Here is a 57,817-nt window from a genome sequence, read left to right as displayed (position 1 = left end):
AAACAGACACGGAGAATACTTAGGTTGCTCAGGAAGTGGCAGAGCTGGGATTTGAGCTCAGGCGATCTAGCCCCAAAGCCTGCACTCCCAACTGCTATGCTGTACTGCCTATAAGCAGCTTCCCCTATAGAATGACTCCCCACATAAAATCTCTTTTTGTGGGGGTATGTGGAGGGTGTCTGATATGGTGTCACCCCCACCCCTCATCTCTGCCCACAGGGAGGATTCCTGTTTCTGTTGCGTGAATTTCCCACTGCACCAATCCCTTCCTGTCCCCCTGCTCAGCCATTGCTGAGTAAGCCAACTGCCAAGGATAACCTAAACCGAGCATATCCTAGTCTCACTCTCACTTGAGGCTTAAGACATACTGGAACAGGGAGCCACGTCAAATCATTGGATTGCTATAGGCTGGGACTTTCACCAACTGCCACTGCAGTCCCAGGGTGTGACTTGAATCCTCCCTTCCTGTTCTATAATGCCATAGTTCCCTGATATACCTCTGTCCTCTTTGAATACTTTCCCTTTCTGCTTAAGGTAGCTCAGGTTGTATGTTACTTGCAACCAACAGACCGTCACTACTGCAGGCAGCCATGTCTGTCCAGGGTCCTCACAGAGCCCCATCACTATGTGGGTTTCAAGACCTCTGCCCATACCTGCTGGCCTAAATGAGCGCTAGTGACACTTGTCAAGTGTGTCTTCACTCAGGCTGTGATCGTCTTTCCAGGCTTTCCAAGAGACAACTAGTTTATCTGATGAGCTAAAGAGTGCTAATGAGAGAGAGAGCTGAAAGAAACCCAGTCTTTCCTTCCTACTCCCAGGTAGCCTGTGGGTCCTATCACAGGGGATCTCTGAGGCCAATGGCACTTTTGTTTTCCATACTGAGTGGCTTTAAAAGTAGCCACTTCAGTCAGAAAAGAGGAGAAGGAATATTTCTGGGCAATAGGGGCTTTCTTGTGCCCCTCCACTTGCTTTCCCTGGGCAGCAGCTTCTTCCCTCTTAGAGCCACCATGACATTCTACCAGTGATAGCAGTAGTTCCCGAGGGTGACTTCAGACCCTGCAGCAGCTGCAAAAGTGACGCTAGCCCTCGGGACAGTAACAAGTGGAAAGACGTTATGGTTTGGAGCATGTGGTTTGAGATAAAGAGCCTGAGCATTGGAGCCAAATCAACCTGTATTCAAATTATAGCTCACTGTGAGTGTGCGCGCGCGCGCGCGCGCACACACACACACACACACACACACACACACACACACACACACACACGCAAGTTCTGAGCCTGTTTCCTCATCTTTAAAATACAGTTGAGGGGGCACCTGGGTGGCTTAGTCGTTAAGCGTCTGCCTTCAGCTCAGGCCATGATCCTGGGGTCCTGGGATCGAGCCCCGCATCGGGCTCCCCGCTCAATAGGAAGCCTACTTCTCCCTTTCCCACTCCCCCTGATTGTGTTCCCTCTGTCACTATCTCTGTCAAATAAATAAAATCTTAATGAATAAATAAATAAAATACAGTTGAGGACAGTGACAATGTTGTAGGGTCGAGGATTGAATTGTTTAGAGTCTGGCACACCATCTCCACCATATTATTCAGGTACCCTTTTCAAAAGCAGCAACCCCACGGCTCTTTCTATTGTTTCTCTCTCTCACACACAGACACAGAATAATTCATGAAAGGATCATAACTCGGAGCGTAAAATTGAGACATTTCACAATTGTTCTGTAATTAGTTGAGTCAGTAGATGCACACTCAGTGCCAGCTTTCTAGAAAGACATTCTAGGCCAGACAAAATGTTCCTGTAGTTGCCTGGGTGGCTCAGATGGTTGGGCATCTGCCTTCGGCTCAGGTCATGGTCCTGGAGTCCTGGGATCGAGTCCCGCATTGGGGTCCCTGCTCCTGGGGAGCCTGCTTCTCCCTCTGCCTCTCTCTCTCTCTGTGTCTCTCATGAATAAATAAATAAAATCTTAAAAAAAAAGTTTAAAAAACAAAATGTTCCTGTAGTTGCAACTTGGAGAGTATCTCCTGCAAATGTTACCAATTTTTAAAAACTAGCTAAAATTTCAGAATATTCAAAAATCAATATTATTTTGCTTGCTACTTATTTCTGAGCCATTGAAAGTGGCTGAAAATTGCACTTCTTGAACATGAAGGGGTGCTTTTATAATTATTCCAATAGCTTTATTCTTTCCATTAAACTTCACATTGGAGCTTCATCCCTTTCATCAGAATCTCTGGATCAGCTATCTTTGTCACTGATGTGGGTAGTGACATCAACCCCCCCTCCGGAATCACATGATTCAGACATCTCAATCTGGAGGAAATTCCTGAAAACCCATCAGAAGATCTGCCAATCTAACCTTTAAAAGTGAGTCCTGATGTAAATAAATGATAATAAAATCATAGTAGCTAACATTTATTGAGTACCGGCTATGTGCAAGGTGAGGTGCAAAGGATTTTAAATAGATTGTTTTATTTAATCCTCATGAGTCTGTAAGGTATGTACTATTCTTATTCCAATTTTTAGGTGCAGAAACTCAAACTTAGGGTGTGGAAATAGCGTAGGTTCTCACAGCTAATGAGGTACTGAGTCAGAATTTAAACCCAGGCTTTCTGACTCAGAGCCCAAGTTCTTCACCAAGACATTTTTGTACTGTGGTGAAATATACAAAACCCCAAGCTGACCAATTTAACCACCTTTAAGTGAACAGTTTTGTGGCATTAAGTACATTTACATTGTTTTACAGGCATCACCACCACCCATTTCCAAAACATTTTCATCTTCTCACACTGAAACTCTGTACCTATTCAACCCTAACTCTCCCTTACACCTCAGACCCTGGCAACCACCATGCTATTTTCCATCTCTATAAGTTTGACCACTCTAGGGACCTCATATAAGTGGAATCCTATAGCATTTCTCCTTTTGTGGCTGGCTTATTTCACTTAGTATACTGTCTTCAAGATTCATTCCAAGTTGTAGCAAGTGTCAGGATTTCCTTCCTTTCTAACGTTGAGTAATACTCCATTGACACTTGGTTTGCTTTCATCTCGGCTATGGTGAATAATGCTGCTATGAACATGGGTATAATAAATATCTGTTCTAGGCCCTGCTTTGAATTCTTTGGGGAATATACGCAATAACCAAGATATTTTAGATACTGTTCTTCTCTTTGCTATTGGCCACTTATTCTTTGTCTTTTGTTTGTTTTTTTGCGGATGTCTCTATTTATGAAGCAATTATCAATGTGTAATTATCTAGACAGATTCTTGTGTCTTCTTAGGAGGAGGCTGGGCTGACTCACATCTTTGGTAAATGTAGGCACATTCAGGCAGGCTGGTGAAGCAGACAGAATTTTTCAGACCAAATATATTTTAAATATAATTTCCCTCCCTTGGCTACCATAATCCTTTGACATGCTTTCCTAGGCATTAAGGACATGACAAGCTGCTGAAGAATTTAGATAGAGACAGTTAGGAAAGGGATTCTAGTTAAAAAAAATTGTGGTTCTGAGGTCTATTGAGAAGCAGGAAGGAAATGTATAAGCACATTGGTGATGTTCAAGTCTGTCTTTAAAAAGGCAAAGGATATAATTTAAAAAGAAAAAGAAATGGACAGGATCAGCTAGAGTGGGGTACTGAGAGATACATGTCCTTAGAAGGCTGCTTCTGCCACTGTTGAACTTCTTTCAGACTTAACCAATTTTTATCAGAATCCCACTAAATAATTATTTTCTCAAATATATTTACCTTAAGCCAAAATAATCTATTCCCCCTGATAATACATTCAGGTAGGACTCTGTTTTTTTCTTTTACATCTGGGTAAAGAAACTTCTAGAATTTCCTTTGGTAGTTCCCGCCCCCCCCCCCACCTCCCCATTAAACCATCCTTCGTTACCTCATCACTATCTTTATCACCACCACAGTGTAGCCGGGTGGGGAGACCAAGACCCACACAAAAAGACAGACCTCGCCCTGCCTCAGACTGACACTATAGCCCCATATTTTTTCAATAGTCACCCTCAATCTGTTTCTTACCCTAAAAACAGAGATTAAAAAAACCCAACTCAAAGGATTTTTCAAAGGATCAAGTGAGATAACTTCCTAGTATGTAGTATAGGCTTAATAACTGGACTTCTTGCCTGGATTTGGGGATGAATGAATAGTTTTCAATCCATATTCTACATTTTCTTCACATAATGTAAATATGTGAAAGCAAGGACCTTACTTTCTCAAGCTTATATATAAAGATAAAGATGTGTAATGTAAGAGCTATAGGATTTTTGCCACAGAATGCTTATGAAGGCATTGACTGAAAGTGATGTCATTTGTACAGAAGCCAAAAGATAAGGAAAGGCACATCGCAAGAGAAAAAATACAAATAGTCATTCACTCAACAAAAGGAGGAAAGACTATTAGAGATTAAGAGAGATTAAATAGGCATAATAATTAAATGTAATGTTTGGACTTGTTTGGATGATGAACTTAATAAACCAACAGTAAAAAGTCATCTTTGATACAATCAGGAATTTTTTTGGACCGAAATATTTATTAACTCTTCAGGTTCTGGTTTCTACTTCCTTCTTTCTTTCTTTTTCTTTCTTTCATCAAGGTAAAATTAGTATATAACATTATATTAATTATATATATATAATACTTAAATATTTGTATACACTACAATGGAAATATTTTTTATTTTAAAACTTTTCCTTTTTCAGAGAGGGAGGTCAGGACAGGCAGAGGGAAAGAGAATCTTGCTCCACACCCAGCACAGAGCCCCGGGCTCAATCTCACAACCCTGAGATCATGACCTGAGCTGAGATCATGAGCCAAAATCAAGAGTCGCACGCTTAACAGACTGAGCTACCCAGGTGCCCCCACAATGGAAATCTTAAATATGAACTGGGTATTATATTTTTTAAGGAATCTTTTTAAGTTTTGTTAGGTATGATAATAGCATTGTGGTTATATTTCTTAAATGTTCTTACCTGTAGGAGATGTGTACTGAGTTTTTACAAGGTTTTCCTTAAAAGTAGGGACAGATGAAACAAGGGTAGCAAAAATTGGGATAAATGTTGAAACGGAACGAGGGGCTCATCAAATTCTTCTATGTATATTGGAAATTTCCCACTGTAAAAAGTTTTTTTTTTTTTTTAATTTTTAAGACCACCATTCAGAGAATGGTTGGGAGGAGGGACAAATGTGAAAGTACATAAACCAACCAGACCATGGAAATGGAGAAGAATGGTCGCATTTTAGTGATTTTGGAAGTAGAATCAATAGGACTTGGTAAAGAATTTGCTGTGTAGAGTAAGGTAAAGGGAAGCGCTAAGATTTCTATTTTAGGGAGCGGCCACCATCTATTGAGATGAGGATTCCTAGAGGAAGAGCAATTATGGGGGAGGTCAACCAAGGAAAGCTTTCCAGAAGGCATTGGCTCTACACATCCAGAGTTCGGCAGAGAATTCTGAACTGCAGACATACATCTATAAGCTGCTGTTATTCAGATGGCATATAAAGCCATGGCAAAGACTAGAACTGCCCAGAAGAAAGTATACAAGAAGAGGGTCCAGGATCAAGCTCCGGGGCACTCCAACCCTTAAAGTTCAGAAAGAAGAAGAGATAGTCCAAAGAGTGAGAAAAAAAACAGCCAGAGAGAAAAGAGGAAAACCGTAAGAAAAAGGTGCTGTGAAAACTGAGGGAACAGTGTTATAAATGCTGATTAGTAGTAGTTGAAAGAGTACAGGTATTCCTTGTTTTATTATGCTTCACTTTATTGAGCTTCACAGACACTGTATTTTTTACAAATAAGGTTTGCAGCAACCCTGAGTTGAGCAAGTCTTTTGGCACCATTTCTCCAAAAGCATTTACTCACTTGGTATGTCTGTATCACATTTTGGTAATTCTCACAATATTTCAAACTTTTTCGTTATTATCATGTTTGTAATGGTGATCTGTGATCAGTGATTAGGACTTGCTGAAAGCTCAGATGAGGGTTAACATGTTTTAGCAATAAAGTATTTTTATTTATTTATTTATTTATTTATTTATTTATTTATTTATTTGAGAGAGATAACGTGAGCAGGGGCAGAGGGAGAGAGAGAGAGACTCCCTGCTGAGTGCAGAGCCCAATGCGCAGGGCTCCATCCCAGGACCCCGAGATCATGACCTGAGCCAGTCAGACACTTAACCCACTGAGCCGCCCAGGCACCCCAGCAATAAAGTATTTTTAAATAAAGGTATATACATTGTTTTTTAGACATAATATTATTGCACACTTCACAGACTATAGAATATGTGTAAACATAACCTTATATGCACTGGGAAACCTTTATCTCACGTGATAAAGGGCAGAATTTTTAAAAATGACTGCATAGAGTTTGGAACACAATGTTTGACCAAAAAAACTAAAACGAACCTAACTGGAAAGTTAAGCCATGGTTTTTCCTCTTTCACATCAATAAGCAGCCTTCTTATCCTTCTCAACCTCCAACCCCATCTGTGCAGGATACTGCAAAGGAATAGAACTATATTTATATACTAAACATTATATATAGTGGTGTATATATATTATACATGTATGTACATGTTACATACACACCATACGCATACATATTATATATGTGTGTGTATATATAATATGTATATAACACATATTTTATATGTGTATGTATATATATACATACACACACATACATACATGAATACACACAACAGAGGGCAAAAACAGTAAGAAAGTGCCTTGAAAGGATCAAATTTCACTACTGTTCATTTGTGAATGAAATAATATAATAATATTTAAGGTTAATGACTTTCAATCCTCTTGATACCATATTTAATTGGAAGTTAAACAGCATGACTCTTATTAATGCTAATAATCATTAACCGTTAATTAGGAAAATTGTAAATATGAGGATTTTTGAAATCCAATTTTGGATTAGCAATAAGACTTTTATTTATGTGGACTTTTTAAAAAATATTTTTTAAAAAATATTTTTTTTATTTATTTATTTAGAGAGAAAACACAAATGGGGGAAGGGGCAGAGGGAGAGGGAGAGAGGGTCTCAAGCACACTCAGCACTGAGCATGGAGCCCCACGTAGGGCTTGATCCCCCAACCCTGAGATCATGATCTGAACCAAAATCAAGAGTTGGACACTTAACCAACTGTGCCACCCAGGCACCCCTTATATGGACTTTTAAAATGAAACTAATGAGGTATAGATGTCATTTGAATTATAACTTTTAAGGAAGCAAATAACATGAAAAATTAGAAATACTGTTAAATATAGTATTATACTGCTAAATACAGTTAAATAAGCAAGAGTTCTGGATAAGCATCCTATTAATTTACTTCCCCTAAAAGGGAAAAAATTAATTTTGAGCTTCATCCACTCCCAGGGGCTAAGACATGGCTATTTTCTGTATTCAATCTAAACAGTTCCATAAGGCAGAGATTATTATCCCCATGTTATAGATGAGAAAATCAAGGCTCAATATGATTAAGGAATTTGCCCAAGACCGTGCAGCTAATAAGTGGTGAAGCTAAACTCTCTCGTGTTCTCCACTATTCCACAGTGCCTTAGGAATAGAAAATTCAACAAATACATTTTTTTTTAGAGACAAAGGACTTTATTACTCACAGCAAAAGCAGTAGCCAGAGCATCATGCTTGCACTGGTTCTGTATATCCCTTAAGTTCCCTGGGGGCAATGAAAGTAGACTTACATTGATGCACGCTTGTAGGCGGTTGTGATACAGGAGGGGAACCCTGAGTTTAGGAGATGTACTGCTTTTATAGTGAGCAGAAACAATTCTGCTCTTTGGGGAGGTGTTACCTCATTCTTCAATACTGCTCAGTACAAATACAACCCTGAGAAATCTCTCAAATACATTTTGAATGCCTATTATGTGAAAAGCACTATACCAAACATGAGAAATATACATCTTATGGACTTTTCCCTTCTTGTATACACAGGACCAGCTACAGAATTTGAGGAACCCAATGCAAAGTGAAAATGCAGTCCCTTTGTTCAAAATTATTAAAAATTTCAAGATGATGACATCAGAGCATTAAACTGATCATTGAGCCTTTCTAAGCACAGGGCCCTGTCACAGGCCCATGAAGTTAGTCCTGAGCACAGCAGGGCAAACATGGACAAATCCAGCCCACTGCCTGTTTTTTGTACAGCTATGAGCTAAGAATGGTTTTCACATTTTTAAATGGAAGAAGAAGAGGAAGAGGAAGAAGAGAAAGAAGAAGAAGGGGAGGAAGAGGAGATTTGTGACATGTGAAAATTAAACGAAATTAAAATTTTAGTGTCCATAAATAAAGTTTTATTAGAATATAGTCACACTCATTCGTTATGTATCCTATGGCTGGTCTTGCACAACAAAGGCAGAGTTGAGTAGCTGCAACAAAGACCATCTGGCCCCCAAAGCCTTAAATATTTACCATCTGGCTCTTTACAGGAAAAGTTTGCAAGCCCCTATTCTAGTAGGAAGGTAGAATATAAGTGACAAAAGAAAGGAGCAATAGAGTGTTATGGGGATTCCAAAGAGAAGAGACCACATTAAATTGAAAATATCAGACCACATTTGATTGGAAAGATGGTCTTTCTTGGAGAAAGTAAATGGACCTTGATTAGCAGGCAAGAGTGGGAAGGAACACTTCAGGCAGAGGAAATCACCGATACACACCAGAGCAGTGGGAAAGCACTGTATTTGGGCAAGATGAAAAGTCCACTCTGACTATAAGGCAGTTTTAAGTGAGAAGGAAGAGTAAGATACTCTACAAGGATTTTAATTTTATTTTGGTAGGCAACCGAGTAACTGGAGGCTCTTTGAGGAAAAGAGTGACTTGCTCAGGATGCTTTAAGATAATTCATCTGGCAACAATGTGTAGAATAGATCACAGCAGGACCAGACAAGAGGCCACAAGGCAAAGTAGGAAGGTGTGGCTAAAGTCCAGGAGTTGAGAGGTAGTGCCAACCTAAACAACTGTGGTCTTTACTAGAAATGAATTACTATCTAATAGATGTGCCAATTGACTGATGGTTTGAAAAAAGGCAGAAAAAGGAGTATCAGGCTTGGAGAATGGCTAATTTAAAATATGGTGATATAATTAACAAATGAAAACTAATCTGGTGACAAAGATGACCAGTTCAGTCAGCAAACATGACCAGTTGAAGTTGCCAGTGGGATATCCTGGTGAATATTTCAAGAAGACAGGAACCCAGGTTCCAAACCCAAAAGCAAGTTTGGTGCTAAGACATGCAGATTCTGGCATTCTCTGTATAAAGATAATAGTTTAATATGAGTGTAATGATTTTGGGACACCTGGGTGGCTCAGTTGGCTAAGCGTCTGCCTTCAACTCAGGTCATGATCCCAGGGTCCTAGGATTGAGCCCTGCACCCGGCTCCCTGGTCCGCGGGAGGCCTGCTTCTCCCTTTCTGTCTCCCTCTGCCTCTCCCCCTGCTTATACTCACTCTCTCTCTTTCAAATAAATAAATAAAAGCTTTAAAAAACGTAATGATTTCTAGTCTTTTAGAAGAAAAACAACAAATACAGTATTCTTAATTAAAGTATTCCCTCAAACTCTAAATAATCCTAGCTCCAATCTTCTAAAACTGACTTTGAAAAAAATAAATAAATAAAAAATCAATTGCCCAAAGGTCAAAGAGAGATGAAAGAAAGAAAGAAGAAAAAACACAGGTATACCCAATTAACATCTGCTTCCATGAACTTAAGACTTTCAGGCTCTCAGACTTGATCAAATTTCCATGCAATAACTGAAGTCAGTAAAGTGTAATTTATTTAAAATTCATTCATTTAGAATTTACAATAATTCCTACAGACTGGGGCACCTGGGTGGCTCAGTTGGTTAAGCGTCTGCCTTCAGCTCAGGTCATGATCCCAGGGTCCTGGAATCAAGCCCCATGTGGGGCTTCCCTGCTCAGCGGGGAGTCTGCCTCTCCCTCTCCCTTTGCCCTTCTCCTGGCTCACGCGCTCTCTCTCTCTCAAATAAATAAATAAAATCTAAAAAAAAAAAAACAATTCCTACAGACTGCTCTGAAATTTGCCTTTGAAATTTCCATTAGAAAAGGGTTTTCTAAGGAAACAGAAATTGCAGAAATATGTAACATTCAATCAACCTAAATTGTGAGATACCTAGAAAGCATTTACATACAGAAAACTTAGGATAATTATAATTCATGCTTATCTATTCTTTAACTTGGTTAGTTTTCAATTTCTAGTATTCTTTAAAGGAGTGAAATTAATCATACTTTTTATTAATCTTCCAAGTTCATCAAAGTTCACCAGAATTTATTTCAAGAATAAAGTTAAGCTGAACTAAGCAAAAGTTAGTTTTCAATTACTTCCCAATCCCTACTTTTCCTTGCATTTTGCTCTCTCTTTGAATCTCTTCTTTCATCAAAACTTTGTTTCATAAAAGAGCTGATGTTTTGTACGAAGGTAGTTGCTTTTTAGTCTTTTCTCTAATAATTTAAGTTCCCTCGTTAAGTTCCCGCCTTTTTTGGAACAAGGCATTTTTGGAACAGAAAGTGCTTTCTGTTGCCCAGTAGTCTCACCATAAACCTACCTATGAGTAACACTTTAAAGTGCCCGAGTCGTGCATTTAAATATGCCATTTATTTTTATCCATACAAATAGTTGATTTAGGTACAGAGTACCAAGTTGTTTGTGATCATGGATTTGTTAACTGAGTTTGGAAGGGTAATTTGGAAAGATTTCACCGAGGTTAAGACACCAGTGTATGAAATACTTGTCAAGAGAAAAACCCCTTCAAGAATGAAAAGGACCTTGCCCAATTTGGCCCCCACCCATGATTACCCTCAGCTACAGAAGGTCCCTGGCCTGGTTTCCTTCGTGCGAGATCTAGGTGTGTGGAAACTGCACGGTCTGTTACTTCCCCAGCCACTTTCCCCAGCACAAAGGAATCCGCAAGCACCAACTGTTGGGGGGCGTTGGTGACTGAATTAGTTTGCATTAAAGGCACCTTTTAAGTTTCGGAGGGTTTCTAAACCCTTCGCCTCACTGTAACCCGCTGAGGTCAGGAAAGTCGACACGCGCATCTGCCCCAAGCCAGGTGGCCCGAGCGAAGCTAAAGGGGCACTAGAGGTGGGAGAGAAACACCGCCCAGAACTCGCCGCGAAGGGGGCCGCGTGTGTCCGGCCTGCGCTGCGGCGGCGCGGAAGGCCCCGCCCCTCGACTCCCCTCGCTCCGCCCCGCGGCCCCGCCCCTTCCCCGGCCGCGCACTCGCGCGCCCCGCCCGCGGACGGAAGCGAGAGCGAGGCTGAACGCCTGACGTCAAGGCGACACCGCCAAACCTCGCCCAGAGTCAGGCGTGTAAACCAGCCGGAGCGGCGGCGGTGGCAGCGGCAGTACCGCCGTGGCGCCGGGAGCAGCGACCCGGAGGGAGCTCGAGGCGCGGGGCGACGCGGGCTGCGGGGACCCGGTGACAGCGTGAGAGGTTCGCAGAGTGCGTGCGTGGCCGCTGAGGGGAGCGGCGGCGGCGGCCGCGCGGGGCGGGGGCCGGGCGCCGGCTGAGGGGAGCGGGTGGGGTGCGGCGCGGGCCGGGCGGGGCGCGCGCGGCGGTCAGGGACCCTGGCGGCGGCGGCGGCGGCGGCGGCGGCTTCACGGCGCGCTGCAGGTGGTGCGAGGGCCCGGCGACCGGACGGCAAGCGCGCTGCCTCCCGGGCCGGCGGGGACGAGCCGCCGCTGCCGCCTCCGCGGGGGAACAGCGCGCTTTGCGGAAGGGGTCAAATGTCTGAAATATGGCGGAGGAAGTGAGAGCCCGAGGACCCCCCCCACACACACACACCCGCTCGCTCCCTCCTGTCCGCGGCCGCCGCAGCCTCTCTCGCCGCCCGCCGGCTCCCCGGAGCACTCGTCCCCCGCCCCGGAGCCCCCTCGCTGGCCACCTCGGTGCCCTCCAGGGTGTGGGTGGAAGTTAGAACGGAAATCAGAAAGTTGTCCTTTGAGAAGACGCCGCTTCCCCCAGCCCCGAGCCAGGACGAGGAGCGTTCGGGGGAAACCACTCCCCGGCGCCCTGCAGGCTCCAGCCTGACAGGGAAAAAGTTTGCCTGAAACGGGACTGGTTTGCTCCATTTGTTGCGGGAAGTGGCAGGAGGAAGGCAGGGGAGGGAGCCCCACCTAGTCTGGCAGCAACCACCGCGTAGGGAAAAACTGTTAAAGGGGCCTTTCCCTTCGTCAGCAGGAGGAAATCTCTTTTCTCTTACAGAGGGAGACAAAATCCAGGAAGTTTGTCGTCTTCTCTTTTTCGCCATCTCGATGTGTCTAATCCTAAAACTGTCAGCACCATGAGTTTTATTTAAAATTACCCCCAATTAACCGGGCTGTTTGGAATTTTCTTCTGAAAAGAACTGATGACTTTTGGAGAAAAGATCATCCTTGCGAGTTTAAGCACAAGATTTGCTTCCCCTTTGCTCCACCCCCCCATTAGTTTAGCAAAACATTTTTGCCCTGCAACTCTTGTTTGAAAGGAACGTAAGAAGTTCTGTATTACAGTAACGGGAAATTACATTTTTAACGGGGTAGAAAGTTGACACTAAATTAACATTGTGATTTTAGTATTTTAAGATTAATTCAGTCTAACTGGATTTTTGTTTTGCTGGTAGCATCTAATGTATATCGAGTGCTTACAACTTAAACCTTCTAACTCGCAAATTTATTTTTTACTCTCTTTTTTGTAATTAGAATGCTGTTTAGACTTGCGCAACAAAACCTTATCTTAGCAAGAAACTATAAAAAAGGGAGACGTTCATTTAATTTCAAACTCCAATCTCTCCTCAAAGCTGACTCTTGAATAGTATTTGAGTCATAATGGAGTCATGGGACTTTTTAAGGGCCGGAAGGGACTATTTAGGTCATCCAGTTCCACCCTCTCATGTTACGGAGGAGGAAACTGAGGCCTGGAAAAGATAAGATTAGTTAGTGGCCTTGCTGACTTTGAGGACAGTATGTAAAAGAGAACCAGGAGAAAGAAATAGAATATTTTTATAGTGAATTACATTTTTACAGGATAACAATCATATACAAAATGTTAGTACCGTAGTCAAATAGTGTGGAAGAACCACATTCCCAAGTTTAGGAGAGGAAATTGATACTCAAGGAGGTTAAATAACTTTAAGGACACAGAGCCCTGAATGATGGTCTTATTTGAGCCCTTCCTGCTTTTAAACTCTGCATGACACAGTGTTTTCACTTGGATTTTCTTCTTTGGCATTCTAAATAAATTGTGAGGTTGCCTTATCTGAGGAAGCCACAAAGTAAATTTATAAAACACCTGTAGCCAGTTTAGTTTTAATGTGCCAGGTATCAGAATACAACTGAAGAACCCGATAATAAACTGGCTTAATTTAAAAATGTGATAGAGGGCATGAAACAGTTACTCTGACTTTTGCATTCTCCCCCTAACACCCCCAGGCTTCACTCCATGAAAGTCATCTCTTTCTTTCTGTGACGCCTATCACTTCTAACATTCTGTTACTGTTAGGTTATCATTCATACTATTTTTGTTACCTGTTCCACTAAGTTGTAAAGTCCAGGACAGGATGTCTTCTTTGTATGCCCCAAAGCACTGGCATGGTACATTGCACATAGATAATACCAGTTTGTTAAATGTAAGCATAATGAGGGTAGGGACCATTGCATTCCCCATTGTATTCTTAGTTCCTAGAACCTTGCCTGTGCAGATAACAAGTGTTTAGCATTTAGACTTAAGAAATAACTGTAGTGAACATTTGAGAATATTTGAAGAGAACGTTGTCTTCCTTCAAAAGAAACATTTCTACATTGGCTTTGGAATCCTTTTAACTTTATAAATTGATTTTCATTTTATCCTCAAAACAATCCTTATTAGAATTCCAATATAGAATTCCAATATTTTCTCTTAGCCATATAAAGGGGAAGTGAAACCCCCATGGTAAGGGGCCATCAAGGAACATCTGTTGAGATGTAATAAAGAGTTAATCATAAAACTTTGATCATATACATAAATACCATATTAAGTGCATCTTCTAGTGTAATTCAAGACTAGTAGAAGGCCTATTGAGAGGTTGATAACATAGTAACTAACTATACATGTCTAAGATTTGGATGAGAAATTGCTCATGTTCAATTTTGACTTTAGTAGGTACTTGATGAATATTTGTTAAGGGAGTGAAATTAATCAGTGAAACTGGATCTGAATACAGAGAAAATTTGGCTGTTTTACACAGGTGTTATTTTTTTTCCCAAATGTGTAATTTTAAATAAGCGATTTTATTATTGAATACCAAGTTCTCACTGAAAGCGCACGTGTCATTTTCCTAGACTTAATGTGTTCCTGTGTATGTATTGATAAAGAGGGTGGATATTGATCTGTACTGTCTAAATTTGACACACCAGGAATAGTTTAGTATTTATGAACTAAATAGTCAAAAGTGCTTTTTTTGTTGTTGTGGCAGTGATGTCACATGTTCAGTCTATAGAAAAACTTTGATAAGATTGATCTTAAATTTTGTAGGACCACATAAGACTGTGATTAAAATAAATGCCTTGATTATTTTTCCCCTCTTAGCATTTTTGAGGACTCCATAGTGTTAGAGATTAGGCTGAATTTTTTACCGTTGGCCTCTTCAAGTTGAATTTCTTGTAGAAAAAGTTAAGAACGGACATTCTGGCTGATGGAATGATTCATTGTAACATTGGACAAATTTTTCAATAAACAGGAGTACTGTACCATGTGCTGAAACACTTGTGCTGAAAGCCTAATATTTTTCAGTGTTCTTAGGTATTTTGCGATAGTATCCAAAGGTACTAATTACCATTTGAGGACTTAAGTCTTTATTAATTCTTTGGAAATCTCATGAATACATTGGAAGCAGTAGCTACAAAGAATAGAATGAGTTTATCCATTTGCAGGAAAGACTAGCTTGCTATATATATAATCTGTTGTACTTTGAGCCTAGTTGAACACTGGGTTCTAGTCATAGAATTTCTTTTTTAAAGAAGAAAGGTTATGTTGCCTTTAAAAAATTAAAACCACTTTTTAAAATGTTCCACAAACAAAAAGAAATACCACTATTCCATACTTCCTATCACTGGTGTGTTTATTCCTAATGTTAGTCAAATTGGGGTATACAGCATCTGATTATTACTTCAGTAGTGATTTAGAAAGAATTTTTGCTCAGCATTAATAGAGGATCAAGAATTTTTAAACTTATGTTTCCAAAGAGCCTTAAAACTTAGAAAGAAATGAACATTTAGGGAAATGTACCATGTTTTAAATAATATTTAAATTACTTATCAAAAGAAAAAATACCTGCAACATGAACTGAAGAATTTCCATCTGGTTTTTATTATACAGAACAATATTCTGGAATATAACTATGATTAAAATTTGTTGTATTTGAGGTACTTGAGTACTAGAAATATGTTCACTTTTAGGGGTGCCTGGATGGCTCAGTCATTAAGCGTCTGCCTTCGGCTCAGGTCATAATCCCAGGGTCCTGGGATCGAGCCCCACATCGGGCTCCCTGCTCAGCGGGAAGCCTGCTTCTCCCTCTCCCACTCCCCTTGCTTGTATTCCCTCTCTCGCTGTGTCTCTCTCTGTCAAATAAATAAATAAAATCTTAAAAAAAAAAATATGTTCACTTTGAAATTAAGAGTCCCAGTCTCTCTAGCCATAGAGAGAAATTACCTAGTGTTCTGATTTTGGATTTTACATTGAGTTGGTTTCTAAAGCTTACTCTTGTAGTTATGCTATTTTATAATTTTGTAGTTAAGTTCCTTTATATACTTTATATATTTTATACATATAACCAGTGAGACCTTTTAAATTTAAACCATTCTGATCTCATGAGATAATTTGCTAGGTAGTCTTTTCCAGTGGTGAGGAAATCAGTATTTTTAACTGTTGTCCAGGTAGACTCAATAATGATGTTAAAGGAAGAGAGCATTTATTTAAATCAGTTACAAATCATTTTGATTGCATTAAATTATTGACTTCTTGGAATCATCATCTTCACATCATCTTCACATTATAGATCTTGCTGAATTTTCAGTATTGCTTTGAAAATTTATTTCAGTAAATATGTACTTTTAATAAAATGGATTTTTTTATATTCAAAACTTAGCATTTCATTGAATAACTTTACTTTGAAAATATACAGTGAACTGATGCCCCAATAGTGGATTACCTCTACCTGTTTTCCTCTTTGCCTTGTGGAAGAGAAAAAAGATGAAAGAAAATTTGTTTTGTCCATTTAATAGTTTTTGGCAAAAGCTTCTGGAAAGGAAATGGAAAATGTTATGTAAAATAAAATTCTAATTATCTGTGTCTTCTAAAATTTATACTTCTAAAGTTTATACATTGGAATATATTTTTCCAAGTCACTTTATTCTAAAAAAAATTAGACTTTCTGAAAATTCTCAGTTAATGGGACTGAGGATGTCAGTAAAATAAAAACTGTAAATATAAACTAATTAGTAGGTTCTGGATGTCAAAGTGGTATGCATATTGCATCCAACTGTTATCTTGTGTTTTAAGGTTACAGTGAGAATATTACTATTACTACGTAATGGCTAGCAAAGTTATAGCTGCTACCTAAGATTGATAAGTTATGGTTACGCTCCTTGATAACAAAACTCCGGAATCCCTGGGTAATCTTGAATTCTGTACTGTACAGATAATAAGGATAGGGGTGAAGTATATAAATACGTGTGTTTTCTTCTCTTGAAATTGTGCAACTTGAGATATTGCATTGAATTTGTATTGGTAAGACTGGCTGAGTTTTTAAATGTATGTCTTTTGAAGTTCCTTATTAAAGTGTTTAGAACACAGAAAAATATAAAGGAAAAAATTAATGTCCTGTATAATCCCACCAATACAATGAATTTTTAGGCAAAATTCGTACCTCCTTTTCTGAACCTTTCGTACCTCCTTGGTTCTTCAGTGGGAACAGTGGCATATACTTAAGAGTTGTTGAGGATTAAGTGGAGTATTATCTATAAATGATTATAAAAGAGTATACTAACGTAGTATTAGTTTTCGTTCTATAAAACTTTATTTCTCTGTAGCATCGCTTCTCCCAATAGAAGTTATTTATATTAAGGCTTGAATAAGGACTAAGAAAGAATAATTGTGATTGTGAATAGCTTAACAAATTGTCTAGCCCAGGGGTTTTCAAAATACACTCCAAGGAATCCTGGGGATTGCCTGGACATTTTCAGGAGTCTGCAAATACAAAACTATTTTTACAATAATACTGAGATGTTCTTTGCCTTTTTCACTGCGGACATTTGTACCAATGGTAACAAAAGCAGTGGTGAGTAAAACTTCCGGCACCTTAGAACAAATCAAGTCAGAGCACCACGCTGTATCATTGTATTCTTCACTGCCATGCATTAAAAAACAAAAAAACTTTCACCTGAATGCACTTGTTGAAGTTAAAAAAAAAATTTTTTTTAATCAAATCTTGGCTCTTATACATATTATTTCAATATAGTATGACAAAATGGAAAGTATGCTTCAAACACTATTTTGCTGTCCTATTGAGGGTAAAATGGTTGTCTGTAGGAAAAGCATTTGTGTAATTATTGCAGTTGCAAGCTCAATCAGCCACTTTCTTCATGAATACTTTTTTTACTCGAAAAAATGCCTGAAAAACTATTCAGAGTTATTCAGACTTGGGTATTAAGCTGACATTTTCTTGAAAATAAACAAAATGAGCCTGTTTCTTTTTAGGAAAAGATCAACACTATTTATGGTCAGTGATAAAGTTCTAGTTTCCAAATTTTGGAAAATTTGTATCAGCCATTGTGCTCTTGACAGCTTCCCAATATTTAGAAAATTTTTCTGATGATACTGGTGATGTTAATGAACATAGTTTTTTTTTTTAAATAATATATACTGTGTCAGTATTTGAAGATCTGCATAACTCTTTGTACAAGTATTTTCCAAGTGACCAGTGCATGATGTTACAAAATCATGCGTGCATAAGAAATCCTTCCTAACTTCTAACTAGACCTATGGATTTTAATGTTAAAACAGACCTAAAGTTTATTGGTAAGGTTTTCCATTCCAGTATATTGCAACCAGTTGTTAAGTTTTGGTGTAGTATCAAAGGAGAATATCCACATTTATCTGAAAAGGCTACTAAAATATCCCCAGCTGTGTGCTTATAATTCACTTTTTTGTATACTAGTTTTTCCATGCTTTGCTCTCAATGTATGTCTTGGATTGATTTGATTTTTGTTGGAGGGGAAGATAAGAATAGGAACCAGAGATATATGTGAAGCAGTATTTTCATGCACTTCATCTTGAAATCTCTTATTAATACATAGTCATTTTAGGTTGACTTTTTTTTAAGATGTATTTATTTTAGAGAGAGTGTGTGCAAGCAAGAGTGGGAGGGGCAGAGGGAGAAGGAGAGAGAATCTCAGGCGGACTCTGTGCTGAGCATGGAGCCCTATACAGGGCTCAATTTCACGACCTGGAGATCACAACCTGAGCCAAAACCAGGAGTCGGAGGCGTAACCGACTTGGCCACCCAGACACCCCCTGGATTGACTTTTTTAATAGTCTTCTCCTTGAGCATTCCATTCACCTTTTGATCATTGTAATAAATTAGGTGATTGTTATTTTTTAAGCTTATTTCTTGGTTTTAATACTTGTACATCTGATAACTCATTCACATAGATTGCATGTGTGCCCAAATTTTGACATAACCTTAAAAAAGTTTTTAATTGTTGACTTTCATGAGTTTAGGATATTTAGTAGCTTTCCTGTAGTAAAGCTATGGACTTTTTCCCATTTCAGGTTTAATAATGTGTCTTTGACCTGAGTATTTGCTGTGTTGTCTACCTTTAGTAGATATTTTTAAAACAAATTATAATGTTCTTATCTTTGGGGAGAAAGCGGTTTTTTGTTCATGCTTGTTCGAGAACAACCGTAGCAATCCTTGTTAACTATTTTTATAAACCTTTTGTCATAGGACAGTTCCAAATTTTAAAGGATTTTTAGGCTAACCATTCAGTTCAAGTAATAAGTTTCAGATTATGAGAGAAGATAGTTAAATTGTAGATTATACTGTACTTTCTTGGAAATTTAGTGCCAGTTACTCCCCTGGAGGTAATAAAATGAGTGTGTTCTGTGAAGAAAGTAGTGAGTCTGAGTTCTACTGGTTGAAAGAACAGCATTGACGGAAGAGGCAGAGGCCTGGAGTGGAGTGGTTTAGAGGAATAAGTGTAAAAATGCTAACTTTGGGGTAGCTTTGAGGAATAAGCATTATGGAACTCCTGCCTACATGAGCTAATCCCACAGTGAGAGAGGGAATTTAATAGGAAACTTGAGTTCTCTCTATATTAAACAATTATCTGGTCAGCTGTTCTGCCTGTTCTGAGTTAGGGAACATACGGAGATCATATTTTATGTTCAGGACATCCAAATTAGTCACAAGGTTGCCACTGGCTATTGCTTATTCAGTTTTAGTTGCTAGCTGAAAAAATTGTTAACTTCCTCTATTTTAGATGTTTTACATTTAAGCTTTTTCTTCCAAGAGTCCTGTCACCTTCATCCTTCCAACAAAGAGCAGACAAGATGTGCAAGCTTTTAAGGACAGAAGAGCATTCATAACATTTTTCTGTTATTTACATGAAAGTGATGATGGTGATAATAGGCAGTAGAGAGGTGGGAGGACAGGAAGTCAAGCAGAAAAGAGTAAGGATGGTGATTAAGAAGTTCTCTTTCTAATGAGCAAACCTACTGTTACTGCACTCACTTTAGAGTTCAGGTTAACAGGAATGATAAACACTTGGAAAAGCATTTGTGATGCTTTAGTGATTGATAAATCTTGTCTCCCAAGAAATGGTCCTGGGTTGAAGATAAATTGGTATTATCTGTTGCGAGATTATGGGGTTAAAGTAAAAGTTTTCATCACTAAGCAGTGTAACTCTAGAGTACATTTACTTTTACTCCCCAACAGACTCTTACACACTTTTCTCTGAACCTTCAGTGCTTAAATTGGACACTTATTTTCCTAGTAAATTTTAGCTGATTTCCTTTGAGCATGAGGGGTAAATTTGAGAAATGATGTACTAGTTTTCGGTAGTTGCTAGACCTTTTATTCCACCCTATTAAGTATCATGACTTAGTGATGACAACTTTGAACTGGCTTCAGGCTTCAGTTGTCCCAGGCTTTGTCCCAGGCTTCAGTTCTCTCTCTGGCACTGGCTGTAAAACCTCGAACAAGTTAATGTCTCTCTCTCTCTCTCTCTCTCAGGACTTATCTTTACATAAGCCAGTTTGATGAAATGGCTGTTTAGGTCTTTTTGAACTCAAATCCTGTGTTTCTGTGATACTAACCTTGTTTAAGCCAGTCATCTCTTGTTTGGACTCCTTCAGGACCTTCCTAACTCGTTTCCATTCTTGTCCTCTTTTACCTTAGCCTCCACCTAGATTTTAAAAATCATCTTTTAAAAATGTGAATCAGATCATATATTACCCTCCAGTCCAAGCTCCCCTCCAACCCACCCCATTGGCTTAAAAGAAAAGCCAGATCCAGTTCTTGCTTACTTCACAACTTTATCTCCTCTCCATTGTTCACTAAGCTCTACCCGTATTGGACTTCTTCTGAGCTTGACCCAACAAGGCCTTTACCATCTTTTTTTTTTTAGATTTTGTTTATTTATTTGATAGAGAATACCAGTGAGGTGAGGCACAGAGGGAAAAGCAGACTCCCTGCTGAGCAGAGAGCCTGATGTGGGGCTGGTCCCAGAACCCCGGGATCATGACCTGAGCCGAAGACAGACGCTTAACCAATTTAGCCACTCAGGCACCCCCCCTCTACCATCTTTTGAGATTGGGTGTTTGCAACTACTCTCTAGCACTTTCCCCAGCTGTCTGCAATTCTGCCCAAGTATCATTATCAGATGTACATTTACAGGGAAGTTTCTCCTGATCACCTTATATAAAGGAGCATCCCCTTTATTATCTCCATAGCTCTTATCACAATTAATAATTACATTTATCCATTTATTCTCTCTTGCCCTCTAAACTGTTTGTTTCAAGAGAGCAGGAATACAATGTCACTTTGCCACCACAATCTCAAATGGTTAGACCGATAACTGGCACATAGTGCCCAACATTTTTTATTTTAATGAAAAGAATACATAAGGTGTTCAATGATTTCTTTATCAGTTCCCATCATAGGCTACTTACACTAATTTTTTAACGTGTTATATCTATTTCCAACTATAATTCCTCATTTAGGCTTCTGTCTCTGGAGGACTCATTCATCTGACTGCATGTTTTTGAGAGCTAATTATTCTCAGTTACTGTATGTTAGGATTAAATTGAGTAATTACGCACAAAGGTTTTTAGCAAAGACATGAAAAGTTAGTATGAAATTTAAATAGCGGTTTAAAATAATAATAATTGATACCCAAATGAGTGATACAGGTGAGTGTTTATATAGAGTCAGAGGAACAGTGAAAAGTCTTAGGCTCTAGTAGTCAAAGAAGAAATTATAAATGAGGTGGGATCTGTACGTGATATCAAGAGTATGTAAGACTAATAGTGAATCAGGGTGGGCAACTACAGAAATTAGAAAATGCAAAGTATGTTCAAAGGAGTGTTTTTCTATGGTAGATGTTTATGAAATGGATTATAGGTCCCCTTAAAATTCTTGGTCTCGGATACTTTGGAATTCAGAATTTTGTGGAAAGATTTGTTTTGAATTTTAGTAAGTAATCAATATTTCTAAAGTGAAACATGGATAGTCACACTAAATGGGATGAATAAAAACTAGATAGCCTCATGCTAGTGCTTAAGTGAAGTTTTACTGTGTAAAAAAAATTGTATCTACTATGAGAAATGGACCTGAAATTGTTGGAAAGGCTTTACTCTTTATTACTTTGTGTCTTTGGGGAGGACATCAGGGTCTGAAAATGTTACTTGAAGCAATTAGCTTAAAAACAGTCTCTGCCAAGGAATTCTTTTTGACACAGATTCAGGATGGAATGCACTGCTTAGGCTGATGAGTCTGTAGGGAAAACCACCTAATTCCTAGGAGTCCGGTTAAATGTTTGGAAATAGTGAAGATTAATCTGTGTGTATTGGTGCCTGGAACATAATAAATGGTTTTTTTAAATGTTTAATGATTCAGAGTTCATATTTTAGCCACAATTTCTTAATAGATTTTTTAGGATACCATGTGGTTTGTCTTCCAGTTCATAAGGTTTCTAAGAATTACGTAATACATTTCTTTGTAAGTTAGAGTACAAGAGAAGATCGGGATAGGAATATTATAGGACTAACATAATCTCTAAAAATTCTCGATGGAATCACTTATTTTTGACACGGAAGGAAATATCTGAAGATGCTTCTTTGAAACTCAGAATTGATTACAGAAAGTGCCTGCCCACTTTTTGTGGTTTCCCCATATGCTGTCCTTATTCCGATAGCCTGATTAACACCCAAACTTTGGTTCTCGTTGCTTTTAATCCATTCATTTGGTACATAACTAATTTCCAAGAATGCAAACATGTATATGCTATTTTTTGGATACTGACTTCTATTATAGAATTGCCAAGACAGGCAAGTTCTGAAGTGACTTTTTTTTTTTTTTAAAGTACTTACTGACCCACTAATTATGCAAGTTAAGTGGAGTAATGTATGAGAAAACCAAATATACAAGCATTATTTGGGGCTTCGAAGTGTAGCATGCATTTTATTTTTCTGAATGGCCTTTATTTTATTTGGTCACTGAGCGTCTTTGAACAAACTGAACATGGTAAAGTGTAAAAGGAAGAACTTAAATTAGTCAAAAATAACTTCATAAGACAGTTGTATAAGCCAGTGTCAGCATTAAGCAGCTAGCATAAACTGCCGCTTAGATTGAGATACTAAAATTACCGGAGAAAATTATGGGAAGTACCTCTGCTTCCACTGTTTTTTTGTTAGTTGGTTAATTTTTCTCCTCTGAACTTTTGGCAGGTTTACTAGGGAATTTTCCATTAGCAATGTCCTGGCCTTGAAATTTCATTTAGAATTTAATTTAGTCATGCAAATTATGAACCCACAATCTAAGTCATGGCATTCTTATTATGGTTTCAAATGCATTTGGGGCAATCATATTAAGCTTTGTCATTTAATCCTAGTTAGGAGGCTAACAGTAAAATGAAATAAAATATTTTTTGCAGTCATTTATTCCTTCTGTCATGGAAGACACTAATTCTGTTTGTTTCTGAATTCAGCCTTATGTTGAAACAGATTGTAAAATTATGTTTTAAATGTTCCCCCCCATCCTTCTGGAAGGTGGTGTTTTGTAAAATCTGAGTATTTATATTAAAAGAAATATTTGTGGTGTTCTTCCATTTATGAAAACAGGTGTGGTTTATTCTGGAAATTTTACCCATAAATTCTAATTTATCTGCTAGCACTATCAGTGCCTCACTTCTGATTTCTTTTACTTTTGTCCTAACAGGTCATAAACTGTACTTCGTAGAGTATTTGCTTGAAATATATAAAAGCAGGTATTTTCCTTAAGAGGGATATTTCTGGTTAATGTAGTTATCTCATTCTGCAGCCTATTCAGAAAACATTATTGAGCACCTTTGGTGTTAGTGTTAAATTCTGGAATGACAAATCAGCAAACTTGGAGAAGATAAGGCTTCAGCTTGCAACAGAAAAATACATGGTTAGCTTTCTTACCCCCAGTAACAGTCATCCCTTTGAAGTGGTTGTATCGCTTTCTGTGACTTGTGGAAGTTGACATTAAGAGCAGGTTATTTAAATTACTGAAGAATCTGATTTCTGCAGACCTGAGGAACAACAGAGACTTTCCCTTTCTTTACTAAATTGGGGAACAGTTATCTGAAGGCAAAATGATGAATATGATGGTCAGGGGTGAACCCTGACCTTTCTTTGCTAGGAGTATAGGTCTTGGGGTCTTCAGGAGGAACAGGGAGGTGTTATCACAGTCTTCCAGAGGTACTTTTAAAAACTTAATGTGCACACACACACACACACACACACACACAATCCCTACTATGATGAGAGATGTTACTGATGACCACTGCTGTGATACCACTTAGCTTTCCTAGGCTTCTGTGTCTTGAGATTTAAATTTGATCTGACTTTTGAGACCTTCCTTCCCACCATTCCCAGGAGTGATTTTGTCACCTCTTCAGATATCCCATGCATGGCTCCTTACTTCCTGTCCTGCTAGGGTGTGGCCCATAGGGCCAGACTGTATCTAACAGAAACATAATATCTGCCTCAAAATGTCTTATATAGATGTATGAATGTGTGTGTTCACATTTATTTTTAGAGAGACTTACCGGTGTTTGAAAAGACATAGGTTTAAATGAATCTTGGTTGACAACCTTGCTTTGTAGAAAGTAAAAATGCCAGGTACTAGCTTTCCCGGCCTCCCTTGCAGCTAGGGCGCAAGTGCTTGAGGTTGGTCCAGCAAACAAAGGAATTTTCTAAAATCTAAAGGGAAACTTTGCAGAGCTCCAGTAGCATGAATCCTTCAATGTGAAACTGTTACTTTATTAACTACTTCCAGAATCAAAGTGGGCAAATTTAATAGATTTAGCTTCTAAATTAAAAGTACTTTACCCAACATGCCCTTCTTTACAAGTTTTTTTTTTTTTTTTAAGTTTTATTTATTTGACAGCGAGACAGCAAGAGAGGGAACACGGGGAGTGGGAGAGGGAGAAGCAGGCTTCCTGCCGAGCAGGGACCCCAATGCGGGGCTCCATCCCAGGACCCTGGGATGATGACCTGAACCAAAGGCAGACGCTTAACGACTGATCCACCCAGGCGCCCCCCTTCTTTACAATTTTATCTATAAAGCTTGATGGAGTTTTAGGGCATGTTGGGGACTTACCTTCATGCCATAGGTTCCCCTGGTAACACTTTAATTATCCTCAGGAATAGTTTTAAACAACTGAATCTGTTGACTAAGTGAATAATGAATGAATATGGAGTGAATGAGTGAACATTATAAAAATGAGCAACATGAACTGTGCTGGAACCCAAAGCACTGTTTTTTGGTAGATGGTCTTCAGCATTCAGGCAAACCATTCTCAGTGATTCCTTTGGTGGGGGGGGGGGCGGGCTTTGCATATTATTTTGCAGCTAATCATCTTTGTAAAACTATCAGACAACACTGCTAGTTATTTAAGATCAAACTATTCTACAGCGAAAGTTTTTAGAGTTACAACCCTATTTCTCCTTCCCCTAAACCACAGTAGTCATTGATAATTGAGAACTATACTCTTTCCCTGTGGGACCAGAGTTGGTCTCAGAATCATTCTCAACACTGCACTCCAGGTAGCCATTTATATTTTGCATTGGTGTTTGAACTAAAACCCATTTGCCACCTGTGAATAAATAGACAAGATCTATCCTTGTTTCTTCCAGGCTCTAGCCTTTAGGGTAGGTATCAGCAAACTTTTTCTGTAAAGGGCCAAATAATACATTTTTAGCCTTTGAGGACCATACAGTCTCTGTCACAACCATTCATCTCTACCAGAGCAACCATAAACAATATGCAGTTGCATGGCAGTGTTCCAACAAAACTTTAATTACAAAAAAAAACAGGCAGTAAATGGGATTAGGCCTGAGGTCTGGAGTTTCCCAGCCCCTCCTCTATGGCAAGAAACTGGTTTTGATTCATTCAACAAATAATTGCCTTCTATATTCCAACTGTGTTAAGTGCTGGTTATGCAGCAATTAACTTTACACATATCTCTCGCCATGAGATATTTAAGTCTTTTTTTTTTTTTTTTTAAGGAGAAAGCGGGGGCGGGGAGGGGGGCGGTGGCAAGGAAGAGGGAGAGAGAGAAAAGAAAATCTTAAGCAGGCTCCATGCCCAGTGCAGAGCCTCTTACAACCCTGAGATCATGAGCTGAGCCAAAATTAAGAGTTAGATGTTTAACCCACTGAGCCATCCAGTCCCCTGAGATATTTAAGTCTTAACTGAGTATTTTTTTATGCATGTGGACAGATCCAAAGCAGTTTTTTGAGGAAAAGTATGGCCTGTCCCATAAATCTGCCTCATTTGTCAATATAAGTGAGATCTTGGGCAAATATGCTAAGTGGTGCCATGTTGTGTGGTAGTGATATTAATTAAAAGTAATCTCAGTATGCTTTGGATATCACGTGGCGTGATAGCAAAGTTAATATTCTTTTGTGAAAAATAGCCTTGAATGTATGCATCTGATAGCTGCTCTGTCTGCCCATGGTAGGTACACAGTATTCATGCAGTCTTATAAAAGCTAAAATTACTGATTGTCTTAGCTATCTTTTGTCAGTCACTTGCAATTTCTTCCTCTATGCAGTATATGGTTCTGACCTCTTAATTTTAGTTTTTATCATCTCATTAAAGGTTTTTGTTGCAAGGTGGTGCTTTTTTTTTTAAGATTCATTTATTTTGGGGAGGGCAGAGGAGGAGAGAGAATTTTTTTTTAATAAAGATTTTTTCTTTTTTTTTTAAGATTTTATTTATTTGACAGAGAGAAGCAAGAGCAGAACACAAGCAGGGGGGAGTGGGAGAGGGAGAAGCAGGCTTCCTGCTGAGCAGGGAGCCCGATGTGTGGGACTGGATCCCAGGACCCTGGGATCATGACCTGAGCTGAAGGCAGACGCTTAAAGACTGAGCCACCCAGGCGCCTGAGGGGAGAGAATCTTAAGCAGGCCTCCCACTGAGTGAGTGCAGAGCCCCGCTGCAGGGCTTGGTCTCAAGACCCAGAGATCATGACCTGAGCTGAAATCAAGAGTAGTCGCTTAACTGACTGAGCCACCCGGGTGCCCCCAAACTGATGCATTTTAAAAGTAAGCCATCTATTAATCATATTTTAATAAAATGCTTAACATTTCTAGACATATTGTCCAGGCTTCTGTTAGAACTATTTTTATTCATTTTAAAAAGTACCTTTGGTTTTCTCCTCAAAACATCCGGTACTGTTACTTATAAAATGAGACCAGGTTCTTGACCAGTACTCAGAGATCTATGTTATTTTGACTGTAGACTACCTTGCTGTTTTTATTTTCCTATTTGTACCCTGAGATCCACTCGGACTGTGCTTTCTATGGTAGTCTAACCATATTCCTACATTTTGCTGCCTACTGTGCCTTTGCTTTTACTTCTCTCAAGTGTGTTTTTCCCTATTGAAATGCTGTGCCTTTTGTTCATTTGCCACCACCTTCATAAATTTGTTCCTGACATCTCTTCAAATTTTCATAATATTTTTCTCATTTTTCATATTTTTTATCTCATCCTTCCTACAAAACTGTAAACTTCCTGAAAGCAAGTATGTTTTGTTCACCTCTGTAACCTTCATAGTGACTTGAACTTAAGGCATGTTCAAATACTAATTAGATGAAAGTACTCCTAATTTAGCAAGGGACAGTGTTTCTTCAAGTGAAATGTCCTTAGACTTGTAGCCAAATGAGAAAACTCATGCCAAGATATACTGTAAATTATAAATACTATACAGATATTGTCTGTTACCATAAACATTCAACTTGGCTCTTACACTAAGTGCCGCACAGTTTGGTTTTTAATTTCCATATTTTATTTCAGAGAAGAGTATGATTCTGTTGTGGCAAAAGACAAGCTATATAGTACCCAAAATGTTTGCAAGATGTTTTTTAAGACTTCACAGTTTCATATTTTTAAGATTATGAAATATAAGAGGAAGCAAATTCCTCTTAAGATGTATTCCTCCTAAGATAAGCAACCATCTTGATTTGCTCAGGAGTGAGGATTTGAAACACAAGACTTAACAGTGCTAAAACCAGGACTGTTGGTTACCCTGACTCCACTTTATGATGTAGCCATCTTCCTTGCATGTCACTGTGTTGGCACAGTTTTAAGAAGTGTAATAAATGCCTAGTAACTGGATGATTGGTTTGATGGGAGAGGGGTGTTGGGGGCACTTGGGCTCTTATTTATTGTCTCTGCTATTATTTTGGACATTTTCTGATGTTCAAATGAAAATACAAAAGTGCATTTGATTAATTAGTCTATTTAGGAATATGTTTGTGTATGACATATCATTGGTGACCTTATCAGAAGATGGTGCTACTCAACTTTTTAATTTAAAATTGCATAATCTGTCAGATGATTAATGCTTTACTTAAATGTACCTTATTAGATAAAGCGAAGTCTGAGGTGGCCTGAAATTTTCCTCTTAGTTCCCTTTACAGTGGTTTAAACTTTACTCATAGATTTGCATTGCAGAGACCATCTTTCTAAAGAAATACCTAGGATAGACTATGTCTGGTCATACATACCTTTGCTGGAATTAGCTTTTGTACGTGCTTATGTATATAAATCAGAGAAATCCATGGCTGAGAACTCTCTTAAGAGCAGGTGTATAACTTCAAGTTACTAAAAATCCTTTTAAGTTTTATCAGCACTTAGGCAATAGTGGCTTAACTATTCTGGGATATACACTATGCCTGGTGGTATTGTTGGAAAAGAGCCATTAAAAATATTGATACTTTATACCAAAAAGGACATTAATGACCCGTTCCTTCCCTCTTCCCGCTCCTCATTTTGTTTTGTTTCAAGTTCCCTCCCATTTTGTAATGATTAATTTTTTTTTATTTTAACCGTACCTCTTGGGGCTATGTGGAATAATAGCATCCTTAATTTGATTACTCTTTGGCTAAAATAGGCTCTTCTGGAATGGTTTGCTTGGTTATCCTTGTTATTTTTCTTGTTTTAAGAATGTGAATAGAATCCTTCGATGTTATTTTAGTTTTTTATGGTTCTTTTTGCCAGCCTGTGAGACTTGCCAGCTTATATCTTGGGCCACATTGTAGAAAAATTACTTGTGCCTTGTATCCAACATTATATTCCTATATAGAAATGTAAAGATCAGATTTGGGTTATGAAAAGACTTGAGAAGGCAAGAACATGGAAAAATTTAGGTTGAAGTTGAAAAAGAATGGTGTTCTTTTCACAAAAGAAGGAGCAAATCTGTATTTTGCTTACAGTAGTTCTAGTTGATTTTTAGTAGATAAATTTTCTTTTAGACTAGATCTTAAGGAAAGAATGTGAAGTAAATACTGGCGGTGGTGTCACATAGCAGTAATTACTTGATTATTCCTAAAGAAATGAGAAAATAAGATAAAAGTTACTGGCCTGTTTACAAAAGGCTTCCCATAAAGAGGAAAAGGGAGCAAGTCTAAAGACACTGTATGGCACTTTGTGGGCAAATGATTTTTATATGTTATGGTTTATTGTACAACACAAGTTAATTACTGAATATTTTGCCCTGAGATACTCATTAAGCCTAGAAAGGTTTTTGGTTTTGTACACTATTAATCTTTTCTGTTCATATTTCTGTTTCTCATAAATTGGCAAAAGACTCCATCAAAGTTCATTTGATGAAGCCTTAACGACTAAAACTATAAACCTTAAAATTGAGATTTGTAATCATCTAAATAAATTACATATTTCAAATTAATAACCCAGGAATATTGAGTGGAACAAATTACACATGGTACATTTATAATCTTGCTAAACAAATCAGTGTTCTGTTTTATGTCCGAAGCCTTTTGAATACAGGCAGTGAGCATCTTCTTTGTGATCTCTTTAGAAATGAGAGATGCTACTACCATGTCCATACTATTGTCAGTTTTTACTCTGCCGCCTTTGAGACCTATTGGAAAAGATAAAAGATACTTCCTGAACCAAGTCTGTTCCTCTTAAGCTCCCAGTCTGATTTAATGGCCTCGCTATCTATGTTTGATCATGCTGCATCCTATCTTTCTTTCCTTACCCATCTAGTCAGTCACAATGTTCTCTTGATTCCTTCTGTCATTGCCCTAACCTAGGTCACCATCTCAGCTGTGGTAACCTCTTACTGAATTCCCAGAATTCGGAAAAAGAGTACTTAGTTTCTGTGATCTTTCTGAAGCACAGATCTGTTCATATCATTTCCCAACTTGCAAATTCTTTGTCTCTCAGTTTCTTGTAGAATACAGGTCAAACTCTTAAGCTAAGAGGGTCCCATACCTCTTCCATTTATTCCCCCCCCATCCCCATGCGCTCCTAATCCTTTTCCCCCAGAATGCCTCATTTCACAGTGAACTCCCCCTATTTCTTTAAAATATCCACTGGTCTGGTTTAAATATCCATTTAGTGAAGCCTTGCTTGACATATCCTTTTAGGCAGAGAATTCTTTTATATGTACACATAGCACTTTGTTCTGTAGACCATGCTTGACTGTGAGGGAACACAGTGCAAACACTGCATTTTAATGTTCTAAACTAACAGATTTTCTGCGGTATAAAGGCCACTAAAATATAGTTGTCATATTGTTTTTTTTCCTCAAATTTCTACCTCTTTGTCTTCATAGTTAAAACTGTCTCTAATTTGGTCATTCAAATTCAAGTGTATGACAAATGAATGTTTTCCTTCATATTTGCCTCCTGTGTCTCACCCCCCTTTTCCCTCTTTGGGAAATAATGAGGGCCCTTATAAGGCGATGAAGTGGAGAGAGTGCAGTTGATTCTAGAGATGCCAAGGTAGAATGTATCAGACTTGGTAATGGACTAGAGAAGATAGACATGTCAATGACGGTTCCCCCAGGTATTCAGGTTCCTGTAGTATACTGTGCTTTTGAGGTACTGTAGGTGCTTCAAGTTGAGCACTGTAAATAGATGGGATTTTAAAATAGCAAGTAATACTGCTTACTATGTGTTACGCATTTTGTTAAATATTTTGCGTGGGATAAGTTATTTGAGTCTTAAAAACTTTAAGTAGATACTGTTACTCCCATTGTCAGATGAGGAAATGAGGCACAGAGAGGTTAAATAGCATACCAGGGTCACTTAGCTAATAGTTAGAACTGGCATTCTAGGAAATCACATTAAAGCCGGTGCTCTTAACTTTTACATTTTCCTGTCATTTTTTCAATTTAAAATACAGTTAAATAAGGCGTGTGTGTGTGTGTGTGTGTATGTCAGATTTTAAGCTATATAGCAAAGAGTAAAGTTAATCTCCGTACTCCCATCCATATTTACCTAATTATGTTTGGAAGACACAGCAGATCTTTGAGTCACTATGTACACTTATAGAATTACTGCTAGATCTGACAAGAAGGAAAAAAAAAGAAACCGACAGGTTAATTCTTAGGTCATGTCCAAAGAACTCTTGGGAGCAGGGGAGAGTTCCACATAAATCCGATCTATTTAGAGGGATCAGTAGAAACTAATAGGTCATTTTTAGCCCCCATTATTTCTTCTTGCTTATTTTTGAAACATGTTGGACTTTCCTTTTTTTTTTTTGTCACTTACCTACCAGCTCATCCCTTGATTTGGCTGAGAAATCTAAGAAACGGGTTCTTCTGCATTTGTCATATTACTCATAAACTGAAAGGTAATAACTCCAGTAATAAAACTAGAAAACATGACCTTAACTTGCATGTCATAGTATGTGTTGGAATAAGCTTTATTTACTGGCAATATTAATCCATGAAAAGGTCAAGGGAAGAATTTTTTCCTACTTGTATTATAAATACAGTCAGAGTAGAGAAAATGCTACGAACAGTTTGATAGTCTACAAATTCTACACTTGACTAGATTTAGAAATCTAGTTCACAAATGAGACCTTTGAATATAAGATTGGAAGCATTTCCCATTTGTCTTCATTATGAGAGAGACAAACTCAGAAAGTAAATATGATAAGTAATGTTCATTTTTACAGCTTTTTGTTTATTTTGTAGTTTATTTTTAAAAGAGAGTATGAGAAGTAGTGTTCAGACCTCCAAAAATAATTTTTAAATCTGCTCAGAAGTTGTGAATTCTATCATTGTGTCTAGCAGATTAGTTCCAGGTTCTCCTCACATTTTAATTAGTTAATTTTATTTAGGAGGGCAAAGAGAACACAGTAATCCTCTTCAGCTGCTAAAATACTACTTTGGGAGTTGGAGGCGGAAAGGAGAAATCAAATACTGTCTCTTCCAGAAAGTGTTCAGTGGGAGAAGTAATGTCACTTGACTTCGGGAACCAGTAGTTAAGTTTTTTTACTTAGTCCTTTATTTATAATTTAAGATCACAGAATTTCAAAAATGGATGGTTGGGGTGGGTGTTGTAGCAAAATAACTTGAGGATAGAATTGCTTGAGTTACATAGTTTTGGAAAATTTCTGATTTGACTATAGCTATTGGGAGACCCTATGACATATTCTGATGGAAAGGAATTATGCTTTTTGAATATCACTTCCCATGTTTCAAGGATTTGATTCTTACAGCGTTTTCACATTTACTAATGAGATTGATTTAAAGAATAAATCAGATTATTAGGTTGAGAGCAGGTGTCTCTGGAACCCAAAAATTGCTGTTTTTAATACTTTTCCTGCTTCAGAGCATTTTCTTTTCTACTGGAACTGCATTCCTACAGGGCAAGTATAAGAACTAATTTTTTTTTTTCAAGATTTGTATAGTTCATTTTCAACTGGGATTCTTGACATCTGTTGGTAATTGATGTGAACTCAGATGGCAGTTTACATACAAAAGGTAACTTGTTTGTGGTCTTTTAAAGATCTAAATAGTTCTTTCCTTTGCTAGAACTGAATTATTAATCTTTAGTCATTGCTTGATTCAACAAATATTTCTAGACCAAATTGGGGACAAAATAAGGGGTTCCTGTACATCTAGTTGATGATAGTAATGACTAACACTTAAAATTTTTTAGACAATATACATTCTTATTTAATCTGCCCATTAAGTCTGTGAAATTGATATTAGCATTGTCTGTATTTTACACACTAAGACACAAGCCGAGAATAAGTGACTACCCTCAGGTAAATTACATAGGTAGTCAATTCTAGGGTTCCCTTATTCCAGATTCCATGTTTTACCACCCTGGGCAAGAGAGGACCTTGTGTCCATACCCAAATCTTAAATTAGTTCAAAAGAAGACCTTACTTGCACAAAGCATATGGGACTAGCATGCCAGAACTAAGAAGAAAATATGGAAAGCCTTTGCATCTTGCGTTGGTTGAGTGCTCATAAGGATCAATGGATTTTCTCAGTTGAGAGCAGCTATGAATGTGTAGGTTGTCCTGTATTGTTTTCAGCTCCTTTAGTTAGTGTCTGTATTATATTTGAAAGATAATTCTAAAATGTGTGTAATACCAAACTACCATTATGAAGTTAGGAAAAGAATATTTACATTATCATTAAATGTTAGTACCAACAGAGAATTATATCTTTTTTTTACAATAATTAAGAAGAGGGACTATAACATTAAGATACTTTTAAAAGTTCTGTCCATATAAAAGTCTTCAAAACCCTGGTATATGTAACAATACATTTTGGAATTGAAAGGGACCTTAGAGATTATTTAGTCCAGAAGTAGAAAATAGTGACTCAGAGTCCAAATCTTCATACCTTAAATAGATTTTATTGGTTTTCACAATATTCACGTTTTTAAGAATTCTTAAATTTAAGAATTTAAGCTAAAGAATGACTTTAGCTGTATAAGCATTCATTCCCCTTGGCCATTAACACCTTCCAGCTTCAAACATTTTACATGCCTACCTGGCTGCTGATCTAAGGCAACTCTGTGTTCAGTACTTTCCCCTTCCCTATTCCTTCATTTTCCAAATAAGGAAACTGGAAATTGAGAATAAAGTGGTTTATCTCAAATTGTATAACTTTTTAAATAGAGCCAAGCTTCTTAAATCTTAAGATAATGTTCCTTTCTACAATTTGTTGTCTCAATACAAGATATAGTATATAATCAAGTGCAGAAGTATTTGGTGTGGGTTTTCAGAAAGAGGAACTATCATTGTGGTCTGAGACAGTTCAAGAATACTTCAGAAATATTTCTTGACACTACCCTCCTAAGAATTGCATTCTAAGTATTTGCTAGTCAGGAACATTCTATCCTGATCTGTGTAGTATTCTTGCTATGTAACAGTGGAAGGGGTGGTACGGGAGAGGGGATCATGAATGTCTTTCCATATAGAGCTGGCAAAGGAAATCACTGAGGAGCATTTTGTTCATATTGAATAATGGTGCCTCATAAGACCAACTACGTTAGATTGCTCCAGAAATCCCATTTTTCCCGTTAGCAAAGAAGGGGCTTTGTAGCCATGAGCTCTCCAGTAGATTCTAGACAGATCTCTGTGAACTTTCCCAAATCCAAATTTAACTTTAGCTACAAATTAATTGGCATATTACCCTGCTAAAGATGTTGATTTGAAAATAATAAACAGAATAAAGCCAAATGGTAGAAACTTTTGTTTAAAACACAAAATCAATCTATTCAAAGGGCTCTTTGGGTACTGAGCTATACAGTTGATTCCTGAACAGCGTGGGGATTAAGGGTCAAACCCACATATAATTTTTACTCCCCCAAAACTTTACTAATAGCTTACTGTTGGCTGGAAGCCTTACTGATAACATAAACAGTTGATTAGCATATATTTTATATGTCATGTATGTTGTGTACTGTATTATTAGAACAAAATAAGCTAGAGGAAAATGTTTTTAGAAAATCAGAGAAAACGCATTTACAGTACTGTACTGTATTTTTTTAAATCTGCATATAAGTGGACCCATGTAGCTCAAACCTTTGTTGTTCAAGGGTCACCTGTATACTTCTGACTTGTTTTATATTGATTTATTTGTGTCTCTCCACATTGTAAATTCTGAGGACAGAGTCTTTTGTTCACTGCTTCATTCCCATTGGGTAGAGCAGTACCTAATATGTTGTAGGCACTCATTATATATTGATATTGAGTACTAAATGTTATAGTAATCTTGGTGTAAGTTATTTCTTAGATTTTTTTTTTTTTAAGATTTTATTTATTTATTTGACAGAGATCTGAGACACAGTGAGAACGGGAACAGAAACGGGGAGCAGGAGAGGGAGAAGCACGCTTCCTGCGGAGCAGGGAGCCTGATGCAGGGCTCGATCCCAGGACCCTGGGATCATAACCTGAGCCGAAGGCTGACGCTTAACAACTGGGCCACCCAGGTGCCCCTTAGATTTTCTTTTTTAATCTTCAGGTACTAGCACAACTCTTGGACTAGAGTAGGTCTTCAGTAAATGTTAACACCAAGTAAAAGCTAAGAGTTGATGGTTTTTTAAATTACAATGTAGTTAACTGTTAAATTAGTTTCAGGTATACAATATAGTGATTCAGCAGTTCTGTATATTAGTGCTCTCAGGGTAAGTGTACTTTTAATCTCCTTCTCAAAAAATACAGAAACACTAATTGGAAGGGACATACGCACTCCAGTGCTTACTGCAGCTGCAGCATTATTTACGATAGCTGAACTATAGAAGCAGCCCAAGTGTCCCATCAATAGATGAATGGATGTTAAAAACTATGACTATATATATAGTTAAAAAATACACATATATAAAACTATATATGTATATGAGGTTTTTTTTTAAATACATCTATCATTTTTTTTATGCTTTTTTTATTTCCCCAGAGATTTTTAGAATTACTCTTACGGTTCATAATTAGGGTCAGTAATATTTGAAGTTGGGTCTGTCTTAGGTCTTATTAATGAAAAATATATGTAATATAGAGTGGTAGATAATCAAGTCACTTATTTGCTTTTTGTTACGTATTTTTATATAGTGAAGACATTTAGACTAAAATTTTACTGAATTTTTATTTTCTCTGACTCATATGTCTCTTCAGAATTTTCTCAGAATCGTTATAGCGTCCATTTTTGTTTTGTATTTTTGTGAAAATTCCAGTACATTTCTGATTGACAAAGTACTATCTTGGATATATTTACTGAGCTTCAGGTAGACTGTGATTGCATCTGTTTCCTCAACTTTCTTTTCAAGCAGTTATGAAGCAGCCCATGAAATCTGACTTGGGAAGGAGCCCTAGGAGATTTGTTTTCTTGTCCTTCCATATCTTTGCTATGATTTTCTTTGAGACTAGAATTAAACAACTTCTTAAATTGACTGGGGAAAAAAAATGCAAGCAAAATTAGGTCTGTAGAGTAAGTGGAGGAAGTTGTAGAAGGTAATAATAAAATAACCTTTTAAATTAGTGAATAGGGTACCCAAGTGTTTTTGCAAGAAATACAGCAAAGTCTAAAACCTATCAGTTACTTTCATTGATTGGGAGTTGGTTTTAAGTCACACAAATTTTAGGAGCTCTATATAAGTAATTAAAATTAGGAATCTTTACATATAATTCCCAAAATTACACCCCCCAATTTTTAATGCAACTTTTACCGCCCCCAAGTATTTTTTATTCAGTTTATTTATTAAAGCAATTTAATTGGTTTTCTTCATCTATAATCTTAGATTGTTGGAGGAGTAATGTGAATCGTGCTTCATATTTATAATTGTGTAAGTGCCTGCTTGTTGTAGAAGTTACACTGCCTTGCTAATGAAGAAGGATAAGTGAGAAGTGGCATTAATGGTAACACCACTAAACTCATTTTGCATATATACTACATTCTTACCTGTTTGCCTGAAGAAAATGAGGATCTGAGAGTCCTTCATTAATTAATGACTTAATATAATAGGTGACTTAATAGATTTAGTTCAAATGTAGATTAATTTAGGCATATTATTTTTAATTAGCAATTCTTAACTTTGCTTTTAATTTCCAGAGTGCACTTAATTTTTACAAATAAATGCCATTACTTACAAGAAATACCACAAAAAAAGAACATACGTAAACCAACCAAATCCAATCACCTGTATTAGAAATTCAAACTAGAATGTTTCACAGTGGACCGATAGCACCATAATTTTTGGCAGTGTTTAACCAAGACATTCCCATTGCTGATGATATTTTCATTTAACATTTTCTCATGGTGTTGCTCTTAACTTCCTGAAGGTTGTTAAAATTGCTTTCAATGTAGATTTTTTTTTAGTTGATTATGAAATGGTTTTCATTGTACTTCCCATTTCTTCCAACTGGCAGTAACACCTAGTTATCAGAACTCTTAATAATTTCTAATATCAAGTGCCCTAATTTTACTTTGTATCTTTTAAGATTTTATTTATTTATTTGACAGAGAGACAGCTAGAGGGAACACAAGCAGGGGAAGTGGGAGAGGGAGAAACAGGCCTCCCGCTGAGCAGGGAGCCTGATGCGAGGCCCAGGACCCTGGATCATGCATGACCTGAGCCGAAGACAGACGCTTAAAACGACTGAGCCACCCAGGCGCCCCACTTTGTATCTTTTTTTGTGTCTTAATCTTTATTTTCTCCTGAAGTAGTAGGAGAAGATAAACCAGCAAGCTTTTCAGAATACAATCCTTTGATTGTGGCACACTAGTTAAAGTACTTAGAACTTAAATCCTTTGCCACCCTACTTTTCTTTCTAGGTAGACTTTTTGGCATGCTAATTAATATAAAGATAAATTTTGCTTTGACAATAGAGAGGAAAGTGTTTAAAATTTCAGTATTTACATTGTTAGAGTAAATATTGTCAGTATTTATGTTGATAATTCTGTAAAGCACTTAAAACAATATGTTTAATTTTGTAATTTTCAATAAATACCTCTTAGCCCTTTTCAAGAACAAGCATACTAGTTATTAAGGTTTAAAAATAGGATTAAAAGAATTTTAATTGTTTCTTCTTTAAGCTTGCCTGTTTGTTTTCTTTAAACATGCACTTTCACCAACAGTATATTATTTATCTGAAAGATACTTCTCTCTGCCAGCATCAATATTATAATTACTATTCATTTTGAGTTGAATGACTGGCTAAACTTGGTGTTTTTGTTTCTAATGACCACTTTTTAAAAATGCCAATGATTATCAACATTCTTAAATGATAATAACGTGGGGTAATTACAAGACAACTCCACAACTCCTCTTACTTTCAGTTTTTAATTTTCATTTGTATATTTCATTTGTATATTTTATAAGTTTTATAAGTTGTTTATAAAACTCTCAGAAAAAAACATAAAAGTAGAAGAAAAATGATACCCCACATTATCACGTATCGTTTTACACATTCAAGGGAATTAAAATTTATATTACAATCTCAAGATTTTTCTCACTGTTCCAAAAGTATACAGAGATTCTCTCTAGGCTGTCAAAATTACAGTCTGCCAAACTTGAGGTACAGTAAAGTCCATTGACTTTTGTAATTAATATTAAGGGTCAGAAATAACACCAATATTAGAGAATTTTCTTGTGTAGTAATCTGTTTTTTAAAGACTTGCAAGAGGGTTATTTCCCATTCTTTTTCCCTGAACTACATTTTTAAATGATTCAGAATACTGACATGTACTTAGCTTTTTGCTTTTGTATTGACCTGGGAGGTTGTAACACATTCCAGTTGCAGAGATGTTAAAATGTATTTTTTTTTAAGATTTTATTTATTTATTTGACAGAGAAGCACACAAGCAGGGGGAGCTGCAGAGGAAGAGGGAGAAGTAGGCTCCCCACACAGCAGGGAGCCCAATGCAGGGCTTGATCCCAGGACCCTAGAATCATGACCTGAGCTGAAGGCACACGCTTAACCAACTGAGCCACCCAGGCACCCCTAAAATGTATTTTTTAAGTGCCTCTTAGATTTAGTAGAATATGGTAATAGGCCTTAGAGTCTACAGCTAAAGAATTATAATATAGTTCAGTTGATCTTAACATATTCCAAACTGGTTGTGGTGACAGGAAGACTAAATATGGTTGGAAAATAGTTTTAGCCTATACATTATATCTCTTTGCCTACCTAGGAGAAACTTTCTCAGTCAGACAAAAGCTGGACTGCAGTCCCTGACTTGTATTATGTTTTATTGAGCTAGTAGGTAAAAGGGTAGAGCAATGATTCTCAGTTGTGCCAACTTGAGCAGTAGCTCAGATCACTGCTGCTATTATTTAAAAAGCTGTCGTCTTTTGATTGTTACTATGTGCAAGGGACCAGTGACTCTTAAGGAAAATTACTACATTTCATTCCTTAATTTATTGAGCACGTACTATGTGCCCCTAGGCACTGTTTCAGGTTCTGGGGATATAGCAATGAATAAAACAGACAAAACTCCGTTTTTTTGGAGTTTACTTTCTTTTTTTTTTTTTTAAGATTTTATTTATTTGCGAGAGAGAGAATGAGAGACAGCACAAGAGGGAAGAGGGTCAGAGGGAGAAGCAGACTCCCCGCTGAGCGGGGAGCCCGATATGGGACTCGATCCCGGGACTCCAGGATCATGACTTGAGCCGAAGGCAGTCGCTTAACCAACTGAGCCATGCAGGTGCCCTGGAGTTTACTTTCTTGTGTATCTGCCTCACAACTTTATCATGTAGATATTACTGTTTCCATTTTCCCTATAAAGAAAATGAAGCTTTGAAAGGTTTCATGACTTGCCCAAAGTTATACAAAGCTAGGATTTGAAACTTAGGTGCTGTGAACCACTATGCTGTGCTGTCAGAATTGTCCCTCTTTGGGATTCTTTGAAAGAGAACAGTTATTCTCAGTGTCTCAAACAATAGCACAAATCCCTTTGAAATTCTTATGTAATTCGTCCTATCAAAATTGTGCGTGAAATTTTAGAAATTCAGATTCTCAAGTGCTCATTCTTGGGCATTAAGTTAAGAGCACTTGAACAGGAAGGTCCTGCCCATAGCTCACAAATACACAGATGCCAGCACCTTTTCCCTCCTCCCCACCAAATAGCTAATGACACATTACTTTTTGAACAGGGTTGCCTTTTCTGCTAAAACTAGATGCAACCACACAATCCTTTTAAAAAACAAATAATGGCCATTCCCAGTCAGTCACTGGGATTCACAATGAAATCCATTATTTCAATCTTAGAATCTGTAAACAATTTTTCAAAGCTGGTGTAGTAGAAAAAAGCACCTATTTGAAAAGTAGATATTAGTTCAAATCTTGGCTATCATACTGCTATTTTTTTTAAAGGAAAAAAAAGTGCCCCTAGCCTTGGTATTTATCAGGATTTAGATACAAATATTTTAGTTGTTTAGTACATGTAAGGAAATATTAGTAAAAATTAATGAGAGGTAATGACTTTGCTCAGTTGCAATTCCTTACCAGTATTGCTTGTTACAAAGCTTATTGGCAAGTTACATGTGTTTTGTCACAGTTTTTAGATTTGAAAGTTTATTAACAACTTACCATATTTCTCTACTTCAGAATTTAAAATTTCAGTTCTAAGGTTTTTTATGTAGTATTTATGTAAGTTTTTATCTGTAATAAAAATTCTTGGTTGAATTACTAAAATTAAAACAAATAGACAAGCATTATTTTATTTTTTTTTTTTTCAGATTTATTTATTTTAGGCAGGGGAGGGACTGAGGGGAAGGGAGAGAGAGAGAATCCCAAGCAGACTCCCCACTGAGCACGGGGCCCAACACAAGGCTCAGTCTCAGGACCACCTTCCTCACCCGCCCCCCCTCCCCCCTCCCTGAACCAAAATCGAGAGTCAGATGCTCAACCGACCAAGCCACCCAGGTACCCCAATTAGTATTATTTATAATATCCACAAGCCGGAAATAATCCAAATGTTCATCACCTGATGAATGGGTAAAGAAAATTTCATGTATCCATACAACGGATTTTTTTTATCATAACAAAAAAAAAAAGGAACAGATTACTGATGGAAGCAGTAATGTGGATGAACCTGATTCTGATTCTAGCAACAGGTAATGTTCACTATGGATAAATGAAGCAGTTGGGGAAACAGATCTCAACCATCTCATTAAGAAATGCAATTCCATAAATGTTTACTTTTTATAGTCAATATTTTTAAATGGTAATTTTTATGTTAATTAAGTCAGCTGTGTCATTGTTTTCGTTTTGGGATTTTTTTTTTTTAAGATTTTGTTTATTTGGCAGAGAGAGACACAGCGAGAGAGGGAACACAAGCAGGGGGAGTGGGAGAGGGAGAAGCAGGCCTCCCGCCGGGCAGGGAGCCCGGTGCGGGGCTCGATCCCAGGACCCCGGATCATGACCGGAGCCGAAGGCAGACGCTCAACGACTGCGCCACCCAGGCGCCCCTCGTTTGGGGATTTTAGTAACTTTATACAGTTGTGCATCATCACTACAACCAGTGTTAGAACACTTCCATTACCCAAAAAAATTTCCTTGTGGCTCTATGTAGTCAGTCCACTTCTGCCTCCAGTGGAGAAAGGATAGGAATTGTTGGGTGCTCAGGTTTTCCTTGGAGCAGCATTATGGGGCAGATTTTGAATCATTTCTTAGTATAAATGGAACACTGATCCTTCATGTGGTTCTGCTCCTTGCATTATGTAAGTGTCCTCACCCACAGGATCCCATTTCTTAGAAAACAAGTAGTTTTTAGTTTTTCTTCCTAGCTTTTTCACTTTTTAAGGGTCTTTGAAAAATCTTAGCCATTGTAGATTTCTAAATTGCTAATTTTTTATTTTAAGTTTCCCATTCGGGTCTGAGCCCAGTTAACAGAAAGAACGAACTTGTCTTCCTTTACCTCAGCTGTTGGGTCTTACCACAAAATATATTTTACAGTTTCCTGACATTAATTTTTATTTTGTTTCATAGCAAGTCATTTTTATTTTGCTTACAGTTTTAAATCTTGACCAATCTACCTCTAAGAAAGACTTCTAAAACAGCGTATTTCCTAAATAGGTTCTTGTTCTCTCAAGGCCAGTTTTTTAAAAATATGCTGGGCTGTTTGAATCTGGTTTTTCCTAGTCTGCTTTTCACCATTTTTCTTTATAAAGAGGAAATCAAGTAATGAGTGATTAAGTTGAAATTCTGAAATTTCTGTCAGTCTCCCTGATACTTAAGAAAATCCTTAACTATAAATTCAACTAAATCTAGACTCATGTTTCAACTCAGTTTCTGTGGTTCTGCCTTTTACTCTAGCATTTAAAAAAGCTAGTATAATTGTTCCTTTGCTGCGAAACCGTCGGGAAAAGTAGTTCATTGCAGAGGCAGGGGAGGGACAAAAGGAACAGGACCGTGTGGGCAGCAGGGGGCGGGCGCTTCAGAGAGCAGGCTTCCAGAGCTCTCAGCAGGGGGGTAAAGAAAGCCTATCTTAGTCCTTTTATTTTGAGGCCCCAGAATACCAATTAAAGGAGCTGACTATTGAATGTTACTTTGTCTCATAATTTTTTCTGTAGTTGCAGTTCCTCTTAAGGTATTAATTTTGACATTTCAAAAGTTGGTCATAAGTCCGGTTATTTAGTCACACTTGTCAAAATCACAGTTTTTGTCATTTGTCAGCGTAAGTACAAAAGTCAAGATTATACTGGGAGTTTATAAAAAAAAAAAAAACACCACCACAGTTCTTCCTAGAGAAGGTTGTGGCTTTGACAAAGCAGCCACTAGAGTCAAGAAAAAGGGTATCAGGTTAATTAACTGGGAAGAGGCACATTGGGAACTCTCTGGCTGGCTTAGGCAGTAGAACGTGGGACTCTCGGGCGCCTGGGCGGCTCAGTCGTTAAGCGTCTGCCTTCGGCTCAGGTCATGATCCCAGGGTCCTGGGATCGAGCCCCACATCGGGCTCCCTGCTCCGCGGGAAGCCTGCTTCTCCCTCTCCCACTCCCCCTGCTTGTGTTCCTGCTCTCGCTGTGTCTCTCTCTGTCAAATAAATCAATAAAATCTTTAAAACAAAAAAAAAAAACGTGGGACTCTTGATCTCGGAGTTGTGAGTTTGAGCCCTGTGTTGGGTGTAGAGATTACTTAAAAATAAAATCTTCTAAAAAAAAATCCTGGGGCGCCTGGGTGGCTCAGTCATTAAGCGTCCGCCTTCGGCTCAGGTCATGATCCCAGGGTCCTGGGATGGAGCCCTGCAGCAGGCTCCTTGCTCCGCGGGAAGCCTGCTTCTCTCTCTCCCACTCCCCCTGCTTGTGTTCCCTCTCTCGCTGTGTCTCTCTCTGTCAAATAAATAATTAAAATCTTTAAAAAAAAATCTTAATGAGGGCTCTGTTTGTGGTTGTGAAGGTGTTTGCATATGTCAGTTCATTTTACTCTAATATTTAAGATCTGCTTATTTCACTTGGTATAAATTATTCCTAAATAAAAATGATTTAAGAGTGCTTAAAAAAAAATTTTTTTTAACAAGTGTGTCCTTACAAACAGATCCTGTTTCCCTGACCAAGCAGAGGTTAGGAAGGCCCCACATTATCAACAACCCCATAAATACTGACCATACAGTATGCAGTCATGAAGTTCATAAGTGACCCAAGGTGACATTTGATGAGTCACTCACCTCTGCATGAAGAGGCCACTGGTTTTACTCATCTTCAACTTTTAGTTCCTGGAACCAGCTTGAATTGGATTGGAGGCTTGTGGGGACCTGTGTCTCCATCCATTCCAAATGGAGCACTCCCTTATTGAGTGAATGGAAACGAGACAGTCCAGGACAAAACAAAATACATGACAAATTTTTACACAAGTAGATGAACAAAAGCAAAGCAGTAGCTGAAGATTTAAACTAATGGCAAAATGTTTACCAAATAGTACACCTCCAAGCCATACCTAAAAGGCTTAATTTCCTTATACCAAGACCTACTTGGTACAAATCCTAAGATAAAATAAATTTGGCAGTGTGAGCTCAAGGAGCCAGTTGGAGCTTCCATCGTTGTTGAGACTGACTCATGTGATAGCAAATTCACAGAACAAACATTATACACAGGCATCCCCTTCAGTACTTTTGTTTGTCTAGGGCATCATTTGGAATGATGTTAAGTGAGGGTCTTAGGTCAAACTATCAAAGAGTGAAAGGCATCATTCAGTATCTGAAACAAAAAAGTACAAAGCTGAAGTTATTGATTACTTAAGGAAAAGATAATCCTGGTCAGATACTGCCACCCCTGAGCAGACCAGACTTCTAGTCTTATAGGGTTGAAGGAATTTCAGAGTTCAAAGATAGGCAAGTTAAGTGAATTAATGTCAACTGTAGAAACACTGTCATTCAAGCAAGGCAGTTGTTTAGTTGGCATTTTATTGTGTGTTCATTGAAGTGAATCCTTTTTTTTTTTTTTTTAATTTTTTTAGAAAGAAACGGTGACAAGTTAACAAAAATTGGCACAGCCCAGCTACATAAAGGATAAAAGAATGCAGGGAGATGAGTCTTAATTTTTTTTGTGTCGAAGTATTTGGTTTACTGTTACTGAAGTATTTGGGATGTTTAGGAAATTCTTATCCCCAAAGTTACCGTGTTTCCTCTAGTTGGGTTCAGAAACACAAACTTGAAGACATCTTTCATTAGAACCCTGAATTTTTAAAAAATATTTCTCAGATCAGTATAAATCTATGTGTTTGGGTAATGTCTGCATGGGACTGGTAGTAGAATTGTCACCTAAGTAATCCTGTTTTTAAATGATTTTTTACATTAAAAGAAAGCTGGGGCGCCTGGTGGCTCAGACGACTAAGTGTCTTCCTTTGGCTCAGGTCATGATCCCAGAGTCCTGGGATCAAGTCCTGCATCAGGCTCCCTGCTCAGCGGGGAGTCCGCTTCTCCCTCTGCCCCTCCCCACAGTCGTGCGCTCTCTCTCTCGTAAAATAAATAAAATCTTAAAAAAAGAAAAGAAATAAACCTGACTTCAGTTAAATTTTTACCAAGAGTGGTTTCTTTCCTTTTTTCTTTTTTCTTTTTTTTTGGGGGGGGGGGTAGGGGGAGGGTGGGGAGACAGAGGAAGAGAGAGAATCTTAAGCAGGCTCCATGCCCAGCACGGAACCCTGAGATCCTGACCTGAGGCGAAATCAAAAGTCAGGTGCTTAACCAGCTGACCAGGCACCCCAAGAGTGATTTCTTTATTCCAAATTTGTGTGCATACTACCATACTGTGTGGAATATTCTTTTTTTTTTTTAAAGAACTGTTTTATTTTTTTTTAAAGATTTTTATTTATTTATTTATTTATTTATTTGAGAAAGAGAATGAGAGAGAGAGAGAGCATGAGAGGGGGGAGGGTCAGAGGGAGAAGCAGACTCCCTGCCGAGCAGGGAGCCCGATGTGGGACTTGATCCTGGGACTCCAGGATCATGACCTGAGCCGAAGGCAGTCGCTTAACCAACGGAGCCACCCAGGCGCCCACTGTGTGGAATAATATTCTTAAAGCTAAAAGTTAATTCAACTTTTATTTCATATCCTCTTTCCTAAAATTATAATCTGATAAGAACCATGCAGATCACAAAAATTAAGGAGACAATATTCAAGAACTGGGGAGAAGTCTGTGGAAATGATGGGTTCAATAGAAATAAAACACAGGATAGTAAGTGGGGAAGTTAGCAGCTAATTTGGTTGGTTGGTTTTTTTGGGCAATTTTTCTCCCGTTCAGGAGAAGAGAAAATATGTTAAGTAGTCTACACATCAAAAGTCAGAAATGGAGTTTTGAAAGGAAGCCATGGTAATAGACATGGTGTCCTAAAGAGAAATAAAGGACTGGCATAGAGAGGTAAAACAAAGGATATATTTTCTAAGACTGTAGGTTGGAAGGAAAAAATATATAAAGAGATTTAACACAAATAATGCCAAATGGAGTCCATTCTTGATTGACCAACTTTCATAAGTAAGGGGCTATTGATAATGGCTGGTTTGCAGAAGCATATTCATTGAAGCAAATGGCTATTGATTGATTAAATGCATTTAAGCCAGTTCTGGTAGTTACTTAGTTACTATAACTATAGAACTGTCATTTCTTGATTAAGAAGATTTAGAACCTGTTCTGCTGACCGCTTTTGTCCCATGGCCACTGACCAATTATTTCTAGGAATGTAGGAGCTTTGTAATTATTTCCCTAGCCTAGAAACTTTTAGGGTCTTCTTTATCTTTAGTATACTGAAATTTTATGATAATAAGCCTTAGTATGGGTTATTTCTTTTGGATTTTGTTTTGATTTCCACTTTCATCTTACTGAACACCATAGTTTTTCAGTCTGGGACTCTTCAGTTCTGTCTCTGATTCCTCACCATTTTCAGGCTCTTTGTACCTCCCCCCACTTCAGGAATAGATATTTGGTCTGCTTCCTCTGCTAACTCATTTACCCAGGGGTCAGCAAATTTTTTCTGTAAATGCCAGATAGTAAATATATGTATATTTATATATATACACTTAACTGCCATCACAGCAAGATAGCAGCCACAGAGAATACACAAATGAATGGACATGGCTGTATTTCAGTAAAACTTTATGTACAAAAACAGGTGATTGGCTGGATTTGTTTGCAGACCTTTGTTTTAGCCATCTTTACTGGAATATTGCTCAGTGAGGACAGGAATTTTTTGTTGTTCATTGGATATATCCCTGTACTTAGTAGGTACTCAGCTACTCGTGACTCAAGGTTACAGATGGCTCAGGAAAGGGAGCTAAACATGCTTGTTAGTGCCATCTTGTAACTAGTAAAATAACACTTCATGCTGTTTTTCAGGCCCCCCCTTTTTTTTTTACTTTATAGAGCAAATATTTTATCCTGTTTGAATTTGGGATAGGGCTGAAAGTCATATCTGTAACTCTTTGTTTTCGTTCTACCTCTGATGTGGTATAAAGAGCCCTACCAATAGCGTCGTTTAGTAAGTCTTTATGGAATGCGTATATTAGTATGGTAGAGTAATCATTTTTAAACTACTTGCTTGAATATCTAATTTATGTAAGAAGCACATGAATACAAAGATATTACCTAAGAATTCTCTCTTTTTTTTTTCTTTATAAGGTACTAGCTTTGGACAAATTTGCACCATGCGTGAGTATAAGCTAGTCGTTCTTGGCTCAGGAGGCGTTGGAAAATCTGCTCTGGTAAGTCATTCTCACTGTACCTAAGCTCTTCACTACAGCACATGTTCTTTTTCTGTTGAGTTTTAGGTTTTGATTATTTGTTTTCATTTATATGTTAAAGTGAAATCTCAGTGATTTTAGAAGCAATATAATATTTTTCTTGTAATTTTAGTCAGCTTTTAGTTGTACCTGTGTAGATCATGTTGTTGCTCGTACATTGGTTCCAGACCAACATGAGATAGGCCAGAATACAATTTGGCCTAAACATAGAGAGTGAGAGCTTATAAATGTGTGTCCATCTGTATTTCTGAGCCAGATAGGAATGAATTTTGGTCTTTCTCATTGTGACTTGACTTATAATATTTATTTTATGTTGGAAGATATTAAATAAAGCTTATAAAAAACCTTTTTCAAATACTACCTTTGACTCTCCAGTTTTCACATTATTTTAGCAGCCATGCTTTCTGTATCAAGAATAGTATAGCGATTTGGGCACCCGGCTAGCTCAGTGGGAAGAGCATGCATCTCTTGATCTTGGGGTTGTGAGTTCAAGCCTCATGGAGGGTGTAGAGATTACTTAAAAATAAAATATTTTTAAAATAATAATAATATAGTGAGAAAAAAGACAGCTTGATGGTAGTGGCTGGGGAAGGGGAGAAACTTAGGGAAAATAACTTGATGAGTAGTTCAGTTTAACAAAGCCCCACTATAAAACAGATTGACCAGGGGCGCCTGGGTGGCTCAGCCGTTGAACGTCTGCCTTCGGCTCAGGTCATGATTCCAGGTCCTGGGATCGAGCCCCACATTGGGCTCCCTGCTCGGCAGGAAGCCTGCTTCTCCCTCTCCCACTCCCCCTACTTGTGTTCCCTCTCTCGCTGTGTCTCTCTCTGTCAAATAAATAAATAAAATCTTAAAAAAAAAAAACAGATTGACCATCTCTCTCAGTCATTTAGAATGGCCACCTAGCACAGAATTTGATGTTTGGATTAAACTGAGAAATGTACAAATTTTTTCATTTGTATATATATCCAAAGTGATGAGGAGGTGTCTTGAGGGTATGTACTTGTGTACGCAAAACAACTAGCCTCTTTCTAATTAAAATTCAGATTTAAGCTGTTATGACTGAAATAGAAGACATTTAAAAAATTTGCTTAAATATAGGGCCCCTGGGTGGCTCAGTAGGTTAAGGTTAAGCATTGGACTGTTGATTTCGGATCAGGGTCTTCAGATCACTCCACACCAGGCATGAAGCCTGCTTTAGATTCTCTCTCCCTCTCCCAAAACCCCTCCCCCCACTCTTTCTCTCTCTAAAAATAAGATAAATTAAAAATTTTTAAATATATGAGCTCTGAAGTTAGAATTACCTAATAGGGAGCATAGTGATTATTAATGTTTTTAAAAAGCTTTCTAAGTTTAAATTTTCTCACAAAATGCATACATTAAAAATAGTGGTTATGTTTTCATCAATGGTATAACTAGCTATGTGAAATCAGTAGTTCAAAGCATACAGATTTGGATTTGTTGTTTCCTTTAAGTATAAATAGTGTGCTTTTTTTCCCAGACTGTACAGTTTGTTCAAGGAATTTTTGTTGAAAAATATGATCCTACGATAGAAGATTCTTATAGAAAGGTATGTGTTACTCTAGAACGCTTTTGCTTTTGACCTTAAATATAAGTTCTTAGTTTTAGCTCTGTAATTGCTGAATGTTGTTCATAAAGTCGGATGAAGAAGCAAGAGTTTATTTATTTATAAAAAATTCACACTTGATTATTTCCTGGCATTGTGTCCTTACCAGTTAATGAGAATCATAGAACACTTGCTCTTGTGTGTTCTCTCTCTCTCATTCTCTCTCTCCCCCCCCTTCAGAGAATTTTAAATTTATCCTGACCCTAAAATTGTAATTTGACACAAACTTCAGAATTAGGCCATCTCTTTCAAGTGATAGTTCTGTCCCCCCACCTTCAACACCACCAAAGACTGACTACTCTCAGGCTCCCTTCTTTTTAATCTAGAGATGAAAATACAGAAGTCTCCCTAACCTTTCTACGTAATAACTCTTTGAGAAAGTGTTACTGCTCATAATAGTTATTTCTATGCCCACTAACACAACATGTGACAATAAAACTTAATATGCAGACATTTTTAATTTAGTAGGGGGAGAGTTATCTCCCCACTTTTATGTAACAGCCAGTTTGACTCCTATTGCTGCGTAAATACTGTTTTTGTTCTTCCTTTGTGTCCACAGTCTACCAAAGAAACTGGAAATCTCTTCTTGCTCCTCAGCTGTGAGGCAGTATTACTCTTTTCTTTCTGCATCTAATTCTAAACAACTTCTTTTCCTAGGAAATGTTGGGTGGAAAGAGGTCACGGGGATATATAACTTATTTGCTACGTGTCTTCTGCGTCTTTGCTACCAGAAACGTTGTTCCAGTATGGTGAAGGGGATGTAGTTATCTAGAGAAATGAAGCTATATCTAAATGAAGTATGGCAGTGTTGAGATAGACAGAATGACTTCTGATCTTATTGGAACTAGTACTGGTTTTAAAAAATTTTTGAGCTATTTTGAAATCATTTCCTCCCCAGAATTAAGTTCTGAGTGATTCACATTGAGCTTGGATCTTATAGATATCCTTATGTTGAGAACACGTGATTTTTGTACCTAATATAATTTGGGGGTCAGTGGACCTCAGTTATATAGCTATTTTTTCTCCTGTTTTATTCCGGTATTAATGTGAAACTAGTTGTAAAGTTAGAATAATCTTAATCTCTCCCTACTTAAATATCATATTAGTTTTTGTATATAATAAGGTATTCTTTTACACATTAAAAAATGAAGATGTATTTTAATTTTTCCCCCAGCAAGTTGAAGTAGATGCACAACAGTGTATGCTTGAAATCTTGGATACTGCAGGAACGGTATGTAGAACAAATACCAAAGTATATGCACAATTTGTGCAATATTGACCTTGTAAATGCTAGTACTCTATAGACAAATACTAGTTAAGCTTATTTAAAAGCTTACTACTTGCATTAAATCTTACAGCTGTATTTCTTATTCTCTTGAGTTCTATTTTTTGTATGTGTGTGCTTTGTAATTGCAGTGGGTCATTTATTGAAGAAGTAAATAGAAATTTGTTTGAATGAGGGACACCTGGGTGGCTCAGTTGGCTAAGCGTCTGCCTTCGGCTCAGGTCATGATCCCAGGGTCCTGGGATCAAGCCCCACATCAGGCTCCCTGCTCAGCAGGAAGGAAGCCTGCTTCTCCCTCTGCCTGCCATTCCCCCTGCTTGTGCTCTCGCTCTGTCTCTCCCTCTCGGACAAATAAATAAATAAAATCTTTAAAAAAACAAAAAAGTATAGACCAACTAGATTTGTTGGTATCTGAAGGTGAGGGGAAGATTTATTCTGGATATATGGTATCCATTCATCTAATATATTTGAGTACCTGTTATGTGTCATGGACTGTATTCTTACTTGTAAAGGCTCACGGTTTAGTGAAGGAGGAAAAGTGTGAGGAAATGGCAAGATGTAGGTAAGCATGCTGGTGGGCCCCTTAGAGCTAGAGTATTGTGAACTTGCTGTGAGTAACTTGGGGATTCAGTTTTGGTACCCTATATACTTAAAAGCTTTTAAATAGCTTTTGGAGAAAGGATATTTCTTTCCCACTTAAGTATATTTATTGCACATAAATCTGCTTTGGTTGTGTTATTGTTAAATAAAAACTTATTTCATGAAATAGCAGTTTTTCAAATAGCATCTTGCCACAGACTGTAATTTTAAGAAATGTTACATAACACTACTGTATTCTTCATTGAGCTCTAATTATAGACTTTAAAAATTGTCAAATTAACCGGCAGAACTTTATTGTTTTTTAATGATCCTTTCTTTCTACTGTAGGAACAATTTACTGCAATGAGAGATTTATACATGAAAAATGGACAGGGCTTTGCATTAGTTTATTCCATCACAGCACAGTCCACATTTAATGATTTACAAGACCTGAGAGAACAGATTCTTCGAGTTAAAGACACTGATGATGTAAGCTGACTTCCTAATAAATATATTTTATTTCAAACTCTTAGTGTAGTGATAACCAATTTAATAATTTGAATTTAAATCCAATTTAAAGTTCATGGGTTTTGGGGAGGGAGGTTTCAAAATCTTTTTTCCTTAAAAGGCAAAAATACATCTTTAACACTCATGTGTATTTTCAAATATATGTAACGTCGAAAGTGAGAAATAACTTTCATCTCTCCTTAACCTGTGTAAAATAAACTTTATAGCCTTCCTATTTTTAAATAATCATTTGGTGGGGAGAAAGGAAAAATGTGGGTGGCAGATGTTACTAATAGATGTTCTGGCCATATTTCTGGTAGATTTAAGAGCCTTTCTAACAAGAATCAAAACTACATATGAACACATCTCAAACAACTGACAGAAAACATCGTAATACTTTTAAAAGGAAGCCAACCAATACATTCGAGTCTAACATTAATTTGCATGCCCCTTACAGTGTACCATAACGGAGTTTAATCCCTGTAAGAAACTTCAAAAGGATTAATTAATTCCTCATCGTAATATAGATAGCGGTGGTTCTCAAAATTGATCTTGCATCAACATTACCTGTAAATCTGGTTAAAACAGGTAGACCTCACTCCCAGAGTTTCTGATTCAGTAGGTCAAGAATAGGGCTCAAGAATTTACATTTCTAACAGGTTTCCAGATGGTGTTGATGCTGCTCGGGTCCAGGGACCACACTTTTAAAAACCACTGTATTATGTATATAATTTAATTATAAGCAAATATTGTGAGGGTTCAGAGGCATCTATGGGAAATGTTGCCATTTCCTAGACTTCTGAAACAGGAGAACTTTGGGGGATTCTTACATATTTATAGCTCAGTGACCATTTCTCAATTAGTAAATCTGTTTTCTACTGTCTCTGATAAGTAGTTTTCTTCTTCTATCACTTACATTAAATATGTATGAATATAAAATTCTGTATCTGTTCCTAAAAACCAGAGTTCTTGATACTCCTGATTTGAATTTTTTCCAAAATTTCTCCAGAAAGCCAGCATCTAAATGATTAATAGGAATTTTGCAGAATAAGTATTATTTATCTCTGTAGTGTCCTCTTAAAATAGATATCACATGATTGAGGTGGTCTAAATTTTTAATAAGTTAAGATGATTTTACTTCTGGCTTTTAATATAGACTATATGAGAAACTAAAAATTCTCCTTTAGGGGCTTTCCAGATTTCTCCTTTTTATGTTATGAAATTGAGAATGATTATTTGATAAATGCATGTCAGTAAATCAGAAAACTTGAAGTTGATTCACATCCCTTAGAAAAACATTTTAAAATTTTGAAATATATTATGGCTTTTCATAGTAATATCCTTTTGTAATTTATTTTTTAAAAGGTTTTGTGTTTTGCTTACTATATTTGGTTATAAGTCCATTGGGACATAATTTTAAGGGTTTTTCCCCCCTCTTTTATAAGTAGATCGTATCTTGTTTTCTAAAAATTTCACACGAAAGGTTCTTAACAGGGTTAAGGCTTTCATATTTAACTGTAAATTTTATTACTTATTATTCAGTATTTTTCTCTGGCATAAAAAGTAATCCTTAGGGTTGACTTTTAGAATTCTTTGGTTTTGCCATAAGAGACTCTTCATCTCAGGAAACAAAACTGAGGGTTGCTGGAGTGGAGGAGGGTGGGAGGCATGGGGTGGCTTGGGTGATGGACATTGGGGAGAGTGTGTGTTGTGGTGAGTGCTATGTATTATGTAAGACTGATGAATCACAGACCTGTACCCCTGATACAAATAATACATTATGTTAATTTAAAAAAAAAGAATTCTTCGTTTTGAATTTATATAGCATACTTATTTACTTTTTTTTACCCTCACAATTTTTTTTGTATTTTTAGGTTCCAATGATTCTGGTTGGTAATAAGTGTGACTTGGAAGATGAAAGAGTTGTAGGAAAGGAACAAGGTCAAAACCTAGCAAGACAGTGGAACAACTGTGCATTCTTAGAATCTTCTGCAAAATCAAAAATAAATGTTAATGAGGTACAGTGAAATATACTTTAAAAAACTCTTGATTTGGAATTCAGCATTTAAAATTAATGAAAAATAATGTGTGTGTATTAACACAACCTTAGGTTAATGCTTATTCTGGGTGCTTTGTTGATCTTACAGGCAAAAATCTTATGTTAAATATATGCATGTTAATAAGCAACAATGCTAGAATTTACTATGAGAAAAAGGAAGACTGGGGTGCCCGGGTGGCTCAGTCAGTTAAGCATCTGCCTTCGGCTAAGGTCATGATCCCAGGGTCCTGGGGTCAAGTCCCGCATCAACCGGGATACTGCTTCTCCCTCTATACCCCTCCCCCCTGCTCATGATCTTTCTGTCTCTCAAATAAGTAAATAAAGACTTTAAAAAAAGAAAAGAAGACTGGACAGAAAAGAATAGGGGTGGGAAAGACAGGATTAAGTATTCAGGTATATATATGTGAAATGCAGGATGTTTTGTAAAAGATGGAGACAAGTTCAAGAAGGCCTGCACGGTTCTTGCCTTGGCTTAAGTCATGTTGTAGGGTAAAAGATAACATAGAAAAATTTGAAGAGTAAAGGATTGTTTTCTTTGAATGGTGTTAAATGTTCTAGTGATCTACAATCAGATCTCTGCTGCTCCTTAACTCAGTACTTACTTTAAGGAGAACAGTTTTAGCCCTCCCAAAAAATAAACAAAAGCATTTGGCAGTTACAGGACTACCTGGTTTTACTTAATTCTTAACAGAATATTTGTTGGAGTTCATATATATCGATGGAAAGTTCAGGTTTTCATTTTATTTTTTTATTTTATTTTTTTGGGGGGGGTTTCCTGTAAATTTAAAAACAAAACAAAAAAAACTTTGTTTGCAGATCTTTTATGACCTAGTGCGGCAAATTAACAGAAAAACTCCAGTGCCTGGGAAGACCCGCAAAAAGTCAACATGTCAGCTGCTTTAATATATTAGATGCATTGTAGCTCTGAGCCAGGTATGTTAATTTATCTTTTTCTCTATTTTTATATTCTTTTCCTCTGACTTTTAACCTCAACTTCATTAAGGGCACTCTTTCAAGAAAACAAGTATAGAATGTTTTGTTGTTCTTAAAAAAAAAAGTTACTTCTTTTTAAAATATCCATGAGTTAGTATGATATCCTAGGAATTAAAATAATTATTTCCTTTATATATCATCATCAAAAGTAGGTTATTCCACATAAGTGAATATTCTGGGTAAGTTCATCCAATATATACTTAAGCCCCATTGGGACACTGGTTTGTGCTGACAGTACAATGGTGAACAAAACCAACCTTCTTTCCTTGCCTTAAACTAATTCAGGTGGAAGAGTTAGACAAACAATTGCAAAACATGATAAATACGGGATAGACTAAGTCCAGCACAGTACTGGTAATAAGAACCCTGACAGATTTATCATATGCTAGCACTCTTAGTATTGTCCGTAAATTCATTGAATTCTCACAACAATCCTATGAGGCAAGAGCTATTATTATTCCCATATTACAGATGAGAGAACTAAAGCACAAAAAAGATCAAGCCCTGCAGTTAGTAAATAGTGGGCCAAAATTTGAATCCTGTGATCTGAGTGCATGGCTCAGAATTTTGAGTAATGAACTGGCTCCCAAGCCCATGCTTAGTCACTATGCTGTTATGGGTACTATAGGAGCATGTATAACTGGGACACCAAATTAGTCAGATGTAAACTGCGGATTCAGGGAAAATCTGTCAAAGTAGGAGACATCTAAGCTAATATCCGAAGAGTTCTCAGGCAGAGAAAACCACAGAAACAACTCAGAGATGAGACAGCAAAGGAAAACTGAACATACAACATTTTTATCTAGTTTTTTGAAAACAATCATACTAAATGAGTTAATATTGTAAGTCAATTAGATCAATGCCTGGTACTTGGTAAACCCTCAACTATTAGCTGCTGCCCTTTGCCAATGAGAATGGCTTCTTACTCCTTTATCATTAAAACTGTATTTTACTCTTACCTACCCTTACGTTGGGAACTTGTAGTGTTTGTGGCTCCGCTGCTTCCTTTGTTAGTTAAATGGCCCTCTCGGTGGCACTCTGATTCTGTATCTTAGAGAGTTTGTCCCTCCTCTCCATGTAGGGTTCTCATTCCTCAACACATGCCCATTCCTAGCAGCACTTAATGTGTGTGAACTCATACACTCCAATCTGTCCTATCCAATTTGCCACGGTTGGTTTGCTAGGATTTAGAAAATTTACCAAACTCATTCAGACTCTGAGGGCTTAAAATTCAAGGCATTTATGAAAATTTTCTCAGCAGCCACATCTATATTAACAGCGTTGCTGGAACTTGCAACAAGTCTGAACCCCAGAAAAACAGTAAAAAAGAAAACTTTTTTTTAGCCCAGGAATGTATGCAAAAGATCATCCAAAGTAAATAAATACTTGGCAGATAATGAGTTCTGATTTTACCTTTTTTTATATCACTCACAGTTTTCTTAAGTTTAATTACATGTGATTTTAGTGTAATACCAGCATTTTCTGACATCCATCTTCAAGTTGATAGAATTTGTTTTTAAATATGGAATTAGAACGTTTATAACTGTCAACTGTAAAGAGCCATCATGAAATAAATTCTTTTTTGTCTACTCTGACCAGCTTTGTAGCCACTCTTCCTGGAAGAGTAAAGATGAAAGGTCTTGATTTTCTGATATTAGAAGCCCTAATTAGATGTGCATTCTATACTTATGATGTAATTCTAGGATTGGAAACATTCATTTTGTTAATATTGCTATATCTTTTTTAATCCTAATTCTAATAAAGTTGATCTGACCTAAAATTTTAATGTGGTGTTTTCTGTTTTTTGTTTTCCTCCTTTTAATCTTTGCAAGGTAATACACAGAAATTTGCACCACTAAGGTACATTCCCTTTTTGTGTCTAAAACTTTCATTTGTCTGGCTTTCAGGAGGGCAGCAGAGTAGGTGAATCTAAAAAAGATGAAAATGTCTACCTATGCTTTACTTTGCTATGAGTTGTGTGGTACATTGTCATACATTGTCATGAATGTAATGACAAGAGCCTGCGTTATATTCATTTCTAACACTTAAAACACTGTTGCTTTAATGTGTTCCTTTGGATCTGTAGTGTGCTGTTTTCAACCCATGTTTTCAATTTAATTTTTTCCTTTCGACAGGTCTGAAGAACTGTTGCCCAATTCAACAGTGCCAGCATTCCAACTTTGTTAACCTACCAACATCTTAAGTGGACTTTCTGTGGTGGTACCCTTTAAGAGGCGGATGAAAGCTACTACATCAATTTGCACATTCTAATCACTTTCCAGTATCACAAGAGAGATTTTTACTTAGATAATAGTCCTAGAGTATGCAGCTGGTAAAACCAGAGGCTACAATCCAGTATTACTGCTAAGAGACATTTTTCATCCACCAATGTTGTACATGTATGAAAATGGTGTACTGTATACTTTAACATGCCCCATACTTTGTATTGGAGAGTACAATAATGTAAATCCTAAAAGCACCACTATTTTAGCATAATAAAAGAAAGTCCAAAGAGCTCCTATATAGACTACTCCAGATAACTTCGCTTCTTTGATACTTGTAGCTTATTGTAATTTTTTTTAAGAAATTCAAGGTCATTATCATTGTATTGTACAAATAAGCGCTTTGATTAACACAGCTATATAGTTTTTTTAATTTTTAAAAAAACCTGTGGAGACAGTGATCTTGTCTTTAAAATACGATAGTCCTTTCAGTATAATGTCTTAGATTAAAGACATTGCCTTTAATATCTGTTGGGAAGGAAATGTCCAGACTTTTCAAATCTTTTATTATATGTTTCCTTTTTTTGTTTACATAGGGAACAATGTTTATAGTTGTGTGTACAGTGGGGGTCTACAACAAGAAGTGTATATTTTCAAACAATTTTTTAATGATTTAACAATTTTTGTAAATCATTTTCAGGCTTCTGCAGCTGTAGATTCTCACTGTGAATCCCTTGCTTGCTCATGCATAAGTGTATTTGCAATACCAAATATACAGGTTTAGTATTTTTGCCTGTTAGTGATTGTTTCACATGTGTAACGTTTTGGTTGAGATGTTAAATGGTGGACGAGTACTGTGGATGTGAATGTGGGAAGTAATTTTAATCATGTGTAATTGGTCACAAGGCCTAAGTTGCAGTAACTATTGCTGTTTTATTTAACAATGCCTTGTTGCTTTGTATGCATTAACCGTTTGGGTGTAAAGATTGTGTGTCTATCCAACAGGGAGCCACAGTATTTAAATTGACCAACCTAATGTTACAACTACTTTGAGGTGGCCAAATGTAAACTAAAAGCCTTAATTAAAGTGGTGCAATTTTGTATAACTTAGCATCAGTAGTTCAATAAATTTGGATTGCCATGCAAGGGCTTGCATTATAATTACTTGCCACTTGAATGTGTTTTATGTGTTGTTTAACAGTGCTAGCAAATAAATATGGGTTTAACTTCTTTTTAAATGTAATAGGTGCATTTTACATGGTGTCGTTTCATAATTTAACATTTGGGCAAGCCAGGTTGATTCATTGATTATAGAAATAATGAGTGAAAGATGTCAGATTTTTTTCCCTAGTCCTGTTTGAATATCCACATTACCACCTTTTGAATTTTTTCTTGGGAAAGAATTTTGTAAATCAAGCAATATGCTTATGAATATATGCTTTCTGGGTAATGTTCAGTGGCTCTTGAGGTGTAGAAGAAAGAATTGAAAATACTTTGATGTTATGCTTACGGATTTTTTAAAAAATATAGGATGAAGTTATACTTAGAATATTATGATTATAAAGATCTTTGAATGACGTGGACTCAAGAACTACTTTCTTTTTAGATAATCTGTGTTTTAGGTGTGCTATAATTCAATTCTTTTTTGAAATTTTTAAACAAATCTTAAACTTCCTCAAAGTATTTTTGCCAGTCACTGGAGCATATCCACAATCAACTAGTGATATCATCTAATTTAGGAGTATCTGCTAATCTCTTAAATATATATGCTGTTTGAAT

The 57,817-nt window shown here is 37.2% G+C and overlaps 1 protein-coding gene across 1 annotated transcript; it reads left to right on the top strand.

Annotated features, from left to right (window-relative positions):
• Window positions 1–11,324: 11,324 nt before the first annotated feature.
• On the top strand, window positions 11,325–57,615 carry RAP1B (RAP1B, member of RAS oncogene family). Its single transcript, XM_027592352.2, has 8 exons — window positions 11,325–11,486; window positions 46,645–46,727; window positions 48,268–48,336; window positions 49,568–49,624; window positions 50,606–50,746; window positions 52,639–52,782; window positions 53,640–53,756; window positions 55,952–57,615. The coding sequence occupies exons 2-7, from the start codon at window positions 46,671–46,673 to the stop codon at window positions 53,724–53,726; spliced, it is 555 nt and encodes a 184-aa protein (XP_027448153.1). The 5' UTR covers window positions 11,325–11,486; window positions 46,645–46,670; the 3' UTR covers window positions 53,727–53,756; window positions 55,952–57,615.
• The last annotated feature ends 202 nt before the right edge of the window (window positions 57,616–57,817 follow it).

Source organism: Zalophus californianus, chromosome 9 (genome assembly GCF_009762305.2).
Source record: "Zalophus californianus isolate mZalCal1 chromosome 9, mZalCal1.pri.v2, whole genome shotgun sequence".
In the NCBI taxonomy this organism is placed as follows: Eukaryota; Metazoa; Chordata; class Mammalia; order Carnivora; family Otariidae; genus Zalophus; species Zalophus californianus.
The sequence above is the reverse complement of the archived record's forward strand: the minus strand, read 5'-3'. Positions and strand labels throughout refer to the sequence as shown.

Coding starts and splice junctions, on each gene's coding strand:
- RAP1B (XM_027592352.2), top strand. CDS start 46,671: ATGCGTGAGTATAAGCTAGTCGTTCTTGGCTCAGGAGGCGTTGGAAAA. Junction 50,747..52,638: donor GAGTTAAAGACACTGATGAT/GTAAGCTGACTT, acceptor TTGTATTTTTAG/GTTCCAATGATTCTGGTTGG. Junction 52,783..53,639: donor CAAAAATAAATGTTAATGAG/GTACAGTGAAAT, acceptor CTTTGTTTGCAG/ATCTTTTATGACCTAGTGCG.